Source organism: Dama dama, chromosome 4, assembly GCF_033118175.1.
Source record: "Dama dama isolate Ldn47 chromosome 4, ASM3311817v1, whole genome shotgun sequence".
NCBI classification, from domain to species: Eukaryota; Metazoa; Chordata; class Mammalia; order Artiodactyla; family Cervidae; genus Dama; species Dama dama.
In genome coordinates, this window is record NC_083684.1 from 57,531,267 (window position 1) to 57,600,021 (window position 68,755).

Consider the following 68,755-nt stretch of genomic DNA (forward strand, 5'->3'; position numbering starts at 1 on the left):
GTAATACACATGAAATATTCTATCAGACCCTAAAAATTAACATAAACTTTCTCATAGTCAACAAAATAGTGACTGGGTGCTGATTTCATTAGATAAGTGGGCTACAGCATTTTAATTATCATTTTACGTCTATCTAAGTGTAGCTGAAATTCACAATGCACATCAAAGTAAAATTATATCACAGCTCAATGCCATACTAAATGTACTTGGCCTCTGAGGTGAAATTCACAATGGGTTCTGCTGGACAGATACTGGGTCGGGCACTATTTTAAGTGCTTTTTCTGGATGAACTCATTTCATTCTCAAAAGCTCTAGGAGGTGGTCTGCTATAAGGATTGCAGATGGCTTTGATCTGTAAGATGAGGAAAGTGAGGCAGCGGTCAGGAATTTGCCCCCAGTCTCTCAGCTGGTATGTGGTAGGGCCCGCCCGGATGGAATCCCAGGCAGTGCGGCTCCAGGGTCTGGGTCCCCTTGGCCATCACTTCTTGCTGCTTCTAATCACCGAAGAGGCAGCAGCGGGAGATCCACCGCCCCCTTTGCCTGGGCCCAGGAGCTGAGCTAAAGCCCCTTCCACTGCAGGCCTGGCTACATACACAAATTGCAGGACCCAGTCCAAAATGAAAACGCAGCACCCTTGCTTCGAATGTTTAGAATTTTAGTCAATGTCAGAAGAGCGTTAAGGCAAGAGCTGGGTTTTTTTTGTTTTCATTTTTTGTTTGTTGTTTTTTTTCATTTATTTTTATTAGTTGGAGGCTAATTACTTCACAACATTGCAGTGGGTTTTGTCATACATTGACATGAATCAGCCATGGAGTTACATGTATTCCCCATCCCGATCCCCCCTCCCACCTCCCTTTTGTTTTCATTTTAAAAATTTATTTATTTATCTAGCTGTGTGTCGGGTCAATTGGGCTCTCTAGTGGTGGCACGCAGCCTTAGTTGCCCAGCAGCATGTGGGATCTTAGTTTCCCAACCAGGGATCGAACCCCATCCCCTGCATTGCAAGGTGGATTCTTAACCACTGGACCACCAGAGAAGTCCCAGAAGAGCTGGGCCTTTTAATGTGGGGCCCCATGTGATGGCATGGGTCTCAAGCTGTCCATAAAATGGTGGGAGTTCCTAGGGTTATCCCGAAGACTCCTCAGTGCCTCGGGAGGCAGGTCAGTCATTACACTGATTATGTAAGGAATCAAACAGGCTCAGAAAGGTGCTTCGTTCTGCCCCAGGTCACACAGGTTAGTGGCAGAAACGGGATGGGAACCTGGGGCCACCAGACTCCAAAGCCCCCTCCCTACTTCCTGTCTAAAAGGTATTCCAGGTCTCTCCCTGCCCCACGCCAAGTTCCAGGAGGCCTGAGCGGCTCCCTTCTGCTCTCTCCCCTGCAGACACTGAGGACCACGTATCCGTCCGTGACTCTCCCCCACCCGCCCCGCACCCTCTGACCCGCCAGTCACCATGGCTACTTCGAAGTTGCCAGCGGTGTCCGGGGAGGAGACCACCATCCTCATGGCCAAGGAAGAGCTGGAGGCCCTGCGCACCGCCTTCGAGTCGGGCGACATCTCCCAGGCCGCTTCCCGCCTCCGGGAGCTGCTGGCCTCCTCGGACTGCACCCGGCTGGAGGTGGGCGTAACAGGCGAATCGGGGGCCGGCAAGTCGTCCCTCATCAACGCCCTTCGCGGCCTGGGCGCCGAGGACCCCGACGCGGCCCTCACTGGCGTGGTGGAGACCACAATAGAGCCTTCGCCCTACCCGCACCCGCAGTTTCCAGACGTGACCCTGTGGGACCTGCCAGGGGCCGGCTCTCCCGGCTGCTCCGCCGACAAGTACCTGAAGCAGGTGGACTTCGGCCGCTATGATTTCTTCCTGCTCGTCTCGCCCCGCCGCTGCGGCGCGGTGGAGAGCCGCCTGGCCTCCGAGATCCTGCGCCAGGGCAAGAAGTTCTATTTCGTGCGCACCAAGGTGGACGAGGACCTGGCGGCCACGCGCATGCAGCGGCCCTCGGGCTTCAGCGAGGGGGCGGTCCTGCGCGAGATCCGTGAACACTGCACAGAGCGGCTGCGCGGGGCCGGCGTCCACGACCCGCGCGTCTTCCTGGTGTCCAACCTCTCACCCGCGCGCTTCGACTTCCCGCTGCTCATGTCCACCTGGGAGCACGATCTGCCCGCTCACCGGCGCCACGCCGGCCTGCTGTCGCTGCCGGACATCTCTCTGGAGGCCCTGCAGAAGAAGAAGGACATGCTCCAGGAGCAGGTGCTCAAGACGGCCCTGGTGTCCGGGGTCATCCAGGCCCTGCCCGTGCCCGGGCTGGCGGCCGCCTACGACGACGCGCTGCTCATCCGCTCGCTGCGCGGCTACCACCGCAGCTTCGGCCTGGACGACGACTCGCTGGCCAAGCTGGCCGAGCAGGTGGGCAAACAGGCGGGGGACCTGCGCTCCGTCATCCGCTCCCCGCTGGCCAACGAGGTCTCCCCCGAGACGGTCCTGCGCCTCTACTCCCAGTCGTCCGACGGTGCCATGAGGGTGGCCCGGGCCTTTGAGAAGGGTATTCCCGTGTTCGGGACGCTGGTGGCCGGCGGCATCAGCTTCGGAACCGTCTACACTATGCTTCAGGGCTGCCTCAACGAGATGGCCGAGGATGCCCAGCGCGTCCGCATCAAGGCCCTGGAGGAGGAGGAGGAGGATCCTCAGCCCGATGTCAGCCTGGAGGCGGCTGGTGACAACGGTGTGGAGAAGCGGGGATCCGGGGAGGGGAGCATGGAGGAAGCCCCCCTCTTGACCCGCCGGAAGCTTGGCCTCCTCCTTAAGTACATTCTGGACAGCTGGAAGAAGCGAGACTTGTCTGAAGACAAATGAAAGTGCAGCCCTTACCCACTACCTCACCCACAAACCAAGCCTTTTGAAAACCCACCGAACACTCAAAAAAGGCCTAATGTGGTGAAAATGAGATGCAGTTGCTGAGTGGGGACGGGGTGGGGCAGGCGGAGGGAGGCAGGCGGAGGGAGGCCTGAGGCCAAGTCCCTAACCGGGGATAGGAATTGATCTTGGGAGGCAGAGGTTCAAGGTGTGGATGGGGGTGGGGCAGGACTCTTGAAAAAAAAAAAGCCTCTCTCCCCCTGATCCCCAAGTGGAGGGGGGGCATTGGGGGCAACAGGACAGCCTGGCCGGGAGCCAAGCCAGGAGCCCACTGTCAACATAGGTGGGTGGCTGAATGGGCCCTGGGGCCTGCAGTCTCTGTCCCTTTCTGAGAACTCCAAAGGCCTGCTCTGGTGGGGGAGGGGCAGCCAGTGGGTACCCGGGCTGGGCACAATAGTGCCTAGCAACCAATTGGGTGAAACAGATGCCAGGGAGAGGGGACATCCTGAGCCAGCCCTGCTGCCTGTGAGTGATGGGGGGTGGGGAGCAGGGAGGGGGCGGCCAGGTGGCCACTGGACTGGCCTCTGTGCAGACCTGGGGAAACAGAATGGAGTGGAGGTGGTGAGAGGGTGGGCAGGCGCTTCTATGAGCATCCACGGAGAAAGGAGGCGGGACGGCACCAGCCCCCTGGAACAGGTCTCATTTCAGAAAGATGGCCGGTGTGTCTGCATGTGGATGCATGCGGGAATGAGCTTGCTGGTGTGTCTGATTGGGAGGGATCTTGGTAAGCCTTGGTGATTTGGATGCTGTGGGTGGGTCTAAGATTGTGAGTGATTGGCTGAGACTGGGGTTCCAGGTCTGTGTGTGCCTAGCTGCGTGGCTGGGCATGAATTTTGGGGATGGTGCTATAAGGCCGTGGGTCTGACAGGGTGCCTGTTGGGATTTCTGGAGCTGCACGAGGCTTTGGGTGCAGAAGACACAGGGTATATAACACACTGAGGTGACCCTGGGACCTCAACTGCTTGGCACAGCCCCTCGCTCTGTGCTGGGCTCTTCAGATGGATGCAGAAGTGAATCTGACACCCTTATCTGCTCAAACCCAAACTCACATGCTAAGTTGAGGGTCACACATGTTTAAAAAGGAATTACCAGACTGGGGCACTTGGGCAGGACAGGGGTTGCCCCAAGACCATCCGTGGACTGAGACAAGGGTCCAGGGAAGGGTGGGATTTGAGGAATTCACAGGGTGGTTCTGGTGCAGTGGAGATGGCCTCACTAACACTCCCTGAGTTGTTCCAGGACCTGATGATAGTTCTAGCCTCGTTGTACATATGTGTGCACGCGCGTGCGTGCTCAGTCATATATGATGCTTTGCGACCCCATGGACTGCAGCCCGCCAGGCTCCTCTGTTCATGAAGTTTTCCAGACAAGAATACTGGAGCGGGTTGCCATTTCCTACTCCAGGGGATCTTCCTGACTTAGGGATCGAACCCACATCTCCTGCGTCTCCTGCATTAGCAGGCAGATTCTTTACCACTGTGCCACCTGGGAAGCTCCTCTAGCCCCATCTAGGGGCCTCAAATTACCCCTGACACTGGGAAATGGACTAAGAGGGTCCACTTTTACCTGGGGTGTTAAAATTTCTTTGCTGAAGAACTCTGTGCTTTGCAAAAAGATTCCTGTCTTCCCAGGCCTCCCATTGGCTCTGCGAGGACTATTTGGGGTTCACATGGACCTTTCTGCACCAAAGAGGGTACAAAGGATCATGGTAGGGATATTCCAGACCCCCAGGGGGAAATCCCCATGGTAGGGATTTCTCAGATGCATGAGAAAGGTGGTCTCTCTCAAATCCATTCTCGAAAGGCACAGCCCACATCCTTATATCTGTGGACCCTCAGATTCACTGGCCCCAAGTGGCTGAGATGGAAAGGTTGGGCATGCTCTCAGTATAATGGGCCTGAGGTTAAAAGAGACAGCCTGGGTGACCACTGTCCCCTGCTTCCAACCGGTGGCCTCATTCTGTCCTGTCCCTTCTGCCTCTATCTCTCCCTTCCCTATCTCCACCCCCAGCCCCTGTTCCAGCTCTTGGCCCTGCCCACCCAGGTCCTGCCCCCGCCCCCCCCTTGTCTCCCAGGCCCTAGTCTCCTGCACTGTAAGGTCATGGAGGGCTCTTTGGAAAAAATTACTGGCTTCACCATGAAACTTGTGGGATCTTAGTTCCCCGGCCAGGGATCGAACCTGGGACCTTGGCAGTGGAAGCGTGGTGTCCTAACCACTGGACCGCCAAGGAATTCCCAGGAGGGCTCTTGCTAACGTCCCCAGTGGGCCTCTTCCTTCCCTGCTCAGAACCCTCCCACGGCTACCTACAGATAACGATCAAGCGCAGCCGGATGCTCCCCGCCCTTCCCAAGCTGGCCTCTGCCTGAACCTCGTCAGCGGTAAGACCGTGAGTCTTCCTAAAACAGTAGGGCTTGGACGGTTCTGAGGAGTCATCTTTCCATTCCACAGGTGAGGAAACTGGCACCCCCGACCCTTCACAGAGGGGAAAATAAAAGCCCTGGTGGGGCTGTGACTTGGCTGGTGTCACTCCTGCAAACCCCTGGCACAGCTGGGACCAGACACAGTCACACAATCCCAGGATGTGAGCTGGCTGCCCCGTCCATCATACGGACTTGACAAAATCGTGAACGTGGTTAGAACAGTGGCTGGCCCCAAGTAAACCTCAAATAAAGCCTAGTTATGACTACCAGTGATGGAGGTTCCAGCTCTTAATCCTGGTGCCGGGCGCATGGTAAAACCCCTGCCCCCTTCCTCAAAGTTAAGACTTTGAATTCTAGGGCCAGAAGACCTTAGCCCCATTCTCAGTTTTCCAACGCATTAGCTGGAGGACCTTGGGCCTCATTTATTTACTCAATGCCAAATGTGGATAACAAGGGAGGGAAATTTCTTCTCCGGCTGGTTTGAGGATTTGTGGGTACTTCAGGAGAAGCTGGCGGTGATGAGTAAATGTGAACTAAAATAAAGCGCTTAGCACCAGACCTGGCATCTTGTAACACCCTCAGCGCTATTACTGGTGATGCCACAAATACTCTGGGCAAGCTGAGGGATGTAGAGAAGATAGGGCAACTCAGAGTGAAAACACTCCCTTCCCTTCCCTGTCCAAGGTCATCAAGTCCTGAAGACAGAGAACTAGGGGTCAGGCAGCCCATGGCCAGAGAGGTCTTCCAATCATGCCTCAGCCAGTGCAAGATCCTGGAGCTCTCAAAGGACACCAGGGCCCTGAAGGAGGCCTTTGAGGCGGGGGACCTGCCAGCAGTCGCCGCCAAGTTACAATCTACACTTCATTCTCTGGAGAACGTCCGGTTGGACATCGGTGTCACTGGGGGGATGGGCTCAGGCAAGTCCACCTTCGTCAACGCCATCCGGGGGCTGGGGGACGAGGACCCCAATTCAGCCCGCACGGGCGTGGTGGAAATGACCGTGGACCCCACACCGTACCCACATCCCAAGTACCCCAATGTCGTCTTCTGGGACCTGCCGGGTGTTGGCACCCCCGCCTTCCGGGCTGACAAATACTTCCAGCGGGTACAGCTCTTCCGGTATGACTTCTTCCTCATCATTACCTCGGAGAGCTTCACCACCAACCTCACCGAGCTGGCTTGCGAGATCCTGCGATGGGGCAAGCGCTTCTACTACATTCGCTCCAAGGTGGACGTGGACATCGCAGCCTCCCGCAGCCGCCGCCCCAGCTCCTTCTCGGAGGAGAGGGTGCTCAACCAGATCCGGGACGACTGTGTGCAGCGGCTGGAGGGTGAGGGGCAGGCTCTGGGGGGCTGGGTTATTTATTTTGGACGCATTATGCGGCTTGCAGGATCTTAGTTCCCCGACCAGGGATTGAACCCAGGCCCTTGCAGTGAAAGCGCTGAGTCCTAACCACTAGACTGCCTGGAAATTCCTATCTATCTTATTTTTAATTATTTTATTTATTCATTGATTGTGGGGGCTGGATTCTTGAGGGATGACCCCGCTTCCCCTGCATCTTCCCCCTGAGGCCCAAGGTGGGGTAAGGCCGCCCAAGTTATGCAGCCCCTGCTGGTGAAATGCCGCCTACAGCTGCCATTTCAATCACAGATGACAGAGACCAGTCACTTGCATTAAAGAAAAGAAAGGGTGTGTGCATGCTAAGTCGCTCAGTCGTGTCCGACTCTTTGCGACCCCATGGACTGTAGCTTGCCAGGCTCCTCTGTCCATGGGGCTTCTCCAGGCAAGAGTCCTGGCGTGGGTTGCCATGCCCTCCTCCAGGAGATCTTCCCAACCCAGGGATCGAACCCTCAGTCTCTTACATCTCCCACAGTGGCAGGCGGGTTCTTCACCACTAGCGCCACCTGGGAAGTCCCACTGGCCAGTGCAAATGCAATGCACCCATGCCCATGCTGACACATCTCGGGCGGGGGGCCAGGGGGCTCCCCAGAGGCCAGGCACCATGCTCACAGCTCATTAAACATCCCTAGGAGGAAGGTACACCCATGCTCTTGTTTTACAGATAAGTACATGGAAGCCCAGAGAGGTGTGGTAACTAGCCTGAGGCCACACAGGGTGTAGGGAGGGAGGCTGGGATCTGAACTCAAGCAGCCTGGCTCCAGGGCTGATGCTCTTAAGCCACAAGCTGTGTAGACGCAGCTTGCCACCCCCCATCCCTCCCCGCACCCCCCCCACCCCCATTCACAGGCAGCTGTCAGGACACCTGAGTCTGCTCAGTGGGGAAACTCACCCAAGGTGCCCTTGTCCCCTGCAGCACAGGGACTCAGGGACCCCGAGGTCTTCCTGCTGTCCATGTTCGACCTGGGCAAGTATGACTTCCGCCTGCTGGAGGAGTCGATGGTGAGGGACCTTGAGAGTCAAAAGCGGCATGCGTTCCTGGTGGCCCTGCCCAACGTCTCCAAGCCCACACTGGAGCGGAAGGCGGCCTCGCTGAGGCAGCACATCTGGCTGGTGGCCACGGTGGCCTGCGGGGCCAACCCAAGGCCCGTGCCAGGCCTGCCGGAGGTGGCGTGTGACCTATACACGCTCACCCGGGCCCTGGAGGGTTACCGCCACAGCTTCGGCCTGGACGGGGGATCCCTGGTCAGGCTGGCGGAGCAGACGGGCCAGCCCTTGCACAAGATCCTGCAGGCGCTACAGGGCCCGAAGACCAAGGTCACCGAGGCGCTGGTGGCGGAGCTGCTGGGTCAGGCCTCTGGGGACGCCTCGGCCTTCAGCCAGAAGCTCCTCAACGTGCCCATCCTGGGCTCCCTGGCCTCCTGCAGCCTGTCCTTCGCCACCGTCTACCGGATGCTCCGCACCTCCCTGGACGTGGCTGTCAGTGATGCCCAGAGCGTGCTGGTTCAGGCCTCCCTCGACAGCCCCGACCGCAGGCTCCCGGATGGATCGGATCAGTGGTCCGAGCCCGGCGCCTAGGCCAGCCAGAGGTGGCAGCGAGGGGCTGGGAGCCTGCAGGCTCTGCCTGTGCCCAGGCTGGGGGGTGTTGGGGAAGGGGAAGGAAGAAACTCCAGCTCCAACTGTCCTGGACTGAGCTGTGTGCTGTCTCATGCTTTTGCGCCCTGGGTCTTGTGCCCTGTCTGACCATGGCCCCCACTTTCCCTCTTCCAATGAACCCCGCATCAACCAGCAGTCCCCTGGGAATCGCGGGGAGGGGACAGACACGGGCATGCTAAGTTGTGACAAGGCAGGGAAAAAACCAGTTGCCTGGCAGGGGAGGGCAGTCAGGAGGGTGTCCACCACGCAGGTCGGGGGGGCAGGATGAGACAAAAGATTCAGAAGCATTTCTGTAAGAGGGCAGTGAACAGTTCTCAGTAATCTTGGGGGTCACAAAGGGAGGTCCTGCCTAAGGTCTTGGGCAGTGTGTGGCAATGCCAGAGCCTGCCCTGGGCCTCGTACCCCTTAGACTTCCGGCCAGACCTGCTGTGAGTCTGCGTCTTCCAGCCAGACTTGCTGAGTCTGCAGACTCCCCACTTTCGGCCAGACCTGCTCCGAGGCCAGAGGTTTGCTTTCTTCCCTGTCCCTGCACCTTCTTCAGGCTTCCCAGGTGGCTCAGACGGTAAAGAATCTGCCTGCAATGCAGGAGATCTGGGTCTGATCCCTGGGTTGGTGGGGGGCGGGGAAGATTCCCTGAAGAAGGAAGGGCATGGCAATCCACTCCAGTATTCTTGCCTGGAGAATTCCATGGACAGAGGAGCCTGGCAGGCTACAGTCCATGGGGCCGCAGAGAGTCAGACAAGACTGTGCAACTATAGCTTCAATTCACCCTCTTCAGTTGTACCTTTTTCTCCAAAGACCAGTCCCCCTGGGGTTGCCACCAGGACGGTATACAGGATATGCCCAAGGGCAAGAAGCCAGGGAGACCAAAGTGCCATGGGGGGTGGATTGGGCAGACCAGCTCAAGCTGCTTAGACTGGAACCAAGTGCTACTGAAGGGTGGAGCGGCATCGCTGGAGGGTCAGGACTAGTGTGGGATTAGGGTGTGGTGACCAGACCAATTCCGAGTATTTTGGGAAACACTGAACTAGGATGGTGTACTGTATTTAACTGAGTCGGGGAGGGCAGGTACTATAATGAACTGATTGGTGTATTTAATTGAGGGTTAGGTTCTGGATTTGAAGGGAGGGGGCCATTTTTCAAAGAGTAGATATATATATATATATACACACATACATATACATATATATATATATACACATACATATACATATATATATATATATATATATACATAGGGGAAGCCATCATGTCTAAAGGTTAATAACGTATAAGTATTTGACAAGGGCAGCACCTGTTTTGACTAAGGGGAAGGGCAGTTGGCCCTCTGTACTGGAGGGTTCTACATGTTCGGATTCAATCACCCTTGAATTGAAAATAGTGGGGGGGGGGGGAACCCGGAAAGTTAAAAAAGCAAAACTTGACTTTACCAAGTGCTGGCAACTATTTATATACAATTTACCTTGTATTTACATTTATTGACATTGGTACTGGATTAGCTGTTTTAAGCAGTCTAGATGACTTAGGTAGATGGGAGGACATAAGCACATGCTATGCTATCTAACCTAAGCGACTTGAGCAGCCACGATTTGGGGATCTTCGGGGTCCTGAAACCAATCCCTTGTGGACACTGAGTGACTCTGTATGGTATTTAACTAGGGACCTGTCCTACTTTTTAACGTACTGAATTAGGCACTGCGTTTAGCTAGGCCGTATCACCAAAGGCAGGCACCATCTTCAAGAGAACAGACGAAACGTGAGGGCCCTGCACGTTCTCCATGACACACACAGACGGGATCTGTACTTGCTGACAACTCTGACCTACAGTGGACGTGTCCCCACAGGAAGTTCAATGGAAGGCCACGGCTCCCATGCCCCCAAGGGGTGGAACCAGAAATTTCAGGGCTTCCCAGGACCGCACGCTGGGGAGGAAGAGGAGCACGAGAACAGACTTGCGTGACTGTGTTTATTCCAACCACCAGACGCTCCGATGAAGAGCTCCCCAGAGCCGCCTCACCTTCCAGGCAGGAGCCTGGAGTCAGGGCAGAGGGACCTGCTGCTCTGGTCCCTGCAGAGGGAGGCTGGCTCGGAGTGGGGCTTCCTGGTGACCACGCAGGCTCCTCCCACTGCTTGGCCCTGGGGGCTAAGGATGGACTGCCCCGCCCAGCTACAGGGCTGGATCTCAGTCGCCCCCTGAACAACGCTCCCTGGAGGGTAGGGGCCTGGCCCTGGACCCCTCGTGTCTCTGGACGAGGAAGTCGCGGTCCCTCGTCCATCAGGCCTGCTGCCCTTCTCCACCCTGTGGGGGGAGAATGTGGGAGCCCGTCACCACCCACCGGGGGCCCGGAAGGGGGTTTTCTGTGTGACATTCCTCCCCTTGGCCTCAGGCCAGCAGGCGGCTGTACTCTGCCAGGGCGGAGGACTTCTTCACCCCGTCCCAGATCCGGGCGGCATAGTGGAACCTGTGAGGGGAGGTCGAGAGTCAGTGCTGCCCTGGCTGCAGGCCCTGCACGACCGACCCCATCGCCTGGGATGTGGGGAATGTGAGGTGGCCCAAGCTCCTCACCTCCCCAGGGGAAAGCGAGGCTGAAGTCCACAAGCCACCAGCTGTGAGCCCAAACTGCTTCCCACTCCCCTCAGTGCTGGCCTTCGTGGGTATGGGTCTATCTCTTCAGCCCCCCCGAGTCTTGTGATGATCAGAAACGTCTTTTGTTGTCATTAGTCTCTAAGTTGTGTCCGACTCTTGTGATCCCATGGACTAGACTGGCAGGCTCCTCTGTCCATGGGATTTCCCAGGCAAGAATCCTGGAGTGGGTTGCCATTTCCTTCTCCAGGGGATCTTCCTGGCCCTGGGACTGAGCCTGAGTCTCCTGCATTGGCAGGTGTGTACTTTCCCACTGAGGCACCAGGGAAGCCCCTCAGGAACGTCCAGCAGCAGCATAACCCTACCACCGCCCCAGTTCTCTCCTCCCTGCTGGGTCCTGCTTCACACCAACAAGAGGGGCAGACCTCCGATCCCCCAGGCCCTGCACCCTGAGTAGCGTCCTGCTGTGTCCGCACTCCCTGCCCCTTCTGCCCACAGCCGACTGGACAGAACTGGGGAAGCCAAGCTAAAGCTACTTCTCAAGTTCTTGTTTCTCTTGGAAACGAGGCAGTCCTAGATCTGTGGGCTCTGGACACAGAAAGTCATGTAGTGTCAAGGCTGGGGAGGTGGTGCAGGGCTCTGTGAGGGCAGATGCGGGGAGCCGGCCTGACTGCTCAGGCCCCTTCTCGGCCCTGAGAGAGATCAAAAGGTCCCTCTCTGTCCCGCCACCCCTGATTTGTTAAAGTGCAAATTGGCCTTTCTCACCTCCCTCAAGGAAATCGCTGCAGCCACCATTTGCCCATCTTTCTGACTCTGATAAGATTATCGGGCTCTTGTGAATGGCTTATGTCTAGGTAGTCTTTACCTGATTGTAAGAACCTGGTGCCATGCTCTGCTGGAGTTTAGATAAAACTCTTGAGCTAAAACTAGTGTCTGCAGTTTTGCACGTATGCAAGTCTTTGATCTAAAATTTGGTGAATCCTGTTAGCATATATATGTATGTTACCCCTCAATAAAGTTGTCGGAATCAGTCACAAGCTGACTCCGTCCCTCTCAACCCCATCTTTCTTAGTCTTTTTATTTCTCAGGTGCTGTGGTGATTGCGTCCTCGACCTGTTCATCTAGCCGGCAGGCCCGGCAGGCAGATGGAGAAAGCCCGAGGGCAGAGGTGGGAGAGTGGGGGGGGACGATGGGACCCGCGAGCCACGGGAGCTGGAAAACGCAGCTCCCATGGTTCCTGACTGCTTTCTGCTTTCCTCTCCGGTGCTGCTATGCTTTCTGCACTGAGGGTCTTAGAATCAATCCTTGAACCTGACCAGGCACACTGGTCCTACTCCTTGCAGTCAAGTGACACCTAATTACAGATATGTGACCTCACTACACAACACTTCCTTTCTTTGAGCCTAACCCTTCCCACTAGTAAAACGGGTAACGAGACCTACATACTACCGGCTCATAAGGATTCAAAATCACAGGGAACAGCAACAAGATGGGGGGATCAACGTTCCAGGACAGGTGCTGAGGTGTGGAGAGATCCCCGAGACCCTCGACATGGGGCCCCTCACACGGACCCCTCCCTCTGCCGAGCACGCTTACCAGTTCTTCTCGGTGAGGATCGTGTGCGACAGCTGCGGCCGGGCCATGGACATCACCTGGCTCCGAAGCTTGCTCACCAAGGACTGGAAGCTGGGGTGGCCTCGGTACCCAGGGAGCAGGGAGAAGAGGGGGCTGGAACCAGGGCCTGGAAAATTAGAGGTTAGGAGGGGAGGAGGAAGCCTGCCAAGAGAGGGCCGGACTCCCCATCAACAGCGTCCTGGCCTCCCAGGAGCACCTCTGAGTTCAGCCTCAGTGCAGGTCCCCCCATTCTTCTACGACTTGGAAACACACTCCCAAGAAAGGGTCTGAGCAACTCATGGACAGGCCTATGTCTCTGCTCAGACCAGGAAGAGTCTCTCTCACCCTCAAACCAGGACAGCCCGTGTCACCCCATGGCCCGATCCCCTCGAGGGGGAACCCTACCTGCGCGAGGCGGGGTTTCACTCTCTGTCTCGCTGTCCATGAAGGGCATCAGGAACAGATTGACCTCAGAGTCCAAGAAGTCAGGCGGGAGCCCAGGGAAGACATTGCACTGCAACATGGACAGAGTACCTGGCGGAGAGAACCATGAGAGGCTGCAGGCACCAGGGCTAGGGGGCGGGGAGGGAGGTTTGTGCTGGGTGGTCAAGTTGGGGTCAGGGGACCATGTCTGACCTTCCTCCCAAGTCTGGGGGCAGGGCCATGGGACTGGATTGGGAGCCAGGGGGCCACAGGCCAGCTTGGGAGCAGCCGGGAGACCCTCACCCTTGTACCGCAGGTGGGAGTGGGCCATGAGCTGGTCGATCATCAGGTGCATCTGCCGTAGCTTGCGGGGACAGAAATCCTCCCGGCGAGCTTTGTTCTGTAGGAAGACTTGGGCGGGGGGGTTGTTGGGGGGGGGAGGTGGAGCCTGTGAGGCAGCTGGTGCTGCTCCACGCAGACTCCCCTCCTCACTCCAAAGACCTGCCCTGACCCAGAGTTCAGATCACGGCTAAGTATCAACCAGGCCCCTATGCTGGTTGATGCTGGGGACCCAGAAAAATGAGTTAGATCTGGCTTCTGCACTCAGGAAGGCCCCAGTCTGATGGAAAAAATGAAGAGTAGGTGGGCACGTGATCAGGACTGAGCCAGAAAGACCACGGGCCAGGCCAGGCGGAAGAATGGGCAAGAGCCTGTCTGGGGCGTCATAAATGAGCCAGATCTTTGCAGGAGAGCAGGGCAGGGACAGAGTGGGCCAAGGACATGTGTGCAGGGCCCCAGGCGGGACGGCCAGGGTGCAGGGCGCCACTCGGGCCAACCTGACACTTATCCCTGAGCCCCGGGCCAGGGACCCAGATATGGGAAGACTAAGGTCCTGCCCCCATGAGGGTCCCGTTCTGACTGAGGAGCCGAAGTCGGCCTTGGGGGCTGTGCCCTTGATGCCTGAGGGGGCCTTCAGAGGCAGTGGCAGACAATCCTGACGCCTCCTCACCGCTCTCGTGGGCGCTCCTCCCAGCGCCCCCTTTCCCAGCGCGCTCCCGGTTTCCGCCCCTCACCCCTCCTCCGCTCACCCAGGTGGGGGTAGTACTCGGCGCCTTCGTCGGAGCCTGACGAGCTGCTGGACTCATGGCTGGGAGATGGGGTGGAGGGTTTCACCATCTCTGCTGTCTGGAGGAACCTGGGGGTTTGGGTGAGAGGTTGGCACTCCAGCACCAGTCCCCCTGTATCCCACTGTCTGGGGAAGGAGGGGGCTCCCTTTGCGGATCTGATTAAAGCGAGAGCCACGGTGGGAAAAAGCACCACACAGACATCATGTTCCTCACACAATTTTAGGGAATCCAGAGACAACCCTTAGACAACAACTCATGGACCCATATCAACACGCTATGTATTTTTTAACGAATTCATGCCATCCAGAAGAAGACTTTATTTTTAGAGTTTTGGACTCACAGCAAAATTGAGTGGAAAGTACAGAGATTTCCCATAGATTGCCTGCCCCACCCCCTGATGACCCTCTGCTGTCACCCAAAGCCCATGATTTACATGTGGGTTCACTCCTGATGTTTGTCTGTTCTGTGGGTTTTGACAAAAAAATAAATAAATAAAATCATGTGAGCACACCACAGAGTATCACACTGAGTAGTTTCGCGGGCCCTAAATTGTCTCTGCTCCCCTCTCCCCTCCCAATCCTGGCAGCCACTGATGTTTTCACTGGTCTCCATAGTTTGCCTTTTTCAGAATGTCACAGAGTTGGAATCGTACAGTATGAAGCCTTTTCAAACTGGCTTCTTTCACTTAATTATATGCATTTGAAGCTTCTGCATGTCTTTCATGGCATGACAGCGCATCTCTTTTCAACACTAAATAATGTGGTTAGACAGCATCACTGACTCAAGGGACACGAATTTGAGCAAACTCCAGGAGACAGTGGAGGACAGAGGAGCTTGGTGCGGTGCAGTCTGTGGGGTCACAGAGAGTCAGACACGACTGAGTGGCTGAACAACATGTGGATGTGCTACAACTTACGGATCCATTTATCTACTGAACGGCATCCTGGCTGCCCCCAGTTTTGGCAATTAGGAATAAAGCCGTGCAGGTTTTTGCATCAATAGAAGTTCTCAGTTTATACAATTTTAAAGGAAATTTTCCCAAACATATGTCAATAAAAGTAAATAAAATAAACCCATTACCTGAGATAAGAGATAATGGGGTCTGATTAACTCTGGCTATTCTCCTCATGCAGACATACGCAAATATGTTGCTCACAATTTCCAGTGATTCACTCACTCTGGGAAGCCCACCTTGAAGACACTGACTTAAAACTGAAGCTCTGCGTGGGCCAGATCAGCCCACAACGCACCCCCTACCCCACCAAGAATGTGAACTTCCCAGGGCAGCCCGTGTTATCTGTTCAAGCACATCTGTATCCCCAGGGCAAAGGACAGCGGCTGGCCTAAACAACGTCCAATACACTTATTCCCTGAACGAACCAACAGACAATGGTGGGAGGAGGGGATGTTTCCAAATGAAGCCACTTAGATCTGGTCATGTCAGCTAGCTCTCCCAACAAGTTGTTTTTTTACTGTTGGCCAGACCCTCAGCCTATCTCCAGCCCCAGAGTTGTTAGCACACACATTAAGCTCCTACTTGTCAACATCTTACTATGTACCAGGTACTGTGCTGAACGCTTTACATTCTTTAACTCACTTCATTGCTGGACACCGTTTGCTTATAAGGAACTGTGGAAAAAGCAACCACCGCCTAACAAGGACGAGGATTCAAACCCAGGGCTGCCTGACTCTGGGGACATCTGCTGCCTTCAGCTTGGCTCTCCCTCCCTGTGAGCTCCCGTTCCTTCCATCTGTCTGTCTGGGCCTTGAGCCCAGGGCTGCTGGCCAACCCACAGCTACCTCCTGGGACCTACGGATGGGAGCCAGTCCTATCCGGGGGCATTTCTGGAACTTCCAGCTGCTTTAGGCAGCACTCCTGCCAGATCCTGGCTCCTTCCCTTCCCAGCCCAGCAGGGTACTTCAGGGACAGCACCCATGCCTGGAGGAGATGAACCACGAGGCTTGAAGAACCAGATGTGCCAGCTCCTCAGCACGCTGTTCATTGAACAAACTAGGGTTAAACGTCCACCTTGTGCCAGGCGGTGTGCGAGGCACTGGGACTTACATTCTAATGAGGGAGAAGGACCATAAAGAAGGCTTTGTCATCAATGCAAACAAGTACACGGCAGGGTCACAGGAGACTCAGTAGGTCAGGGGAGGCCTCGGGTCGACCGCAAGGACATGGGGCGGGGGGGGGGTGGCTGGCACCTGAGGAGAGTGTTTCTGGCCGAGGGATGAGGAGTGCGGAGGTTCAAAGTAGCAGGAGGAACAGCTATGGGGCCATTATACCCTTGATGGAAGAAGCGAGGGACGTGGTGGGAAAGGTCAACATGGTGACCGGGACCACATCACACTGGACCTTGTAAACCACGCAGGGGAAGGACTTCAGATTTTACTGGGAGTGACAAGCGCAGTCTATGTGCGTGCACTGAAAGAGAAGTCAGTGGCAGTGACGCTCTCTGGCTTATATTTTCAAAGGGCCCCCTTGGCTGCTGTGTGGGAGTGGTTAGAGCTGGGCAGATCGCTGAGTCTGGGGGCCCGTCCTTCAGCTGACTCACCCCCCACAGTTCCTCACCTGTACAGACTGAGGTCCGTGAACCAGTCCTGGACGACTATCACCACGTGGCAGACCGTGAAGAGGAAGGCGGCGATCTGGAGTGACTGAGGGGGGCAGGAAGGGACAACAGAGTTGAAGGTCCCCAGGGTCCAGAATGGGGTCCCTGATCTCAAGACTCAGCTGAGGGGGCCACAGGAAAAGGGCCTCTGAGCCTATAAGCACCTACTGTGCGCCCAGAAGCACCTACTTTGTGTCCAGACTGCACTGCTACTTCCCTTCCAGGTTGTCCTTAGGTTGAGCCAGATGGCAATGATCAGCCCCTGGTCATACAGGCGGATGTGGAGGCTCAAGGGGGGCGGTTACTTTTCTGAGGGGCAGAGTCAGACCTGGCTCTTGGTGCCATCCTCTCCCACCAGCTCTCGGGGTACCCAGGGCTCTTTGCAAATAGAACTGGCCAACCCATACCCATGAGCTCTCTGCCCCGGGTCTCCAGGCCTGCTTGGTCCCCTCACCTGCATCTCAACGTAGGTGTGGGGCAGGTTGTACTCTGGAGGCAGCTTGCGGTCATTGTTGATGAGGTGGTCCAAGATGGAGGGGCTCAGGATGGGCTGGGGTAGGAAGAGAGAGGATTGTTAGGGTGACAGTAGGGATCCCAGGAGACACAGTCACCCAAGTTCCACTTGGTGATGGCAAGTACACCATCTCTCAGGACAAAGTAAGTTTGGAAACACAGGCAGCTTCCTTCTAATTAGTACAGAGCTAATCAGCGAGAGGAGGTGAAAGAGAAAAGTCTCAAAGCAGTTTCCCTTTCCCCAGCTCTTGCAAATCCCCACTGCTCTTAAGTGTCGCCTGCCCTAGAAGAATGCTTCCAGGGCTAATAAATCTAACATCTACATGAATGAGTCATATCCCTACAACACCCTTGTTTTGTTGTTTCAAATGCCTTCAAAATTTCACTAAGATAATTACTCAGGTCAAATAACCATGATTAATGTGAAGACTGGTGAGGATTTTAAAAACGGCATCAGTGGGTGTGCAAAAATTAGCGGTGAGCTCATCACCTCTTCTTAAAGGAACATTCCATTTAGAAAAACAAGAGCCTAAATTAGTGGCTGGGCTATCTATTTCTTATTGCACTTGGTGGAATCCTTTAAGAAACAGGTTTTCCCAAGGGCTCACTTCTAAAACTTAACTCAAACACCACAGTGTTTGGATCTTAACTTCTGTTCTGCTCCACGGAGGTCCTGGCCCCGCCCACAGCCATTTCATCATGTCTCTAAGTGCTGGTGGTCCTAGCACACAGGTCTCACCCCATATTTGTGCGAGGTTTCCCACTCTCCCGTCATCCATGTGTACGGCGGCCAGAACTCTGTTCCACTAACATTCCTTGAGCACCAGCTGTGGGCCAGGCCGCTCCCTGAGGAGCTGCAGGCAGTGGGGAAGCGAGTATAGTACACGAGAACCAGACTGTGGTCAGTCACGAGCGGGGCTGGGATGGCCACATGGGCACCAGTGGGCGCTCAGAGGCGGCGGCTCCTGGGAGGAGGCACTTGCCCCCGAGGAGTCTTCAGGGAGAAGGCAGTGGCCAGGGAACAGAGCAGGGGGAGAGAGTGTGTTCTCATGGTGCCAGTCCTGACTGCCAACAGGACTGAGAACCCACTTCCTGACAGGCCCTGACAGGACTTCCCTTGCGTTCACTCACTGATGCCTCACAGAAACCCCCTGAAGGAGGTAACGCTGTTTATCCTGCTTCAGAAAACTAAGGAATGGCAATGTTAAGCAACTTGGCTGATGTCGCGCAGCTCGGGAGAGAGCTCGTGGTGCGGCAGAGGGAGGCCAGCCACACGGGCCCTGGATGCCAGGCTGAGGAACGGGGAACCCGGAGGAGCTGAGGAAAGCTGCTGGGCATCACAGGACAGGCCAGCTCCCGTGACACTCAGGTGCCTGAAGTTTTCCCATGTGCTGGCTCCTGGGCCCAGCACGCTGCCTGGACTGGTCCACTGACTCCCTGAAACCCTCCTATGAAGCTGAAAACAACTATCAACCCCATTCACAGATGAACAAACTGAGGTGTCTGGGGGAGGTCAAAACTTAAAGTCACCCAACTGGTAAGAATTAAAGGTCAGATCTGGCTTCAGACTGACTCCAGGGCCCCCACTTTTAACCAACAGGCTACAGCAGAGGTCTCCAACCCCCGGGGGAACCAGGCCACAGAGCCGGAGGTGAGCGGTAGGCAACTGAATGAAGCTTCATCTGTCTTTATGGCCGCTTTCTGCTATGCGCATTACCGCCTGAGCTCCACCTTCTGTCAGATCAGCAGCAGCATAAACTCTCATAGGAGCGCGAATCCTACTGTGAACCTCACATGGGAGGGTCTAGGTTGTGAGCTCCTTATGAGAAATCATCCCCAAACCATTCCCCCGACCACCCAGTCTGTGGAAAAATTGTCTTCCACGAAACTGATCCCCAATGCCAAAAAGGTTGGGGAGCACTGAGTTACAAGATTCTTTAGGCGCCTCTGCACACAACGGATGGGAGGGGAGAGGGATGAAATCTGACAAGAAGAGACTAAGGGCCAAGAAGAGACATAACTTGCCCAAAGGCACAAGCATGTCCACGGCTTGGCCGGAGCCACGGGGAACCCAAGCAAAGTTGTGGCTAAGACGCTTTCAGGGAAGGAGCTTAACATGGCATGCTGCGGGGTGGGGTGGGGTGGGTGGGGGCCGGCACCTGTGTGTCCAGGAAAACAATCCGCTCTTGGGTAATAAAGAAGTCGATGCCACTGGTCTGGTTGCCCCCTCGCTCCTTCATTTCGGCACTCTGGGCCCGGAAAACATACGCCCTGCGGAGGAGCAGGTGGGGTCATGAAGAGGTCAGGTTCTCGGCCTCTGCCGCCTCCAGAGTGAGGCCGTGAGTGCCTGTGGGACTAGATTCCCCACCCGCCTGCAAAGCGTTCCATCCGTGGCCCTGCTGTCTGGGTGCTACGTTTTATATCATGTGACTTCACCCCAACCCATAAGTAGACCTGTGAATTCTCAACAAAATTACTAGACTGAGGTGTTTAAGAGCAGGGACTCTCCCAGGCTGCCTGGATTCAAACCCGAGCTCTGCCTCTTGCTGGCTGTGGCTTTGGGCAAGTTCCTTAATCTTTCTTCTCCGTTTCCTCGTCTATAAAACGGGGACAGTAGTCTCAACCTTTCAGGGTGACTGTGAGGTTAACATACGTAAGCCCTTAGAAGAGTGGCTGACACACGGCGATATAAAATTGCCAGCTCTTCATTACCAAGTGTGCCCACCATACGCCAGGCACAGGACACACAGACCTGAAAACTCTCCACCCCACAGGGAGAGGATGTGGGTGTCTCGGTGCCTAGTTCCTGCCCTGACTGGAATGCTTTCCCTGCTCCCCTCCTCCAAGTCTGCTTGCTCTCAAATGTCTCCCGGACCACCCGATTTAAAACGGTAACCTGGCTCCAACGCCGCCGCCCTATAACCCTTCCCCGTTCAGTTACCATCTAACGTGCTTGTTTACCATCCCCTCCATTAAAATGCAAGCTCCAAAAATAATAATAATAATAATAAAATAAAATGCAAGCTCCACAAGGACAGGGATTTCTGCCAGTTTTTGTTTATTGCTGTAGTCCCAATGGGGAGAACAGGGCCTGGCCCATGGAAAGTGCCTAGTAAATACTGATTGAATTGAAGTGAAGCAGGGAGACCAGTTAGGAGACTCCCAGCCTCCTCCAGGGAAGGTGGCAGTGGCCTGGGCCAGGAGATGGGTGTGGAGGAGGAGAGGAGCGGATGAATTCTCAAGGTTCTGACTCTGTGAGACCCCATGGACTATAGCCTGCCAGCCTCCTCTGTCCATGGGATTCTCCAGGCAAGAATACTGGAGTGGGTTGCCATTTCCTTCTCCAGGGGATCGTCCCAACCCAGGGATCAAACCTGGGTCTCCTGCATTGCAGGCAGATTCTTTACCGTCTAAGCCACCTGGGAAGCCTATTCTCAAGATAATTAAGGGTAAAACTTATCAGATCTGGACTTCTTTTGTGATCCACTGGTGAGACTCTGCCCTTCCAATGCAGGGGGCACAATCACTGGTTGGGGAATGAAGATTCCACATGTGTGGTGTGACAAAAAAAAAAATCCCAAACAAAAAAATGCAAGTATCTCCAAAAGATACACAACACCCTAATCCTCACTGCGGCGTTGTTTACAAAAGCATAAGACCTCGAAAAGATACACATACCCCAATATTCATTGCAGCACTGTTCACAAAAGCCTAAGACACAGAAACAACCTAAATGACCGCCAACAGAGATGGATAAAGAAGACACTGTGCATATATACAATGGAATATCACTCAGCCACAAGAGAGTGAAATGACGCCATTTGCAGCAACATGGACGGATCTAGAGAGTGTCACAGTGACTGAAGGCAGTCAGACAGAGAAGCAGAAACACTGCGTGGCAGTCTTTAAATGTAGCATCGAAAACCCAATGATACACATGAACTCACAAACAGAAAGAGACTCACAGACTTAGAAAACGAACGAATGCTTGCAGGGGGAAGGGACAGTTAGGGCGTTTGGGGCCAGCATGTACACACTGCTATACTTGTAACAGGCGATCAACAAGGACCGACTGTACAGCACACGGAGCCCTGCTCGGTGTTGTGCGGCAGCCTACACTGCACGGGAGGGGGTCTGGGGAGAATGACTACATGTGCATGCACGGCTGAGTCGCTTTGCTGTTCACCTAAAACTAACAACATTGTTAATTGGCTATACCCCAATACAAAATAAAAAATTTTAAAAAACCTTATGAGACCTGATGACCAAAGTTGGTAACAATGTCTACCACACCACAGGCTGAGCTGCCTCAGAAAGACATGTCAGGCTGATAGGAGTCTAGCTGAGGACTCTGAGCCAAGAGTTGGGGGTGGAAGCTGAGATGGAAAGAATGCCAGCCAAGAGAGCTGCAGCTGTGCCAGATCGGAGCTGACGTCGTGAGTGAGAGGAGCAGGATGGAGCCCGCCGGGAGGCAGAGCACCCGCAGCTCTGGGTCTGGGGATGTATGTTCTCACCACAGGGAAACTTAACCCGTTCTGGGGTTCCCTCGGGCCCCTCTGAGATCTGCTGGGAACTATGGAGCCTTTCTCTAGAAGAAAAGCCTGGCTGTAGATGTGTGTAAAATCCTACATACACCATTGGAGGGTTCATGGACCCCTGAGGCCCATCCATGGAGTCCACAGCAAAATCACTGGTTTCATAAAAAACCAGACCCCCATTTTTTCAAAGAAATCCCCAATGGCCACTACTTCTGCTCACCCCCATCTTGATTCTTCCTGAATTTAGACTGTCTATATCCCCTACTCTGTTCCTTATGATCCCTGCCTTTCTTTCTTCCTTGCCCTCAGTTTGGAGCCCTATTTCCTAAACTCCCCCCTCCCCCACATCCTCTCCCACGACTCCCTCCTCTACCTTCACAACCATACCCCATCCTCCCTAACAAGGCAGGAAAGAGGTTAGTTTAGAAGCCACACCCTTCTTCCGGGTCTCTTCCCTCACTCTTGATTTCCAGGCCAAAACAGCCACATCCTGGGAGCATTTGCCCTGTGCCAGGTTCATGTTAAAGTTTGCCTTCCCAATCTTGTCTCACCCTCCGAAAATTTACTTGACAGATGAGGAAGTGAGACACCAAGAGGTGAAGGTGCTTGCCCGAGGTCAGCCAGCCAGCGCAGGGCTCAGACCAAGGTGGACCTAAATCCAGACTTAATGAATGGGCCATCCCCGTTCCTGGCTGGCCCTGCACCATTTTCTGGAGTAAGGCAGGGAGGGAGGGAGGGAGGAACAGGACTGGTTTCCTTGGAGCTGCATGCAAGTGTGGTCCAGCCCGTCATCATCCTCCTCTGACACAGACACTGAGGTTAAGGGAGGGGAAGTAACTTCCCAAAGTCCTTTAGTGATGCCACTTGCAACACCCCGGCTGATAAAGGTGGGTGTCCACCTCCCCCACAGCCTTCCACACCCCTACCCAATGCCCCCCTCACCTCTGGTCCTCCTCCGGAGTGTTGGCTGACAACAACGACATGACCATGGACTTGCCCGTCCCCTGCAGGCCCAGGACACCAACAACCAGGACATCGGTCTGATCCAACAGGTACTGTGGGAAGATGCCAGAATGCAACCCTCATAAATCTGCCCATTGCTTACGTGGGAGATGGGGGCCCTACAGACTTCCGTGACTCCCCCCTGCCTTGTCAGATATAAAAGAAAAGTGTTTATGGCCCCAAATCCCCTCATCGGGCACAGAAACTCTATGTGTGGTGGTAGTGGAGGGACACATGGAATGTTCCTGCTGCAAAGAACAGCATTTGAGAGAGCTCCAAAGTAGACAAGAGCCTGTCTGGTTGAGAAGCTAACAGGAAGTCAGTGTGGCTGGAGCACAGTGGAAAAGGGCACCTGACTTTGTGGATGGGAAGGGAGAGGCTCAGGAACAAAAGGACAGGTGGAAGACAGAACTGGGTAATTGCAGGCCACTGGAGTGACACCTGGGAAACCCTGGGCTTCGGGAAAGCTGGGAAAACTGGCAAAGTGTGAGAAAGGGAGCAGCAAGCAGGAAGGGGAGCCGGGCGGATCCTGGCTCTTGTCTGTGGGATTTAAGAGTCCTGTGGAGACACTGAAGCAACCTAGATGCCCATCAGCAGACGAATGGATAAAGAAGCTGTGGTACATATACACTATGGAATATTACTCAGCCATTACAAAGAATTCATTTGAATCAGTTCTAATGAGATGGATGAAACTGGAGCCCATTATACAGAGGGAAGTAAGCCAGAAAGATAAAGACCAATACAGTATACTAACGCATATATATGGAATTTAAAAAGATGGTAACGATAACCCTATATGCAAAACAGAAAAAGAGACACAGATGTACAGAACAGACTTTTAGACTCTGTGGGAGAAGGCAAGGGTGGGATGTTCTGAGAGAATAGCATTGAAACAGTATACTATCAAGGGTGAAACAGACCACCAGCCCAGGTTGGATGCATGAGACAAGTGCTCAGGGCTGGTGCACTGGCAAGACCCAGAGGGATGGGATGGAGAGGGAGGCGGCAACGGGGATCAGGAAGGGGAACACATGTAAATCCATGGCTGACTCATGTCAATGTATGGCAAAAACCACTACAATATTGTAAATAATTAGCCTCCAACTAATAGAAATAAATGGGAAAAAAAAAAAAGATTAACAAGTTAAAAAAAAAAAGAGTCCTGTGGAATCTGGAGACCTTTGACTCTGGGCTGCCAGCAATGCTGACTTTCAACACCAGGGGGTGTGAGAGACACTTCTCAAGGAAGACAGTCATGCCCTCCATGTGGCTATTGCACCGCAGGATCACCTGGAGAGCTCTTAAAAAAAAAAAAAAAAAAGAATATAATCTTGGGCCAAACCCTGGACCCATCAAAGAAGAATATCAAAGGCTAGCACTATTCAATATGGTAGATGCTGACCACATGTGACCACTTAAGTTTAATTAAAATGAAACAAAACTACAAATTTAGTCCTTCAGTTATATGAACCATATTTGGGGATTTGTGGGTAAGCGCTCAATAGCAGGGCCTGGACAGTAATCTTTTTTTTTTTTTCCCATGCCGCAGTTGATATCAACATGAGAGTGGACCCAAAAAGGCAGCAGGGGCCAGGAAACAGATGGCCTGGCACGCTGTCCTACTCAGGCCAAGCTGGGAAGGAGAGGGGGCTCACCTGGGAGAATCTGAGCAGAGAAGTGATGTGTCAGGTCACGGGGGAAACACATCAGAAGAAGGGAAATAAAGACTGGGACAGTGAAGTAGGTATGACGACCAGGAGTGTGAGGTGTGAACTAGGCTGGGGGCTCCTGGGATGCAGCGGGGAACCTCGGAGGGTGGACGCTCAACCCAGTTCGCACTGGTCCAGCACCGGGCTCGACCAATCAGGAGAAGGACTGATGCAGGCCCTGGAGGCTGCCCTGCTGTGGGATTGGGGAGGAGGGACCAGGGACTCTGTGGTACTAGCGGAGCCCTCTTGGCCAACCAGTATCAAAGTATTTCAGTAACTGAACCACCAGCACAGCTGAGCCATTGAGATTCCGCCCAGCTAGGTGAAAACTCTCTCATCCCTTCCCTCTCACCGCTGCGTGGACGTGTTCAGTTGTTTCTGACTCTTTATGACCCCAACAAAGGTCCGTCTAGTCAAGGCTATCATTTTTCCAGTGGTCATGTATGGATGTGAGAGTTGGACTGTGAAGAAAGCTGAGCACCGAAGAACTGATGCTTTTGAACTGCGATGTTGGAGAAGACTCTTGAGAGTCCCTTGGACTGCAAGGAGATCCAACGAGTCCATCCTAAAGGAGATCAGTCCTGGGTGTTCATTGGAAGGACTGATGTTGAAGCTGATACTCCAGTACTTTGGCCACCTGATGTGAAGAGCTGACTCATTGGAAAAGACCCTGATGCTGGAAAAGATTGAGGGCAGGAGGAGAAGGGGACGACAGAGGATGAGATGGTTGGGTGGCATCATTGACTCGATGGACATAGGTTTGGGTGGACTCCGGGAATTGGTGACGGACAGGGAGGCCTGGCGTGCTGCGATTCATGGTGTTGCAGAGTCGGACACGACTGAGCGACTGAACTGAACTGAATGACCCCATGGAGTGTAGCCTGCCAGACTCCTCTTTCCCTGGGATTTCCCAGGCAAGAATACTGGAGTGGGTTGCCATTTCCTTCTCCAGGGGATCTTCCCGACCCAGGGATGGAACCTGAGTCTTCTGTCTCCTGCATTGGCTGGCAGGTTCTTTACCAGCTGAGCCACCGGGGAACCCCTCTCACTGCTGCCACTGCCCAAAAGCCGTTGAGGCTGGTGTTGCCTGCCAAGAGGGTGAAAGTGGAGGGCACCGGGGAGGGGAGGGTGGAACCCAGAGAAGCTCGAGCAGGGAGAGTTGCCCAGCCCCCCAGTACCTCAATGGCACTGTCGCACCAATTCATCTGGTCATCCACCAACTTGATGCTGTGCTTCATGCGCTCTGGGGGCAGCAGTTTGGCCTGGCCCACGACAGCTGCAGGCGAGAGAAAGCAAGAGACAGAGGATGTGCTGAGGTTCTGTGCGAGGGGGTGTCGGCTCCCAACCAGATCCCACCCGGCCCCCAACTCACGGTCCATGGCTGCTGGGGCGGCAGTGCCCATGCCCCGGTTCTGGATCTGGTACACGGGCTGTGTGGGCCTCTGCCCCTCCTTCTCCCCCTTGGGTGGCACAGGGGCCGCTGGGGGAGGTGGGGCAGTGCCCTCGGGGGTTGAGGCACTCGTTGTGGCCGCCGGCCCTTTCCCCTCCTCCCGGGGCTTCATGAGCACAATGGGCTTCTCCAGAGGGGCCGGGGCAGGCGGGGCAGCAGGGGCTGCTGGAGGCAGGGGCTGCTTTGACTGCGGGAGCGAGAAGGTGCTGGTCAGTGGGAGAGATCCTTGCCCTGGCTACTCCCAGCCTCCCCTTCCAAAGAAAGAGTCTGCCCTGCTCACCCGCTCTGCTGGAGGTTTTGAGAGGATGATGGGGGTTTTCTGCATGACCGCTGTGCTGGTCTCTTCGCTGCCATCCTGTGGTGAGGAAGGGCAGTTACTCAGGAATGACGCCCTGGACACTCCGTGAAGTGCCAAGTGCCACTCTAAATGCCTTCAGACATGAACCCCTCCTATCCTAGATAGCGCTGTCAGAGAGGTACCTTGAGCCCCAAGTATCGAATGAAGTAACTGAGATCCAGAGAGGTTAACTGGCTCGCCCAAGGTCACACAGCCATTAAGTGGCAGAGCCAAGTTCCGTCTGGATCTGGCTCCAGAACCACGCTGCCAGATGCTCTGCTGGACGAGCCTGTATGGGAGGAGCTGGGGCTCAGGAGAGGGAACTGTGTTCAACTTGGCCTTGGCTTTTGTTGGTTGTATGGACTTGGACCAGGAACCACCCTCACTTAGGCCTGTGTGCTCATCTGGCAAATGGGGACAGGAATTCCTTCCTCACAGGACTGTTAAGAGGCTGAGAGTAGACAGGACTCCCCAGCCATCCACGTGGCATCAGGCACGCGGCAGGAGCAAGCTGCCTAGAGCTGCTATCTGACAGCTGTGCAGTCCCCTTCTCCTCCCCAGACCCGCGAGCTGACTCCCACGCCTTGCCCTCTTCCGGCCTCTGACTCACCCCTAATCCGTCTAAGAAAGGGGAGAGACCTGGGTTAGAGTCCTGTTCCTTCTTGGCTACCCTGAGTAACCTTGGGAGGGTCTAGACCCCTCACTGGGTCTGTTTCTTCACCCACATACTGAGGACACATTTAAAGTCTGCTCACTCACTGGCCTACGACGGACAAACCAAAGGATACCAAGTGCTTTGGAAAGAACAGGTGAGGGGGATGTCCCTGGGGGACCAGTGGTTAAGAATCTGCCTTCCAATGCAGGGAATGTAGGTTTGATCCCTGGTCGGCAACTAAACCCAAATGCTGCAACTATGGAGCCCTTGGGCTTTCAAGACTGCACGCCACAAGGAAAGATCCCGTATGTTGCAACTAAGACCTGATGCAGCCAAGTAATTAAATAAACAAATAAGTAAATGAATATTAAAATAAAACAGAGGCGAGGGTGCAGAGATGATGATGGATTGGAGATATAGTCAGGAGGCACCTTGTACAGCAACTGGTGCAGGGAGGGTGGGGGTGGGGAGTGTCCAGGATGAGGCCTGATGGGCTGTCAGTGATCCTGAGAGGAAGAGCAATGGCAGGAAGACACTGGGGTCAGTGGGAGATGTGGAGGCTGTGAGGAGTCCACTGGCCAGTTAGCAGGCTGCCGGGGCCAAGCAGCGAAGTCAGAGTCACAGACCAGAGATCTGGGAGCTGCCTGTTCAGGAACTGAAGCTGAAAGTGCAGGAAGATGGTAACACTCCCCAGAAGGATGCTTGTGGAAGGGAGACTGTTGTTCCCACTTATGCTGAGACCCAAGGGAAGGAGCAAGAGCGAAGCTCACTGTGAAGAAATTTCCTTCGTATCTACCATTTTATGGCTCAAAAACTGTCCCAACTGTTACCTTCTTCCACCTCCCCACAAACAGCCCTCAGAGGTGGACAGGGCGCTGGAGAAAGAACCTGGGGGTGTAGGTTCCGGCAGTGAGAGGAGCAGGGTGGGACGGGGCCCAGGCTGAGGTTCCCAAGTCCTGATTCCCAGGACAGGACAGTCTCTAGAGTGGGCACGAGGGTGCTATGCCCTAGGCTCCCTTGGATTTAGGTTCAAGTCCTGGCCTCAAAGGTTATTGACCTGTGACTTTGGGGGTGTCCCTTCCCCTCTGAGACTCATTTCCTCCTTAGGGACAATCAGGTCGAATGTAGGCTCCATTTCACAGGGCAGCTGCAGAAGTTCAGGAAGAACCACGGACGGAAAGCACTCTGCACAGCGCCAGCACACTGCTCAGCGAACACAAACGGCCGCTGTGATTACACAGCTCTGGAAGACAGGAGCTCTGGCACCTCTCAGCTCCAACTCCAATGCCAATCTCCCTCAGTGAGATCCAAAGTGCTTCCCAAGGCCAAGCAGGTCCCACAGGGCCCCAGTGACCCTGACCTCATCTTCTATGGCTTTCCCTTTTTCATCCATGCAACCACTGGTGCCCCCAGGCTCCTCTTTGAACACACCAGATAAAGGCCTCAGGGCGTTCGCACTGGTTGTTTTCCTGTTTTCAAGGCTCTTCACTCAGACTGTCAGGGCTTGTCCTCTCACCTCAGGTCTCTTCTCACGAGTCAGCTCTTCAAAGAAGCTTCCTCTGACCACTTCATCTAAGACAGTCCCTTTATCATTCTCTGAGGACCGTTCGTCTTGTCCACAGATACCTCCCTGGCACACGGCAGGCGCTCAATAAACCTTTGTGGAATGAATGGATGCATGAATGCCGCCCTTGGACCCAGACACTCACCCGTCTCTCTCTTTCCCAGGGTGCAATGTAGTCCCTCTCCCGACCTCCAGGCCCGGAGAGATTCTGGGGGCCGCCAGGGCCTGGCTCCTTCCAGCGCCGCCGCCTCTCTATCCCATAGAGTCCCGGTTGACTGTGCCCAGACTCAGACATGGTCACCTGTGGGGAGAATGAGGTTGACTTCAGGGTGAAAAGAGTCTCTCCTCACTCTATCTGGTGTACCCTGGACTATAAGAAAGCACATCCTTTCAAGAGAGCTCTATGGCTGCGGCAGGGACCGTCAGTGGGCTCCAATATCCATTCTTCACTTCTTTCGAAGAAATAAAACCCACAGTTCTGAGCTGGTACATGGTTATCCAGGATACACTTCTCAGGCTGGTCTACAGTTAGCTGTGGCCATGTGACTAAGTTCTTTCTGGTCAACGGTATGACACTAGAAGTGTGTTTTGGCAGCATTGGGAAACTTTTCTTCACAGATGCTGGCACACGCCTTTTATCCCCTTCTCCTCCTAGCTGAAAGGAATGTGGGTGTGGAGGCTGGAGCTCAAGCAGCTATTTTGTCCTGTGAGGCAACTGAATGGAAAGAAGGCACGACAGAACAAAACACGAGGTTTGGAGATTCCCTATTAACCTTAAATTGAATATTAACCTTAAATTGGCTATCTCTGGATGCAGAGACAAATAATATCCCCTTCTTTCTCTTGTAGCCAAAACTATTCCCAACTACGAATCACTTTGCTCAGCATAAATAATAACACATAGCAGCAGGGTCACATAAAAATGGGATATTGTTGTTGTTTAGTTGCTCAGTTGTGCTGGACTCTTCTGTGACTCCATGGACTGTAGCCCACCAGGCTCCTCCATCCTTGGGATTTCCCAGGCAGGAATACTGGAGTGGATTACCATTTAATTCTCCAGGGGATCTTCCTGACCCAGAGATTGAACCCTCATCTCCTGCATTGCAGGCAGATTCTTTACCACTGTGGCACCAGGGAAGCCCCCAAAATGGGACATACTCTTTCTGAAAGTGTAGCAGATCCTATTCAAACATATTTGTAACATGACTCCCAGTTTGACAGCTACTCTTCTGATAAGCCAATAGTGGCATGTGTTTGGGGGGTGTGGGGGCTCCATTTTCATCTGGTGTCCCTCTGCTTTCAGTGTGTTTACCTTCCATTTCTGATGGTCTGCCATCCCTCAAACTCCAAGCTCTCACCAGGGTTTAATCTAAGACATAAAATATATGGTTACCTCCATGACCCACTCTCTACCCCTGGTGGCTCAGATGGTAAAGTGTCTGCCTGCAATGCAGGAGACCTGCGTTCGATCCCTGGGTTGGGAAGATCCCCTCGAGAAGGAGATGGCAACCCACTCCAGTACTCTTGCATGGAAAATCCCACGGACGGAGGAGCCTGGTAGGCTATGGTCCATGGGGTCGCAAAGAGTCAGACAGGACTGAGCGACTTCACTTTCTTTATCGGTCCCTAGGGAGTTTATCCAGCTGTTTACACCTCATTCCAGGGAAATCTCTGAGTATGTCTCTTGGCAGGACTATGAGGCGAACTGCTATAGCTCACAGGGCCACAGGTGGTCTGTCTTATGTTTTGGGGAATAGTTTTATTGAAATACAGCCACATCTATCAACTTATAAACTGTCTACGGCTGGCTTCTTGATACAATGGCAGAGCAGTCGAGAGAGACTGCTGAGTCTAAAATAACTACCCTCTGGACCTTTACAGAAAAAGTATGCTGACCTTTGCTTAGCTCTTAGGTGCCTTCAAATCATTTTATGAATCGCTCCACCTCCTACCCCATTACACAGTGACATTAAGAGGTCCCTGTGTGAGACACTTTCGCTAGAACGGAAATAACTGTTTACTGGATGCAGGAGTAATTTTGCTAGCTAGTAATTTTGTCTAGCTCCTGTCCCACTGCTTTACATGACCTCTTCCCCAGCCACAAACTAGGTGGAAGACTGCATTCTGAGACAAAGGAGGGCAAGGCCAGTTTAAAGATGCTTATGGAAACTGATTCAGCACTTAAATGACTGTTTACAGTCATGGAGAGTCCCCTCTGAAATTGGGACTCCTCCCTCCTGTGCAATTAAGGGTCTGTTTACACTTTATCCTGGAGACCTTCCCAGCACTTAAGTGTCTGTTTTCTTGTCTCAACGGGGATTCTGCCTGAGCAGCAAGGTGTCTGCTTACAAATCCATAAGGACCCTCTTCCCATGCATGTTCTCCTGGGAACTTACACAGTATTTGAGTGGATTCTACAGCCCTGATGGGGAGTTCCCCAGAATTTAAGAGTTCACCTACAAGCATTTTGGGGACTCACAACATTGTCTCTAGGCTCCTCTGGGGACTCTGCTGCTAAGTCGCTTCAGTCGTGTCTGACTCTGTGCGACCCCATAGACGGCAGCCCACCAGGTTCCCCCGCCCCTGCGATTCTCCAGGCAAGAACACTGGAGTGGGTTGCCATTTCCTTCTCCAATGCATGAAAGTGAAAAGTGAAAGTGAAATCGCTCAGTCGTGTGGGACTCTTCGAGACCCCATGGACTGCACCCTACCAGGCTCCTCCGTCCATGGGATTTTCCAGGCAAGAGTACGGGAGTGGGGTGCCATTGCCTTCTCCGCTGGGGACTCTACCCCCCCAGAAAAGTATAAAGCCAGGCTAGTTGTGCTTATTTACAGGACTCTTAAGGCGACCTCCCAGAAATTAAGAGCCTAATTAAATTAAGGCTCTTTGGGGAGCTTCCTCAGTACTTAGGCATCTCTTAACACGCCCCTTTTGGGGGATCTCCCAGAATCAAAGTGTCTATATGCAAGTTGTCTGGGGAGTCTCTCAATTCCTAACCCCGCATTTATGGTACAAAGCACCACCCCCATCCCAGCACTTGAGTCTATTCACACTTTTTCTAAAAGACTCTCTAACAATTACATATATACGTACAGTCTTTTATATGGGGGCTCCCCTGGAACTTGAGTATAGAATGTTTTACTCAGGGGACGTCCTCATAATTATGAATCTGTTTAGAAGCCACCCACGGGAGAACCCCAGAACTTAAATTTCTATTTACACAGTGTCTGTTGTCATCTGGAAGGCAAAAGTCGAGGATCCGTTTGTAGGCCCTCTACGAGTGTCCCCAGGACTTAAGTTTCTCTTTGCACGTTATTAAAGAGATTTCGCAGTACTCGGCCGCTAGTTTACAGGCCCTCACTATTAATGGCCCCCCAGAACTGAAACTGCTATATGCATATCATCTGTCTCCTCTCCACCGAACTCCCGCCAACCCAGCATTTGATGGGTCGCTTTACTGAGTACTGAGTTTACTGCGTTTCACACAGACGTCCGGCGTCGGAGCAACCCCAAAACACGCCCCATGCCCCGCCCCCGTAAGGGCGCCCGCCTCGAGCGGACACGCGGGCCTCTTACCTAAGGCGGCTGCTGATTGGTTCCTGGGGCGCAGCGGGCTCTCCGAGATGGGGTAGGGTAGGGGTGAGTAGGGTCCACCCGAAGCCACCAGCCTGTAAATGGAGTCTGGGGGCCCAGGAGCGTCGCAGGAGAGAATTAAGAGAACCGGTACCGGTCAACCCAGGACAGGTCAGGGCATCCCGGAAGCAGCACCGAAGGAAGGCCAGCCGGAGGGAGGAACAGCTGGATGAAATATCGCGAGGCCAAACTGAAATCAGGTCTCGCGGGCTGCCGACCCTACGCATGCGCCGCGGGCTGGGCGCGCAAGAATCGAGCGTGAGCGCCAGACTGAGCATGCGTCGATGGAGGTGGTTGGCGTCGATGGAGGTGGTTGGCCTCAACAGGCCCGCGGGTTCTGCTTTAGTGCGCGTGCGCGTCGCAGGGAGCATGCGTAGGCTTGCGGAGACGTTGGGGCTGCGTGGGGGTGGCGCCAGAGACTTTAGGTTCGAGTCTTTCCTCAGCAGTGTCGGCGAGACGCTGTGAGCTGAGACAGCAAGGGAGAATTTAAGTGTCCTGGACTGACTAAGTGTTGAGAACATAGGAGTGAATCAGACCTGGCGCATACGCTGGAAGTGATCCCGGCCTGTGGAAAGAGACAGTTGGGAAATCAAATCACTTAGGAAAGGGCGCGGTTCTTGAAGGGCGGGCAAGGATATTCCAGGCGAGGGAACCTGGGGAGAAAGGTCCAGCCAGGCTGGCTTGGACTCCTGGAGTTCCACTGGGGATGAGGCAGCAGACATGGGCAGGTCAGATCCTGAGGGATTCGAAACGCGGACTGATGAGAAAAAGACCACCGTATTAAACCCTTCGCGAGCCACGGTGGAGGAGGAATAGTGCTAAAGGTCGAAAATTAAAACGCCTGCCTGCGGAGCCCAGTGCGCGCCAAAAGCGAATGCCAGGCAGAGCGCGGTCTGCAGAGGGCGCGTGCGCAGTCAGTCCAAAGGGCTCCGCGACTTAGCTGGAGCAGATGGTTATCCAAGAGAACGATAGATGCTTCAAGAGAAGAAAGAAGTGTATGTGTATTCATAGCTACGTAGATGAGTGGGGGATTTACCCCTTTTCATGCAAAAATTCTATTTGGACAGGGAATACATGTACTTTTTTACAAAATTCGAGCAGCCCGTGGGGTACACGAGAAAAGTCTTTATCCACGCTGGTTCCCATATTCCATTCCTAGAGTTCCACTTCCCAGTGTCCTTCTGAAGCTACTGTTACACCAAAGCATTGGAGCTGAGAACTTGAGCCTGGCCAACTTCTTTAACCCTTTCTGCCTTTTCTTCCATTTCTACAGTGGAGGACTTCCCTGGCGGTCCAGTGGTTAAGACTCTATGCTTCCAGTGCAGGGGGCACGGGGTGGATCCCTGCTTCGGAAACAAAGGTCCTGCATCCCGCTTTGCAAGGCCAAAGAAGGAAAAAGGGAGTGATGGATCACCACTTCCCTGGTGGTCCAGTGGCTAAGGCTCTGCACTCCTAATGCATGGGGCTTGGGCTTGGATTCCATCCCTGGTCAGGGAACTAGAACCCACATGCCTCAACCAAGAGTTCATGTGCCCCAACTAAAGTTTCCAAATGGCCCAATAAAGAGCAAAGATCCAGAGTGCCACGACTAAGACCCAGTACAGCCAAATAACTAAAAGGTACAATGGAGATGGACTTTCCTGGTGGCACAGTGAATAAGAATCCACCTACCAATGCAGGAGACACAGGTTTGATCCTTGGGTTGGGAAGATTACAATGGCGTAGGAAATGGCAACACACTCTAGTAAGCTTACCTGGGGAAAATCCTATGGACTGAAGAGCCTGGCAGGCTACATTGCATGGTGTTCCAAAGAGTGAGACACACCTGAGGGGCTGAGCACTCATGTACAGTGGCACTGTGTTATTTTGTGGTTTACAATTACAGTGATAGTGACTGAGTCTGAACTGCACCCCTCCCCTCCAGGCCTCATCCCTGCTGCCATATTCTCAGCACAGGTGGCAGGTGGAATTATTTCTCCACGCTGTTACAGTCTGGGTGAAAACAACCATCACACAGACTGAGTTGAGAGTCCTGTTGTTTATGGATTTTCCAGAAGACTGTGGGTGTTTGGCAGAGATACACCTGACAGGACACCTTTGTGTTATGTCTGTCAGTATCCCTTTTTAGCATCTTCATCTGTTAGGTTGCATCTGTTTTTATTACCTGAATTTCTCAACCCCAGAGGAGCCTCCATGCCAGTTTCACCTCTGGGAAGCCCTTAGAGGTAGAAATTTGAGTTAAAGGAAAAGGAGAGGCTTGGCATTGTACCGTGGGCCCACTGTATACTACATTCTGGTTTATATTCATCACTGTAACCACCTCCCCTCCTCGTTTAACAGATGCAGAATATGAGTCTGAAAAGAAGGGCCTTACTGAAGCTCCCGTAGCCAGGAGGCATCAAGGCCTGGATTCAAACTGCAGCCTGTCTCATTCTAGGGTGAGCCCACATTTTTTTGCAGGAAATGGGCAGCCTGCCTAATTATGAGTCACAATTGAGCACCCAGAGAGCTGCCTTTGGTATTAGTAGGATGGTATGCAGTTGTGTGCATGTGCAGGATTTAACCATTTGCCTGTTGATAAGCATTCAGGTTCTTTCTGAACTTTTGCTATTACCAACATTCATCACAATGAATATTGTTGTACATCAGATTGCATGTAGGTGATAGTATTATCAATGGAGTACCTCATTTGAAGTAGAATTGCTGGGTCAAAGAGTACATGCACTGGGAATTTTAAAAGCCCTTTGCCAAATGATCTGTTCATTTCTCAAGGCACTTCTCTGTTGGTTTCATTCATTTGTTTATATCTATTGAATGAATTATAGAACTCTAGTCATCTGCCAGACATGGTGTAGAGTGGAAATCCTGTAGTGCAGGGGTCTCCAACCTCTGGAATCTAATGCCTGATGATCTGAGCTGGAGCTCATGTAATAATAATAGAAATCAAGTGCACAATGAATGTGACACGCTTGAATCATTCCCAAACCACCCCACCTTGTCTGTGGAAAAACTGCCTTCCACGAAACTGGTCTCTGGTGCCAAAAAGGTTGGGGACCACTGCTTTAGTGATAGGACAGAGCACCTGCCCTCCTGGAACAGATCTTTTCCTGGGGTGGATGATGTCAGGTAAAAGATGCTTGGAAGGAAAAATCAGGATAAGGGAATTGAGAGTGACAGAGGTCACAGAGAGTGACAGGTGGTCAAGGAAGGCTCCTCTGAGAAGGTGACATTTGAGCAGAGGCCTGAAAGATGGTAAGGGGATGAACCATAGGAAGATACTGAAAAACAGATTAAAGATCCCAAAGTGAGAACGGACCTGGTTGTTCAAGGATTATCAAGTTGACCAGAGTGGCTGAAGCATAGTGAAATAGGGATAGGATTATTTAGGGATACAGCTGTAGAGAGGGCCAAGTTACATGAGGCCTTGTAGGCCATAGGTAAAGGCTTTTGAATTTACTTCTAAGTGAAACAGGAAGCCTTTGGAGGGCTGTAAGCAAGGACCGCATGTTGTGATGTACGTTTTCTTAAGACTTTTACATTTCTGAACTATGAGACTGTTATGTACATGCAAAAAAGTTAAAGCAGTGCTGGTTGCCGTGAGGAGAGTGGGCTGCAGCTGGGCGGCAGTGGTAGCAGGAGACGAGGAAGCTACTGTCCCTTCCCTGGGCGAGAGAGGATGGTGACTCAGGAGGAGGGTTGTGTGAGAGGAAGCATGAATCAGGGATGACTTAAAAGTCATCCTGAAGGTTTGGGCCTGACCCACTGGGTGAAGAGTGATGCTTTTTGAAGATGGGAACGAGCAGACTTGATGGAAAATTGAAAAGCTTTGAGCTGCTTACCTTTGAGGTGCATGTGGGTCCAGGTAAGTGGTCACAGTAGAGAGAAGCCAGCGTTTGTAGATACAGAATTTTTTTACTGACTTTTCATTGTGGAGTTTTAAAAACGCACACAAAAGTTTTTCTGGTATGAAGAACTCCTCTAAACCCACCACCCAGTATGGCCAGTCATCCCATTTTACTTATCTTTATTTCTTCTGTTTTCTTCGTTCTAATTTTATAAGTACACTTTCTCTTGGAGTTTCTGTTTTATTTTTTAAGCTTTTAAGCAGACTCTCAGATGTCCTGTCATTTTATCAATAACTATACAAGTATGCTAAATTTTGGAGCTGTTAATATATAGATGGCATTTAAAGCCTGGGGATTTGTTGAAACCATCCAGACTGAGGGAGTAGATTGATCAGAGACTGGGCCCTGGGCCTCCCACACTAGGAATCAGAGAAAGGACCACTGTCATAGAGAAGGACCAGGAACATCAGGAGAGGTGATAACCTAGGGCCAAGGGAAAGAGGAGTTCCTAAAAGCTGGTGATCCACTGGGGAGCAGAGATGACAGAGCAGTAGCTGGAGGTAGACGTGGGTCCACCAGGAAGAAAATATGGCTGTCTTATCCCCCAATCTTGTTGCAGGAGAATTGTCTGGAAGAGAATGGCCATGTCACAGGCCTCAGGTGAGTCTCTGGGAGGGGCCACCAAGTGAGGGTCCTTGGCTTCACACAGAAAAGAATTCAAGAGTGAGCCATAGTATAAAGTGAAAGTAAGTTTATTTAGAGGGAGACACATTCGGTAGGCAGAAAGGCGACCATCTCAGAAAGCAAGAGTGGCCAGTGGTTGTGGGGGTGGTTAGTTTTTATGGGCTGGATAGTTTCATAAGCTAACAACTGGGAGTATTATTCCAACTATTTTGGGGTAGCAGCGAGAATTTCCAGGAATTGGGCCACCACCCACTTTTTGGCCTTCTATGGTCAGCTTCAGAACTGTCATGGCAGGTGTGGTGTATCACTTAGTATATGCTGGTATATTACAATGAGTGTATAATGAGGCTTAGAGCCTAGGGAAGTTGTATCTTCTGTCATCTTGGACCTGGTGGGCCTAGTTCAGTCGTATCATCAAGATCTGCGTCATTCTTTCAAAGCTTAGGTCCTGTTCCCTTCCCTTCTGTCTTAGTCTCTGTTGTGGAAACTTCTCAATACTGTAATAGAGAATCTATAAGAAAAAGTTGATATTGTCTCAGTGTAACTTAAATGTGGCCAAGTGCAGAAAAGGGTCAGTGGATTTTTACAAATATATGTATGCCCATGTAACCACTAACCAGGTCAAGATAGAGAACATTTCTGAAACCCCAGAGATTTCTATTGGACTGTTTTCCTGTCAGCTCCCCCACTCCAGAAACAGCCTCTGATCTGATTCCAGTCATTACAGATGAGTTGTGGCTGCTCTTGAACTTGACAGAAATGAAACTTGATAGAAATCTGACAGCTGGTCTTCTGTGTTGCCTGCCTTCTTTAGCTCTTTGGTCTGTGAGAGTTTTCCCTGCTGTTGAATGTATCAGGAGCTTGTTCTGTAAGAACTAGAACTTTGAAAGGATTTCTACCTACAAGTTGTTTTACAATATAGAAAATAGACTCAAGTTGAATTCCAGTTGTTTTGCAGTGTGGTGAATACATGGTGGGCTTTAAGGATAGTGGAGGATGTAAAGTGCTTAAAGTTCTGGGGGGCCGGTTTTAAGATGGGCGGAAAGACAGCATGTTTGTGTGCTGCTGGGAGGGGCAGTGAAACCATGCCACTCAAATTGGAACTTGAACCCACGGGCCAGGACTCACACCTGGCCAAACCCAGACTGGAACTCGAATGCACGGTCTTTTAATTGAGATCACACACCTGGCCTCAGCACTTAGTGAAGCTCAGGTTCTTGATGTCCTCCTGCAGGAAGAATTCAGTGAGAGACAAAGTGTCAGGTATGAAATGGATTTATCTAGAGAGAAACACACCCCACAGACAGACTGCGGGTCGTCTCAGAAGGCAACAGGCCCTGGAAATTTGGGGTTGTGAGTTTTTTATGGACTGGGTAATTTCGTAGGCTAAGTGAGTGGGAGGATTAGTCCAACTATTTCTAGGAAGGAGCAGGGATTGCCAGGAATTGCACCACAGCCCACTTTTCGACCTTTTATCATTGGCCCTGAAACTGTCATGAAGCTGGTGGGTGTGTCATTTAGCTAATGTATTAATTACAATGAGCGCATAATGAGACTCCAGTCTACTGGAAGTCAAATCTTCAGCCATCTTGGATCTGGTTGGTTCTAGTTTGTCATGTCCTATGGCAGTGTCATTCTTTTAAAGGTTGCTCCCTGCCCCTTCCCTTCTATTTCAATAGTAGGGAAAATGGATGAGGGAAGAAACTTAGGACTCTGGTCCTTGAGGAAGTGAGAAAGGGTGCAGCCAGGGTACACCCTTGGCTGGACTTGAAGAAGGGCCAGTTCATTCTGGTAGAAGAAAGAAAAGACATTGCTTCCAAGTTGTAAAAACACTCTCCTGGTTTTTACATGTTAGCAGCTGTCTCACACAGCAGAAAAGCTATAAACAAGTCTTTAGTCTGCAGTCTGGCATTGATGTAGATGATATGGCTTCCTTCATGGGCCCTCATAAAGAACTGGAAAAATACTGGTGATATTTGTTCTACGTGGATGGGGAAAAGGGGACAGGAGAGTCCAGGAGAGATGACCAGTTTCGACAATCCTTGGGAAGGAAGGGGAGCCCTGTGGCTGGAGCAGCTGTGATACTGGGTTTATAATAAATATGGATTTGGTCTTTATCCTGGAGTCTGGCACAGAGCTCCTAAAACCTTTGGACCTTCCAGTGAGGAGAGTAATAAGGGTGTCTTTTGTAATGAGGTGGCTTTGGAAAGCACCACGGTAAGGATAGGGGCTGAGTGCCAGGGACCCCAATGGGGTAATTAGAGGTTTAGAACTTCCAGATCTACAGGAAGGGGAGAGGGGTTAGAGTTGGATTAGTCACCAAAGTCCAATGATTTAATCAGTCGTGGCTATGTAATGAAGCCTCCGTAATAACCCCCAAAGGACAGGGCTTGGAGAGCTTCCAGGTTGGTGAACACTTGGAGATTTGGGGAGAGCGGGGTCCAGAGAGGGCATGGAAACTCCCTGCCCCTTCCCCATCCCTTGCCCTGTGCCTCTCTTCCATCTGGCTGTTCCCCAATTACATCTTTTTATAATAAACCTATAATCTAGTAAATAAAATGTGTCTCTGAGTTCTGTGAGTCACTCTTTGAACCCAAGGAAGGGGCTGTTGGATCTGTAACCAGTTGGTCAGACACATAGGTGACAATCTGGACTTGAAATTGGCATCTGAAGGGGTAGGGGTGGGGGGCAGTCTTGTAGGACCCAACTCTTAACCTGTGGAATCTGATGCTGGTTCCGGGTAGACAGTGTCAGGACTGAGTTGAATTGTGCTGTCTTGAGAATTGCTTGGTGGGGGGCAGGGGGGGGGGTACCCAAACCACAACACTGGAATTGGGTGCAGAATCATTATCTTCTGTGACAGGGAGGGGATAGGGAGGCTGGAGGAGGGATGGGGCCACAGCCTGAAGAGCCCCCCAGGTGAGGCCTGTGGGTGTATTAACACCATTCTGTAGGGAAAAAGGACGCACCCCTGGCTGATACCTGGAAGCAGGTACACATCAGAGTTCCAGGTTTCTTTTCAAAGTTCACATCTGGGCAAAAGAAAATCAAGATAGGAAGGGAGAGAGAGTTTTTAGGGTCATGGAAACTTCAAGCTTGAGCTGAGTGGTATTTGCTTGGGTGAATGCATTTGTAAAAAAATCTATTGAGGCTGCATTTAAACTTTCTGTCATTTATGTAAAATAAATCTCAATGAAAGAAAAAATGAATGGGGACTTCCCTGGGGGTCCAGTGGTTGAGAATCTGTGCTTCCATTGCTGGGAGCATGGGTTCCATCCCTGGTGGGGGGACTAGGATCCCACATGCTGCAGGGCTAGGCCTAGGAGCTGCACTTTGACAGAAATACAGGTGGTAACCATGGCAGGGTTTTGAACAAGGGAAGGGCCTAGTCGTGTCTTGGGTGGTGGTCCCAACCCCTGACTGGCTCTCGAACCCCAGTAATCCCCCAGCCCTTTCTGGACCCACTTTCCCCCACCCTGTCCTCTTCCAGGCGTGGAGGGAAAACTGAAGTAGGAGGGGGAAGTTGCCAAAATCACCGTGGAGTCAAGTCCCTGGGGAGCAGAGCCCTCTGACTCATGCCTGCAGCCCCCACCCCGGTGCAGGGCGTTGAGGAAGTGGTGATGGTTTGAGGGGGTGAGCAAAGACTGCTAGAAAGGGGGGGCATCGGGACCCGTGCCCCACAGTTAGTGGTGGCAGGGTGGCGGAGGGAGATCCGAGAATTCAGAACAGCAGTGTTCTCCCATGCTCTTAGTGCCTTAGGCAAAAAGCCCCTTCTCACCAGTTCCTACCTTGTCCCGGGAGAAACAAGTGGTAGAAGGCGCGGCGCTTCCGGCCACCCGGGCAGTCAGTGTGTTCGCTCAGAGATAACTCACTGAGGACTAGCATATGCAGGCCCTCGACATTGAAGACACAATATAGACAGCAAAAATGAAAGTAGGGTATAATGATCCCTAAATGAATGAGCCGACTGGCTAAGTGCTGGGCCTTCAGAACCAGGCCATCTGGGTCAAATCCCAGCTTCGCCATCTCCTTGCTGCGGGTTCGGGCAGGGTTCGTAATCCCTATGCCTCGGATTCCTCATCTGTATAATGGGACCAGTAATACCACCTTGCTTCCCTCTGTAGAGATTTTGTGAGATCATTTATATGAAGGACTTAATGTGGGACTTTGCACGATAAATATTACTGTGATAGAGACAGGTTCACAGGGGGGCTGTGGGAGCTTCAGAGAGGGCTTCCTGGAGGAGGCGACATTTAAGCTGGGGCCTAAAGGAGGTGGAAGGAGTTTCCCCAGTGAAGTCAAGTAGAACTAGGAAAGGATGGTCCCAGTAGGGGATCTGGCAGCACTGAAGAGAGCTTACTGCAGGGGAGGGTGTTGGAAGTGTTCCTGTTTCCTCTGCCCCTCAGGTGGGCTGGTGTCCAGAGGAAGGGGCAGTGGGTGGTGCAGCCCCGAGTTTAGCTCTGGGGGCTGAGGGGTGGGGCTGGCTGCGGGCTTGCAGGGAAATCCAAAGATAGCTCAGCAGAGAAGGATGACTCGCAGCCCGGGCTTCCCCACAAGTCAAGGGAAGCGGGGATGAATCAGCCTCTCAAAGTGGAATACAGCGGCTGTGGGAAGTAAGACCCAGGTTCAGGGTCCAAGGCTGTTCTGTCTCTGACTCACCTCAAGCCAGGCTGAGAGGGAGGGCTCGGTCTCAGGATGCGCTGGGTGTGAAGCCAGACCCTTGAGGCCTTCCTCCTCTCGAAACTTCAGTCTCTGTATTTGCACAGTGGAGGGGGGTGGGGCGGGCAGAGGTGGTGGTGACTTACAACGCAGGAGCGCAGAGCCGGGCATACAGGAGGACCTCCATAAGCCCAGCCCCCTTCCCATTTCCTGGCCAAGTCCTAGCAGATAGGAGAAATGAGTAGAGGGGATGGTTTGGGGTTCCCGTTACTGTCCTGATGGATGAGGTGTCACCTGGGTTCTGGTGGGCTATGAGTAGAGAGGAGCAGAGGGAAGTAGAAAAAAGAAAAAGGGCAGCCATGTATTGATTGTGTCTGAAAATCAATAGCACTGATAAAAATGATTAAGTTATCTCTCATGAATTCTTACTAAATGCCCAACCCTCTGTGCCCCTCCCTGTTTTAATCTTCACAGCAATCCTGTGGGAAGGTGACCCCATCTCTCAGATGAAGTGAAATGTTCAGAGGTGAAGCCACTTGCCCAAAGTCACACCCCCAGTGGATGGCAGAGCCAGGGTTTGAACCCCAGTCTGTCTGAATTCAAAGCCCTTGCTCTTAGCCTAAGATCTGGGCTGGGGCAGGGGTAGGGACAGTGTTGAGGACTCCCCAGCCTACAGACCTGGGAGGATACTTCTCGGAGGCCTCTTTTATAGTTGCAGAAGCTGGTTCAGGCGGGCTTCCTCGGTGGCTCAGATGGTAAAGAATCCGCCTGTAATGCAGGAGACTCAGGTTTGATCCCTGGGTCGGGAAGATCCCCGGGAGGAGAGCACGGCAATCCACTCCAGTATTCTTGTCTAGAGAATCCCCATAGACAGAGAAGCCTGGCGGGCTACAGTCCATGGGGTCGCAGTCAAACACTCCTGTAGCTACTGATCACGCAAGCAGGTTCAGAGAGGGCAAGGGCCTTCCACTGGCTGACCTGCCTGTTTGGAGTGTGGATGTGCTTAGAAAGAAACAGCAACTTCTCCTGGCTTTGTTTAACCTTTATTGCAAAGTATAAGAGCAGAGACTGGTGGGCTGCACCCCGGCCCCTCCCACCTTCTCCCACCAGGTAATTCTCTGCAGCTCTGGAGAAACAGTGTCCTCCTCACTCTCCCGCCAGGGGGCGCTGCCTCCTGCCTCGTCCCGGCCTCGGACCTGGTTCCTTCAGCTCTGCCGGCCAGCGGGTCACTGAGGCAGCCCAGGATCCTGGACTCTGGGCCCCCGTGCCCCTCCTCCTGCTCCTCTTCCTCCTCCTCTTGGACCCAGGAGTCCCAGCCCCCAAGCACCTCCACGTCCAACTGAAAGCTGTTGGCCATCTACAGCAGCAGAGTGAGGATGTTTTTGTCGAGTATGTGCGGCAGGGGTGACCGTTTTCCCATTTGGGGCCTTGGTGGGGGGTGGGCCACGGCCTCCCTCCTTAATCCAGCATCCCCTCCAGCATCCATCAGCATCCTCCATCCAAGGTGGGGCCCCCAGCAGTCCTCACACTTGGGGGGTGGGGGGCTTTATATGTGCGGCTGGGTCAGGAGTAGCAGAGAGAATGTCCTTGACCTCAATCCTGGGGAAGGGTAGCCTGGTTCTTCCCGGATGGGTCCTGGGGAGACGAACAGAGAGTTGGATAGAAAGGCAGGCCAGACAAGAGGGAGAGACAGAGACCGAGCAAAGAAAGCGGGCGGGGGGCGGTCCAGCCCCAAACCTGGTGTCCCTCCCTGCAGGCAGAGCCAGAGCAGAAGAGATCGGGTGGCCTCAACTCCAGCCCCCCCCGTTCCCCTCCCCCTGAGCCACATGGGGTGCTGGCCACAGGCACCCTTCCTCCAGGAGTTTCTCCTGCCCAAGTCCCAGCCCCCTCACCAGCTACGTGGCCTCCTGGCTTGGTTCTGGAAGCTGCCGCGGCCCCAGGGCAGCGCTGAGCAGCTCGGTCAGGGTGTCCAGCCTCCCTGCTAGCGCGTCAATCTGCTTCTCCAGGGCCTGGTGGGAGCTGCTCAGACGGAGCTGCAGGTCACACAGGATCATGTGCATCTGGGCAGAGAGAGGTCAGAGGGATCAGGGGGCTGGGAGACTCCCGCCCTGCCCCGTGGAGTGAGGCCGCAGAACCAGCATTTCCTAAGTCCTTACGGGCCCAGGAGATTATCCTCAATAATAACAGTTACCATTTATCGACCACTTGCCACCGCCCAGTGACTGGGCCATGTGATCCTCATATGCAGTTTAAAATCCTCCTAAAAGCATTGGAATGGGAATCCTGTTTCCATTTTTAACAGCTGAGGAAACAGGCCTGGAGCAGATAAATTGACATGCCCAAGGCAGGGCCCAGATCAGGGTAACCCGAGAACATAGTAGGTGCTCACTTAAATCTTTGTGGCCTTGATGGCCACCTGACTTCAAAACCCACAGAGCCCTTTCTCTGCCTCCTCAAACTAGGATTCACAGCTTTGTCCTTCAGGACGTGGGAGCTTTCTATGAAAACTTGATTTCCGTGTTCTGGGCCAGGTGGATAATCTTAGAAATCAAGACCTGCCAATTCCGGCAGATCTAGGCCACTGCCATGCAGTTTAGGGGCCCGGCACCTGCGGCTGTGTTTACCATGGCATCGGGGCCCAGGGCCACTGTTTGAATTGTCACGGACTAATGAGAAAAAAGCAAAGGCTACTGGATAAGCAAGAAGAGCTGCTAACCAACCCAGTGGGGTGCGACGTCACTGACCCTGAGCACTTCAGAATCAAGGAGACCCAGCAGAAGGAGGGTAAGCGGAGTCACCCCTTGACCAGGCAAGCCTGCCCAGCGCTCCTGGCCACCTTCCTCCCCTTCACAACAGCAGCACAGATTGAGTTTTCCCGGAACAATGTCACTCGTCTGTGTGTCGGGGCTGTTAATTCACATTTTATTGCTTTGCCCTTTGTGTTTGAACTTCGTTTGTCAATTTGCTTAGGTTTTATGGTTGTGTAAGAGTCATAGTTAAAAGGAATTTTATATCTATCCACATGTAGGGAACTTGACAATAGAAATAATTTCACATCAAACACTGGAGTTCTTTGCACAAGTTCCTTAAGTTTCAAAGGAAGCTGCGCCTTTCACGAGAAGTTCTATTGCATCATTCACTTATTCATTTGTTTGTTCCTTCAACCACAAGGACTTTCTTGAGTCCCCATGTGTGCCAGCGTCCCCGATTCCAGGCCCAGAGCTCCTTACCAGCCACCCCCTACCTCCCTCTTCTCCTAGACCCCCTCTCACGGGATCCCAGTACCTTGGAGATGTCCACCATAGAGTTCACTTGCTCCCGGAGCTTTCTGTGTTTCAGACGCACCTGGCGGAACCTGGGGGTTAAAAAGAATGACGGGGGGTGGGGGTCAGAGCAGCCCTAGCTCAGGGGTGGGAGGAGGGGAGGAGAGACTCACAAAGATAGAGTATAGTGAGGAAAAGTCGCCGGAGAACTGAAGGGGTGGGAGAGGCTGCACCCGTGAGCCCACCTCCCACATAGAGACCCAGGAATCCAGACCCGCAGGCACTCTGAGACATGCAAACGAAACCATCACACACGCAGAGGCACTGTGACGTCCAGGTGGGCATCTGTTTAGTGGGACCACACGCAGGCATCCTGACCTGGGTATGCGTTCATACTCAGACACAGACACACACACACACACACACACTCACAGCCTGCAGAGAGGAGCGGACTCAGACAGGCCTGCACACAGCATGTGCACACACAGAGGTCCTCACCTGTTGATGGCAGCCAGCAGCCTGCGCTGGTGCTTGCGGGCAGCTCCAGACTCCTTCCTGCGCGCATGTTTGTACAATAGCCAGGACTCCTGCAGCACCCGGGCAGCCGACTCCCTCATCTGGGTGTGGGGGGGCACTGTGTCAGGAGAGATGGACCCCCCCCCCCAGGGCTCTGGGAGGAGGGGCTGGGGGCTTGGACTCCTGGGTCTGAGGGAGGAGGGGCTGCGGGCCTGGAATCCTGGGTCTGAGAGAGGGTGTGATCTGGGTGCTGGAGGCCCCCCTCACCTCTTTGGCATACTGAATATCCATCATGAAGTTGTGCACGTGCTTTTCCGCCTTATTAAACTCCAGTTTCCGGGCCACCACGGCCACCAGCAGGGCTGTGCAGCAGACCCCCTGTGGGCACAGCGGGTGTTAGGACACAGGGGCCCTGGGGCTCTGAGGGCCAGCCGTGCGCCACCAGCTCTCTCTCTCTCCTTGAACCCCCCCCAACAGCCACAGCTGGTAGGCACCACCCCCCTAGTTGACAGACAAGCAAACCCGCTGGGAGAGAACCAGGGTCCCAGAGCTCCCAGAGGTGGAGCTGAGATCAAAATCACACATCTGAGTGCAACTCCTGGGTGTGGTATTACTGGAGTGGTATTTACCCACTCCCTGGGTGGTATTTACACCTTCACCATGTCCTCTTTTGTTAAGGGTGTGATTGGAGACGGGGGAGAAGGGCTGGTTCTGGGTGATGGGCAGACCTCAGGCTCTTGCAGGACCCCTGCCTCCCCATGCTCCAGTCGGCCATCAGGTCACCAAGGGTGTTCTTCCCCCTTCTCCCCACCTCTACAGACGCTGCCCAGCTCTGGCCACATTTTCTCCCTCCTGGACAATTTCTAGCCTCCCCTTCACCCCACCCTGAGCCCAGGGAAATCACCCCACCCTGCCCCAGCTGTGACCCTGACCCCCTCACCCTAATCTCCTTCTGGGCTAACACTGCCCCAGACTTCTTAGCCCAGCTCTCAGGGCCTGCTAAGGCCACTCTTTCTTCTCTGCCCAGCCTCCCTCTCAGGCAATTCATCCCTCACCTGCCTGAGCACCTTGCTCCAAACCCCCACTCTCATCCCTTCCTTCTCGAGGCCTCTGATCCCTCAAGGCCCCATCAAATCCTGACTGCACTGTACCACTTGCTCACTGTCCCTGGAGTTAGAATGAATCGTCAGAAGTCTGTCCCCATCCCATTCTGTTTCAGCTCTTGACCCTTGGAACAATTTATTAGCTACAGGGACTGCTTGGGTTCCAAGCCCAGCTTGGAGCAAGTCATCTAATCTCACAGTGCCTGAGCTTCTTATCTGTGAAATGTGCACGCCCTCAGAGAATTACTCCAGGGATTCCGTCAGTTAGCGCCTTGAGAGCAGAGCCTGGCACAGAGTATGGACCCAATAAAAGTTAGCCGTTATTATTTCATTGCACCCTGGAATCTCTCAGCCGGGAGTGGGCTGTGAACGCTAGTGCAAATCTAGTGCAAAACTCACCACGAGAGAACCTTCTCTCAGGTTCTCCCTTTGTCAAATGAGGGAGGAGGCCCCAGGCAGCCCTTAGGGCCCCTGACCCTTTGGGAGTGTGTCCCTGGCTGCATCCATGCCCCTCTTTCCTAGTCATAGAGACTCACCACTCTGTGTGTGTGTGTGTGTGTGTATGTGTGTGTGTGTGAGCTGCATTTCCCTGCCACCCCATGCATCACCTGTGGACCCAGGACTCAGGGGTTCAGCATGTCCTTCCTGGGACAAATCAAGGCTGGGGGCTGTTGGCTTGAATTCCTGAGCTTGAGGGGAGCCAGATCTCATAGGGAGGTGGAGGCCAAGGCATTGGGTGCTGGGTCTATGAAGGGAAGGGGGTGGGTGTCTAGATTCAGAGGGAGGCCGACTCTGGGGAAGAGGCTTGGGTCTAGGGCTTAGGGAGCCTCTGTCTCATCCTTGAGGGCACAGGAGCCAGGGCAGCAGACAGCCACATGCCTGGAACCAGCTGCAATAACAGCTTCCCCATCGCCACCCTGATCCATTTCCCGAGCGTTTCCTGTGCTCGAGACCCTTTGTGTGCTGTGCTGTGCATGCTCAGTCGCGTCAGTCATGTCCGACTCTTTGCAACCTGTCAGGCTCCTCTGTCCATGGGATTCTTCAGGCAAGAATACTGGAGTGGGTTGCCATGCCCTTCTCCTGGGGATCTTCCTGACCCAGGGATAGAACCGGTGTCTCTGTGTCTCCTGCATTGCAGGCAGATTCTTCACCCACTGAGCCACCTGGAAGCCCTTTTGAGACCCTTTGCATGGTTTAATTCATTTAGTCTTCTCAGGAGCTCCTTGAGCAGTACACTGGTATCATCACCCCCATTTTCTAGACGAGGAAACTGAGGCCCAGAAAGATTATACGGCTGACTCCCAGCTAGGAAGTGGCAGAAACAGAATTTGAACTCGAGCAGCCCAAGCCCACAGGCATGCTCCTGATATCCATATGCAATAGCCTTAATGGAGACTGGGAGACTGGATCCCTGGGTCCTGAAGGAACCTCGAGCTGGGAAACCAGGTACCCTGAGTCCTGGATGATTGAGAGGGTAAAGAGGGGAGAGAGCAAGATCCTGAGCCTTGGGGGAACTCAGGGCTGGATTCCTGAATTCTGGGAGGAAAAAGAGAAAAAGGGCTGGGAGGTTCCTGAGGAGGATGAGGTCTGGGGTGGTAGGTTCCAGAGAGGGCTAGGACTTTAGGGGATGTATTCCTGGGATTTTCAAAGGAAACAGGGCTGGTGTCTGTGTTCTGAGCAAAGATCCGTGTAGTCAGATCTATGGTTTTTCCAGCAGTTATGTACAGATGTGAGAGCTGGATCATTAAGAAGGCTGAGTGCCAAAGAATTGATGCTTTTGAACTGTGGCGCTGGAGAAGACTCAAGAGTCCCCTTGGACAGCAAGATCAAGCCAGTCAATCCTAAAGGAAATCAACTCTGAATATACATTGGAAGGACTCTTGTTGAAGCTGAAGCTCTAATACTTTGATCACCGGATGGGAAGAGCCAACTCATTGGAAAAGACCCTGATGCTAGGAGAGACTGTAGGCAATAGGAAAAAGGGGACAGCAGAGGATGAGATGGTCAGATAGCATCACCAACTCAATGGACATGAATTTGAGCAAACTCTGGGAGACAGAAGAGCCTGGCATGCTACAGTCCATGGGGTTGCAAAGACTTGGACACGACTTAGCATCTGAACAACAAAAACAACAACATGGCCAGGGAATGAGGCAGTGGGGGTCCAAACACCCAAGTTTCTTGGGGTGTCCCTGAATGCCTTAGTTGGCTCCATGGTTTCCTGGAGCCAGAGGATAAGCAGTGTGAAATACAGGAGTCCCTGAATGGATGTACTCACCATGACACCAGTGCAGAGGCAGACAATCTTGCCCCACATGGTACCTGGCACCACATCGCCATAACCAATGGTCAGGAATGTGATGGGGATCAGCCACAGTGTGTCCGAAAGGTGCCCGGTGGCATTAACAGCCTGCCTACAGGGGAAGAGAGGGTTAGTTCTGGGGTTCCTGTGGTGTTTGATGCCCTCTTTCTTAGCACACACCCACACTCAAAAAAAAGCACTCAAAGCTTGCCTGGCTTTGGTAAGCCTGCCTGGCCTCCTCTTTGCTGTGTGACCTAGACAAGATGCTCAGCCACTGTGGGCTGTGGGCTTTGAACCTGGATCCGGTCAATTCCAAAGCCCATTTGGTTTCAGCTAGGCTACCAGGGCTGCTGCATTTAATGTGGTTGAGGGGTTGAAAGGGGGAAGAAACCTAGCCTGAAGTTCAGTTGTCAGTCCCTGGCAGGGGACTGCCTCCACCCAGAGAAAGGGTGGGTTTTCTGATTCCCACAAAGATTCTATATGGCCTAGAGGTGGCTCTATCAGGACTAAAAAGGTGGAACTCTAAAAAGGCTTGGGCGGGGGGACTCTCTTCTTTCCCCACACTTCATGGAAGGGGATATTTAGGTCCAGTCATAGAAATGACTGAAAACCAGGATGTGTCTAACTCTGACCCATAGTTAGGCCAGAGAAAAGAAAGCATCATTCACCAGGGTCCCAGACACCTCAAAACCACTAAGTTAGTGTCCGGAGGTGGGGATTGAATCTGTACAGTTAAGCCCCACCCCCTTCATCCCAAAGCACATTCAAGTTTGTGGACTTCCGCCTCTCAGTGGCTCAGAGAGGAGAGATCTCAGGGCAGATGGTCCCATCCTCCACCTCCCCTCAAGAATCCTTTGCCCAATGTACTAAACTAGAGGTTCTTAAACTTGAGCCAGCATCAGAATCAACTGTTAGAAACAGATTGCTGGGTCCCACCCATCAGTGTCTTGGATTCCATAGATACGGGTGGAGCCTGTGAATTTGGATTTGCAACCAGTTCCCAGGAGATAGACAGCATATTAAAAAGCAGAGACATTACTTTGCCAGCAAAGGTCCATCTAGTTAAAGCTATGGTTTTTCCAGTAGTCATGTATGGATGTGAGAGTTGGACTATAAAGAAGGCTGAGTGCCAAAGAATTGATGCTTTGAACTGTGGTGTTGGAGAAGACTCGTGAGAGTCCCTTGGACTGCAAGGAGATCCAACCAGTCCATCCTAAAGAAATCAGTCCTGAATATTCATCAGAAGGACTGATGCTGAAGCTCCAATATTTTGGCCACCTGATGCAAAGAACTGACTCATTGGAAAAGACCCTGATGCTGGGAAAGACTGAAGGCAGGAGGAGAAGGGGACAATAGAGGATGAGATGGTTGGATGGCATTATCGACTCAATGGACATGAGTTTGAGTAAACTCCAGGAGCTGGTGATGGACAGGGAGGCCTGGCATGCTTGAGTCCATGGGGTTGCAAAGAGTCGGACACAACTGAGCAATTGAACTGAACTGAATTCAGGAGATGCTGCTGGTCCCAGAACCACTGGCTAAGATTACCCCCAATTTCTTTTATCTGTAAGATAAATGGGGCTTCCCTGGTGGCTCAGTGGTAAAGACTCCATCTGCTAATGCAGGAGACGTGGGTTAGATTTCTGGATTGGGAAGATCCCTGGAGAAGGAAATGGCAACTACTCTAGTATTCTTGCCTGGGAAATCCCAGGGACAGAGGAGGCTGGCAGGCTACAGGCCATGGGGTCGCAAAGAGTCGGACAGGACTTGGTGTCTAAACAACAACGAAGCTAAGTGGAGGCCCTGGTGGGGTACAGTTTCAGCATCAGGCCGGAGTCCAGCAGGCAGCTGGGAATTTCTTCCAGGGCAGCCCCGGGGTAGTTAGGAGCACCTATCAGTGCATCTGTGCTAATTTGGAAAAGCAGAACATCTCCTTCCTTCGAAGTAGGTGCAACCCTTGGCTAGGCCCCAGTGCCTGCATTATACCTGGACACCAGAGGCAGGAGAGATTTGAGGCAGGAAGGGCAGGGCTTCCTAGGGTATATGTGTGTTGGTGGGTGGCAGTGGGGGGGACTGGAGGCTGCAGGTGGACGAAAGGCTTTGGGGCTGGTCTGTCGGTTCTTCCCACCCGGCCGCAGAAGAGTGTGGACAGATAGCTTTCTCCACTGCTTGGGCCCGGGGAGCCCCAATCTGCACCACCGTGCAGGGCAAGCATGGTTGTAAGCGGCTCCTCCAGAGGCTCCAAGTACCCTCCATCCCCACTCGCCCTGGCACCCTCACCTCTCGGCTACCGACAGCACCCAGGCGGTGGTGAGCCAGAGGCCAAGCGTGAGGCAGAGCAGCAGGCGGCCGGGGTGCGTGTTCATGTACAGCTTGGCCACGAACCAGTGGCGGAAGCGGACCTGGTTGAGCGCGCCGATGCTGCGGTAGGAGGCGTTGAGCAGGACGCCGCTGCGCAGGAGCAGGGCGCGGGGCACGAGGTACAGGCGCAGCAGCATGGCCAGCGACAGCAGCGCCTCCCCCTGGTCCAGGAAGCTGGGCCAGGACTGCGTGGCCGCCGTCTTCAGGAACCCGGAGCTCAGCACGCACGGCGGGCCCGGCACCGGCGGCGGGTGCAACCCGCACACCACCAGCTCCAGCACGATCTGCGCCACCTGCCGCCCGGTCAGCGCCACGCGCCAGTCCCGGAGCCCGTTGTCCGTCATGAACAGCTGCGGGGACGGGGGCGGACGGAGAAGGAGGGAGTCACGCGAAGGTCAGGTGCCGGCTCCCCAGCCTGCGTGGGGAGATAAGGGGGGCGCGCCCGCGGGGCCGCAGAGGGAGGCAGATAGCGCAGGGCCTGGGGCCGGGGAGGGTGGGGAAGGGACACGGCAGGACCCGAGGAAGACAGCTCTCCGCCTTCTCTCCCGTGTCCCGTGCAGCCTACTTCCAGAACCTCCAGCCCAGGAACACTTATTGAGTGCCTACTGTGTGCGTGATGTTGAGATATGTTGAGGATGTGGGTGAACAAGACAAAAACGCCTTCCTCCCTGGAGCCTACATTCCACATCCATGGAGCCAGGCCTTACTCCCGTCTCTGGGGGCCCAGTAGTGTAACTGGCATCATCCCATTACAATGACAAAAGCCAACATGTGCGGGGCACCTGGGGGGTGCCAGACATTGCGCTATCCTCTTTGTGTGTTGTGACTCCTGGAATGCTCACAAGACAGTGAGATTGAAGGTATTCTTACCCCATTTTATAGATGTGGAAACTGAGGCCCAGGGTGCTCAGGGGCAGCTGGGCTATGAAATCAGGCCGCTTAACTACTTGAATGCCTGCTATGAATGATAAGGTGTACTTCTGCCTCTGCAGCCTCTGCAAAGGGCATACCACACTTGGCCAATAACCCTCATTTTATACGTCAAGGTGGTGGGCGAAGGGAACAGGATCTGGGGGTGTGGAAGATGGGAGGAGAGGGGAAGGGGTGGGGAGCCCAGTGTGGATTGAGACATGCGATGGCAGGGGGGGATGTGGGGTGCCTGGATCTGGGGGTCATTGGCACAGAGGTGGGGAGCTCAGGCATGCCGAAGGACTTCAGGCACATAACTAGGATCTGAGTTGTTGGCACCAGAACAGGTGGGGGCCCAAGGGTTGAAGAAGGGAGATCTGGGAAGCTGGGCCTGGTGTGAGGCAGCCTGGAGCTAGAGTGGACAGGGAGGCCTGGGGCGGGAACTCTCAGCACCTACAGGTGAGTCAGATGGCAGCAGGTGGAGGAAGGTCAGGGCTGCTCCAGGAGGCTCTGTCTGTTGTCCACAGTTCATCCCCTCGGGGTAGATAAGGGTGTGGATGCATCTCAGGGTGGAGGAAGCTCATTACTCAGCCCAGCAGGCCGGAAAGTGTGAGCTGACAGGGCGTGGTGGGGGCTGAGGGCAGCCAGAAGGGGCTGGGGGCAGGGCCTGCCCTACCTGGACCTCTTTGGCGTGAAAGGCCACGATAAGGGACAGGAGCAGGAACGTGGAAATGCTGATCATGCATTTAACCAGGAACAGATAGAGCGCCCACTGTGGGGAGGGAGAGAAAAAGGGGTGAGATCCCAGGTCTCCACCTGCTCTGTCCCCTCTACCCCCCTCCCAAACTGCCATCCCTTCTCCCTTGCCAATGATTCCTAGCCTCCTAACCCCACCCCCAGTCCAGCCATCTCCTGATGCCTCCAGATCTGGGGAAGCCTCAAAACTGTCATCGGGTCCCCAAGAAGAGCACCCTCTTTCTTCCTAAGGGGACAGCCCTGGCCCAGATGCAGGGTTCACCCTCCTCCTCAGCCTCTCCTAAGAACACACCCCTGAGAGAAGAGTTCAAAACACACATTCCTTCCTAACTGCCACATACGTACCAGTCCCCATCAAAAATAGTTCTCAGTTGGTGGAGGGGTGTCTAGAAACAGACATTTATCCTCTAAAGAGTGTCCCTCCTCTTCCCTTCCTCCCCAGCTGGTCTCTGCCCTAGAAACAACTTCAAGTCTCCCCCTACCCCAGCAACCCAATTCCTAAGGAGCCTAGAAACCGTCACTCAATCCCCAAGGAATGAATGACACCTTCCCCTGCCCTCATTCAGGAGCTGGGTCCCTCAGACCCCCAGCCCCAGCTCTGAGAAAGGCCTCCAGTCCTGCCCTTCATGTCCCTTCCCCCCCACCGCCTCCTGCCCTCTCTCCTGGCTCCAAGCCCAGGGCAGATCTGGCCGGAAGCACATGGCCTCCAGAAACCACGGGAAGTTTTTTTTCCCCTCTCTTTGTGCGTCTATACCTCGCAGGAATCTAGAATTCTTAAGGGAGAGATTTAGAGGGGAATGGGACTGCTGGATTCCCTAGGAAGGGCTGGGAGGGGGTGCCTGCCTGAAAGGTGGTGTCGGGGGAAAGGGCCACCTGGGCACCCGCATTGAGTTCAGCACCTGTTTCTCCTAGAACGCTGCCAGCTCTCCCCGCCAGCCCGGGCCCCGCCTCTGTGCAGGGGAAAAGGGCCAGTTTCCTGCCCCGGGGGGGCCTGCCCCCCCAACCCTCCCCGAACAATGGTGCTGTTGTCCCTAGCCCTCCCCCACCCCCTCATCGTTCTATGGCTCCCCAATTCCCTGTCCGTTTCTTTAGTTTGTCTCAACCTGCACCCCACCTGACCTAGCCCTCTGCCAGCTCTGTCGTCCACTTCTCTGGTGGTCCTCTCTGCTTTGCAATTCCTTTTGCCCTGAATCCTGCACCCCCTTCTCTGTCTGTAGCACTCTTGTCTCTTACTGCATCTTTGCCTTGGTCTCTGTCTTCGTCTCTCTGTAAATCTCTGCCTCTGTGTGAGTCACTTCAGTCGTGTCCGACTCTTCGCGACTCTCTGGACTGTAGCCTGCCAGGCTCCTCTGTCCATGGGATTCTCCAGGCAAGAATACTGGAGTGGATCGCCACCAGGGGATCTTCCCAGCCCAGGGATCAAAACAGCATCTCTTATGTCTCCTGCACTGGCAGGCGGGTTCTTTACCACTAGCACCACCTGGGTAGCCTCTCTGTACCCCTCACCATCCTCCCTCTCCCGCCCGGCTGCGTCCCTCACGCGCCCCTGTCTCAGTGCGGTCTGGCCCCGGCCTCTCCTCCAGCCCCTCCCTACCTGCTACCAGCAGGTGTCTGGATCCCTGCAGAATGAATTCATTAGATTGTGATGGATTGTGATGGAGGTGGGGAGGGGACATGGGAATTGTCTAGGCGGTCATAGAAAGGGGGCTGAGGAGGATCCTTCAGGTCATCTATTTCAACCCTCACCCCCAGTTGCCGGTTGAGGAAACGGGCCCAGAGAGCTGCAGCAGATGCCAGAGTCGCCCTGCTGGAGGTGGCACCCTGGTGGGCGATGGAGGGAAGCAGGGGGAGGTGAGAGGGCAGAGGGACTGGGTGGTGAAGGAAAGACCCCTGACCCATTGCATCTGCCCCCTTAGCCTCAGCTCCCCTGCTGGGCGCGGTGCTGAAGCCAGGGAGCGGCGGGTCAGCCTGGCCATGCTTCCTGTTGGCCTGGGCTTCGGCGGCCCCACCCCCTCAGTGCCCGCTGCCCTCACCCGGCCAGAGGAAGCCAGCCTGCCCCAACCCTCCGTGGGGCTCCTGGGCCCTTCAAAGCTGCCTGCCTCTCCCAAAGCCAAGCCTGAGCCTTGTCCCCGGGAATGCCCCCACCTCAACCCTCAAATCCAGGGCCCCCCAACAAGCCCAGTTCTACACCCCTTGCCCCAGACAGATCTGCAGCCCCTCCTTTCCTGTTGAGCAATTCTGTCCCGTCCTCCAGCTGCCAGTTCTGACCCATGGCCTTCATCTGCCCCCATCACAGCCCGGACCCGGGCTGGAATGTGCTGGAAGCCTGCTCAAACCTGTCCCGGCCCCACCTGTTCTTTCCTTCCCCACTCACACTATCCTCGAAGTCAGCCCCTCTTCCCCTACACATGCTCTAAGGCGCCCTCCCCTTCAAACCCAGGAGCCCAGGCCCCCAGCCTCTCCTCCCCGGGACCCAGGAGTCCAGCCTACGAGAAAACCTCTCCCTTATTTCTCAGACTAAATAGATTCCGAGGAAGCTGAGCTTCTCGATAATGGGGATGGAATTGGCGAGGGGGGGGGTGCTTCTTCCACCCCCACCACCCCCACAGAGCCCCCAACCTCAGCCAGTTTTTTCCGTCTCTGCCCTTTGCCTCTGAGATACTGGGCAAACATTCGAGTTCAGATAAGGACTAAGGAGCCTCCGCCTACTGGAAGAAGTCAGCCTTTCTCCTCACCCTCCCTTCACTGAACCTGGGGCTACCCCTCCCCTAATCTGCTTGTGGGAGACTCCAGTATCTGACCAGCCACCCCTTGGACCTCCAACTGTCTGATTGCAGTATCTTCAAATTGACACCCTGTGACCCCTCTTCCCTTCCTTTTGCAGAGGGGGCCCCCTACCATTTCCCTCCCTGAGTCCCAGGAGTCCAGCACTCAACCTCCTCCACTCAGACCCGGGGGTCCCCGGCCCGACCTCCCTCTGATCCTGGAGTCTCAGCCCCCAGCCCCTCCTCTTCCTTCAGACCCAGGAGTCCTGGCCCCCAGCCCCTCCTCCTTCAAGACTAGAAGTCTCTGCCTCTACCCTCCACTCACCGGGCACCCCCCGAACCACAGCATCTCCGCGTGCAGGACCATGAGTCCAATGCCAGTTCCTGCCAGTGCCAGGGTCCAGCCGGCCAGACTCTTCTCCTGCTCCAGCAGGCGCTTTCGCCGCCGCAGGGCCCCCAGGCCCGGCACCAGCTCCCCGCCCATGGCTCCCGGGGTCTTGGGGCCCAGCCAGCTTCCTGCCCAGGGTCCCCCACCTCGCAGCACGCAAAGGGCAGCCACAGTGGCTTGAGGTCCCTGGCCTGCTCTGCTCCCTCGCTCTGGGCTTGTGCTTTGAGGTACAGCAGAGTCTGTGCCCTCTGGGAGGTGGTGACTGCTGGGCAGGGCGGGGAGGTGCTGAGGAGGCCCCCGGGCAGAGGGGAGGCTCCCCAGCCCCCCTTCTCAGACTAAGGAGGGGCGGGGGTGTGTCTTAGGGCAGAGCAAGGAAGAGGCGTGCGTCCACGTGGATTAAGACACACACACACACCAACACACAATGGGCTTTGTCACACACAACGGTCTGCAGCGTATAATACACACCTACACTGGGCCACACCCGGACACCACACAACACGCAGTGATTACACCCTGAAGCATGGCATGGCCAGAGACGGAACCTAACACCCATGGGCACACCACGCTACTGACACCGAGTGACTCACAACTCCCGACAAGCTCAGAAACCCACAGCCACACCCAGACACCACACACACACACGGTGTGACACACGCCGGCACTTAGCGAGCAGGCAGGACCCCGTGGCGCACAGGGCCACCCAAATATTGTCCACACACAAGCACAGACATCACAATCAAAACTGGCACAACACTGTCTGACACCAACAGCCACACCCAGACACAGCACATAGGGTGGTGCCTGTCCATAGCTACACAAACACGACCTATACAAGTGTTCCACAAACACCCAATCTGTATTGACTTAGCAATCCCCAAGTGCCACGCACAGCATATCTGTGTGAACAAGGCACTCAGCCATCACACACCCGTGAAACAGTACCCAATACATGCAGACACACAGCACTTAGGGACACACCCATGGCAGTCACCACTCACCTAGCACAGAAACACACGGTGACGTACATCATGGCATGTGGTGACTCCAGCATATACGCTCATAGAATGATTCACAACACACACGGATTCACCTCAACACACAATAGAACCCAAGTACACACTGCCATTCAAATATACAGCCGGAGAGCAGTACGGATGGATGCGTTAGGAAAGGACCTACATGCACAGTGACACACACAGAAACCCAGCTGGCAGCTGCCCCCTACAAGACAGCCTCATCTATCTTGGTGCGTCACACAGGACACAACAGGATGGTACCCGGGGGAGGGAGGCCGGGCACACAGGCTACATAGGCCCTGATGCCCAAGAGTCACGTCCACGGAACAGAACACCTACCATTGCCTCAGACTGACAGACACCACATACCACACCCGCGCATTGCCCGGCACATGATACACCCAACCCCAGTGGCTGCACAAACACCACACATACAGAGTAATCCACAAAGACACTGAGAGTACTGCCCGGCACAGACACCGTGACCCACGGACCGGCGGACGTGGCCGACTGACACATCCGTCACCTAGGCCGGTAACAACACCCACACAGCACCAGGGGGACACCCTCTGGTACAGTGTAACACACAGCCACACAGTCACAACACTCTGAGTGTGGGTCCCCGGGCTTTGTTCTTGGCAGGGAAAGAGAGGCCTGCAACATGGATTTACACCTTGAAGAAGAGCACAGTGTCACATCACTGAGACACACAAAACCTGTAAACAGACACAACACGTGCGCTGACGTACAGAATAGCAAATGCAACGCAGGGTGACGCGTGATGACTCCCAGAGTGACAGCCACATGGCGTGTGTCACGTGGCCACACGCAGCAGCACAGAAGTCACGCACGGGTCTCTACTGTATACAGCTGGACACAGATCAAAAGCCTCCCGCAGCAACGCACGAGGACTCGCTGGCGGGGTGACACAAAACCCCTCTCCAGGTGTGGCCCGTGGACCCCTGGACACCACTCCGGATGGGGAGGAGGGACTCACAGGGACCCCTCTCCCTTCCCCGGAGTCACATGTCAAGCAGGAACACGGACCCGCCAGCCACAGGGCAATGAGACGCACACAGACATGCCTGGCATCACACCAACGCAACCCACACAGACACGCCCAGAGACACCGAACCACACACACAGACACGCCCGGCGACAGAAACACAACCTAGGCTGGGGCCCTGCCCCATGCCGCGCGGGTGATTCCCACTCAGGATGCGAGGCTGAGACGCGGCGGGACGGTGATGGAGACGCACGCGCGAGCCGGCGCGGAGGAGACGCTGCCGCCTCTGGGCGATCACAAGACTGCAGCCCCCCATCTCTCCTCTCCTCCCTCTCGGCTTCCCCGGGGCCTCTCCTCTGGCTCCTCTTGTCTCTCCCACTCTGGAAGCCTCTGGGTTCGTCTTTATCTCCGTCTCCGGCTGTCTTTCTCGCCTCTGTTTTCCTCTGTTTTTTTAAGCCCCTCTGTCTCTTCCGGTTCTCTTTCTCGGAGTACCTCTGACTGTGCTTTTGTGTGGTTCTCTCTCTCTCTCTGCTTCTTTGTGTCTCTGTGTCTCTCAGCATCTCTGTCTCTGCATCCCACTGCTTTTTAAAACTTTCACGAAGTATAGTTGATTTACAATGATTCTGGTGTACAGCAAGTAATTCAGTTATATGTGTGTGTGTGTGTGTGTGTGTGTGTGTAAATGTATATTTTCTTTCAGATTCTTTTCCATGATAGGTTATTATAAGATACTGAATGTAGTTCCCTATGCTATACAGGAGGTCCTTTTTGTTTCTGTATTTCACATAGAGTAGTGGGTATCCGTTAATCCCAAATTCCCAATTTATCCCACCCCCTTTTGCCTGCAATGCGGAAGACCCAGGTTCGATCCCTGGGTTGGGAAGATCCCCTGGAGAAGGAAATGGCGCCCCACTCCAGTATTCTTGCCTGGAGAATCCCATGGACAGAGGAGCCTGGTAGGCTACATTCAGTCCATGGGGTCGCAAAGAGTCGGAGCAACTTCACTTTCCTTTTACCTTGGTAACCATAAGTTTGTTTTCTGTGTCTCTGACTCTATATCTGTTTTGTAAGTAAGTTTATTTGTACCATTTTTTTTAAGACTCCATATATAGGAGATATCCGATGATCCCCCTGCTTTTCTATTTCACTCTCTCTCCCTGTCCTCGTCTTTCTGCTTCCATGCCCCTCTTCTGTGTTCTCACTATCTGTATCTCTGTCTTCCGGTCTCTGTCTCTCTTTTTCTTTTTTGGTTGTGCCACGTGACTTGCAGGATGTTAGTTCCCCGACCAGGGATTGAACCAGGTCCTCAACAGGGAAAGCGCAGAGTCCTAAACACTGAACCTCCAGAGAATCCTCACCCTGACTCCCGGTCTCTATCTCTTGCTCTCTGTCTCATCCTCTCTCTGTCTCTAGAGCTCTGTGTCTCTGGACCTCTCTAAGCTCATCTCTGCCTCAGTTTCCCTCTCCTCTGCAGGGACACAGCTGGGGACAGCCTTGACTCCCCCACCTGCCCCCCCCCCCAAGCCCCGTTCCACCCCAGCCTCGCTTCGGGGCCAAAGGCCAGGGACACGCAGACTGCGGCTGCCTGAGAACGGAGACCCCTAGCCCCAGGCCCGCCACTGTCTCCGTGCACCCATGCAGGCAACTGTGAAACATTGAGAGAAGGGAGACAATAAGGGGGACCTCGAATGTTGGAGACAGAGAGACTGACAGACAGACAGACAGACAGAGAAGGAACAGAGGGGAGGAGATGGTGGGAGAGATGGGGGAGGGAAGTTTTTTTTTTTTAACAAACTCAAAGAGATGGAGACAGAAGAGACCCAAAGGTGAGGAGAAAGCAGCAGTCAGAATCAAAGACTTGGAAGTTGGAGCAGAGGGGAGTTTTGCCTCCAAAGAGACTAAAACCAAAAGAGAAAAGTGGAGAGAAGGCAGGCGGGGGAGATGCCAAGGTGGGCGGTGAGGTCCAGTGGCAAGGGCACCTGCCTCCACAGGGAAGTTCCGGGCTGGGGGGGGGTCAGCTGCTAGGACACGCGGCTCCAGAGCCAGCCCCCTGCAGCCCAGAGAGGGGGTTGGTGACTCAGGGCCTGCGCTTCCTAGGACTCAGCCTGGTTCTCAAGCCTGGAGTGGGGAGTGCAGGGGGAGAGCGGTCTCTGAAAAGAGAGGGAGGGGGAGCACCAGAGAGGTCTCTGCCGGGAGGAGAGGGTGGGGCAGCGGCCTGGGACTTTGAGGGGAGGCGGGGCTGGGGGTCTGGACCCCTGGGTCTGAGGGAAGAGGGGGCTGGGGGCCTGGATCCCACAGCGCTGGTCCGGGAAGACTAGAACTTAGTGGCAAATCCTTAGGACTTTCACTTGGCCTCCTCCCAGCTGCCCCACCTTCATCCCAGCTCCATCTCCGGGCCTGGAAAGGACCCACAAGCCTTGGGGCCCGGCCGGAAGGGGCCGAGACAAAGAGGTGTTTAACTCGGCAGGGTGGCGGAGCGGGTGAAGAGGTTGTCTCAGCCGGAAAGGTCACTCGTCGCCCAGGGCTCGTGCAGGGAAAGGCGGGGCTCAGCCCCGGGGGAAGTCATCCTGCAAGTCTGAGGCCTGTGGCGTCAAATCCTCCAACCGCTGTCTTCTGGATTTACACTTTAGGAGGCTTCAGGGCCTTGGGATCCTGCCACCCGGTGGTATTTGGGGGGAACTGCAGGCTCTCAATTTCTCCAGTCTCAGTTCAGTTCAGTCACTCAGTCTTGTCTGACTCTTTGCGACCCCGTGGACTGCAGCACGCCAGGCCTCCCTGTCCATCAGCAACTCCCAGAGTTTACCCAAACTCATTTCCAGTATAATGTTCATCTGTTGGGCTTCCCCGGTGGCTCAGACGGTAAAGGAAAAAGAAAGTGTTAGTTGCTCAGTCGTGTCCGACTCTTTGTAATCCCATGCGCTGTAGCCCGCCAGGTTCCTCTATCCATGGAATTCTCCTGGCAAGAATACCGGAGTGGGTAGCCATGCCCTCCTCCAGAGGATCGTCCAGGGATGGAACCTGGGTCTCCTGCATTGCAGGCGGATTCTCAGCCACCAGGGAAGGAACCTGCCTGCAATGCAGGAGATGAGCGTTCGATCCCTGGGTCAGGAAGATCCCCTGGGGAGGGAAATGGCAACCCACCCCACTCTTGCCTAGGACATCCCACGGACAGAGGAGCCTGGCTAGAGTCCATGGGGTCGCAAAAGAGTCAGACACGACTTACCGACTAAACAATCCATCTATTGAGTACCTACTGAGTGTCAGATACTGGTGTAAGCATTCAGGGCACAGTAATAACAACACAGACAAAATCGCTGTCCCAGGAGCTTCCTGGCTAAGGGAGGGAGACCCTGTGGTTCTGTCCATCTCTCTCTTGCTTTTGCTTTTTCTCTGTGAATCTGCTTCTCTCTCTGTACTCACTGGCTTTGCTTCTGAGTTTCTGTCTCCTGGTCTTTGTCTCCAAATGCATGCCTCTCTGTTTTTATTCTATCCTTTGTACTTCTGTGTTCCCTACCAATTAAAAATAATTTGTTTTATTAAGTCATATATACGTATATATAAAGAATCCGCCTGCAATGCAGCAGACCAGGGTTCGATCTCTGGGTCAGAAAGATCCACTGGAGAAGGAAGTGGCAACCCACTCCAGTATTCTTGTCTGGGAAATCCCATGGACAGAGGAGCCTGGCTGGCTAGAGTCCATGAGGTCGCAAAGAATTGGACACAACTTAACAACTAAACCATCAGTCTCACAATCTGGGTGTCTTGAGACTTTGGATCAGTTGGGTTAAGCCTTGACACGGCCACAGTTACTTTTTTGGGTGAAATATAATAACACAACATACATACAGCCTGGTTTAGAGACAGACCCAAGTTCATTTCCAGCTCTGCTGTCCCTAGCTGTGTGTGCTGTGAGACCTGTGAAATTAGGAAGATAATACCCACAAGGTTGCTTGAGGATTAGGTGCAGTGCCCCATGGCTCAGTGGTAAAGAGTTTCCCTACCAGTGCAAGAGATAGATGCCGGATTGATCCCTGGGTTGGGAAGATCCCCTGGAGGAGGAAGTGGCAACCCACTCCAGTATTCTTGCCTGGGAAATGTATGGACAGAGGAGCCTGGCAGGCTATAGTCCATGGGGTCACAAAGAGTCAGACACAACTGAGCAACTAAGCGCATACACACACACAGAGGACCTGGCGTATGTTAAGCCTTTGTGGCACTTTGTCTCCCAAGCTGGCTCTGGTAATTCCTCCTCCTTTGTGCTGGCATGTGGCTTCTCCCTCCAACAGGTAGACTCTGCATCCTTTCTCCTTCCATCTGGCTGGCTTGTGACTTGCTTTGACCCATAGAAATGTAGCAGAAATGACCCTGGGCCAGCTCTAGGTCCAGTTCTTGAAAGAACTAGAAGCTAGAACTCTAAGACTCCATGCTATAAGGAAGCCCAAGCTTGTCAATGGAAAGGCCGAGCAGAGGAGAAATAAAGCACCCTGGCCACAAGCCCCCGTCCAGCCCCATCTGTTGCAGCTGCATGTGTAAACTCCAGAGAAATCAGCAGAAATGCCTCCTCCACCCCCAGAATCATGAGAAGTAACTTTTTGTTTTATGGCTAAAACAAAATTTAGTAAAACTAAATTTTACTACTCTCTCAATTCATTCCACCCCCTCTTTCCCCCGCTGTGTCCACAAGCATGTCTGCATCTTCATTGCTGCCCTGCAGATTCACAGATAGGCTCATCAGTACCATCTTTCTAGAGGGAGCAAACATATGTATACCTATGGCTGATTCATGTGGATATATGGCAGAAACCAACACTAAAACAATTATCCTCCAATTAAAAATAAATAAAATTTTAAAATAGAAGATACAATAACAAAAATACAATGAATTATCAAAAAGAAGACACTAAATTTTGAAGTGGTTTGTTATACAATAAACAATAAATATTACACTTTTCTGCTCACTTTTATGTTTGAAGTTTTTCATAATAAAACATGTATATATGACTATGTTGTGGGCAGTGCTTAGTCACTCAGTCATGTGACGCTCACTCTTTGCAACCCCGTGGACTGTAGCCCGCCAGGCTTCTCTGCTCATGGGGATTCTCTAGGCAGCAATACTGGAGTGGGTTGCCATGCCCTCCTCCAGGGGATCTTCCCAACCCAGGGTCCGAACCCTGGTCTTCCACATTGCAGGCAGATTCTTTATCGTCTGAGCCACAAGGGAAGCCCATAAATATGTATATGTGAATAGGTAATACAATAGATAATAGAAATTGCACTTTATAAATTACAGCTAGTGTTATTTTACTTCTCTCTTTTTAAAAATTTATTTTTGTTTTTTTGGCAACACTGTGCAACATGTGGGATCTTAGTTCCCCAATCAAGGATCTATCCTGTGCCCCCTGCATTGGAAATGCAGAGTCTTAACCACTGGACCACCAGGGAAGTTCTTCATTTCTTTTTGCCTCTGAGTCTTTTTCTCACTCTTTCAGTCTCTGCTTGTCTTTCCTGTTTTCCTGTCTCTCTCTATCTTTTTCTCTCTGTATGTCCATTCCTAACTTATCTATCTTACTGAAAACCCCTCTGGCCACTTTCCCTTCCACTTACTTTGCTCCACTCCATTGACCTTCTTGCTGATCCTCAAACATGCCATGCTCTTTCCTGCCTCAACATCTTGGTGCTTACTTTTTCTCTGCCTGAATGCTTTTACCTTCAGTCTCCTCTTGGATCATTTCTTTACTTCATCCAGTTATCTGTTTAATATCGTCTCTTCCTTGACCACTTCTTCAGAAATGGCCCTTGGACTTCCCTGGTGGTGCAGTGGTTAAGATTCTGTGCTTCCACTGCAAGGGTTGTGGGTTTGATTCCTGGTCGGGGAAGTTCAACATGCTATCCAGTACAACCTAAAAAAAAAGATCCACTTCCCTTTGGGACTTACCACGTGGTCCAGTGATTAAGACTCCAAGCTTCAGATGCAAGGGGCATGGGCAGGGAACTAAGATTCCACAGTGCCTCCTCCCCGCCACAAAAATACCAGAAAACAAAATACAACCCAGGAATGGTTCTCTCCTGCCCCATAAATAACTCTATATCACATCTCATTGCTATGTCTTTATCGTGGTCCTTAGGATTACTAAATGATCCTGTTTTCTTCTCTTCCTAATTGTTCAGGACGGGGATTTTGCCATCCCCAACATTTACAACAGTGGTGGGCACAGGAGATGCTCAGTGGCGATTGGTGGAAGGAATGCTCTTATGCAATACTACTGATTGGCTCTCCTTTGACTCTGCTCTGTCACCCTGTTCCACACTGTCCTGGAAGTGGGAAGGATGTCATTTCCTCATTGCCCTGTCCTTTGTCCCACTTATTAGTTGAGTTGCTGTCTGTGGTTCTGAGACCCAATGTGTGGATCTGTCCTTGGTGCTGACCTAGGCTCCCACTTGCATTAACCTGGGGAGGGCAAGGGACTCATAGGAGAAGGGTGATCGATGTGAGCAGGATCTAGACCATGTGGACCATTGGGAGGAGGCAGGCATCTGAGTTCTGAAGTGCCTGGGTCACTGGACTCAAATGGTAGTTGTTCTATCCATCTATCTGTTCCTGTGCACACACACACAGACATGTATATTATTATGGAAAACTTCAAACAAACAGAAGTGAACAGAAGAGTATAATAAGCCTCCACGTACCCGTCTGACAAATACCAACTCATGGTTAATTGCATTTCATCAGTGTCTCCACCCATTTCCTCACTTCCTATATTATTTTCATGCAAATCCCAGACATGAGATCATTTAATTATATGTCATACTTTTAGTTTTGTTTCCTTTTGTGGAGGTGTGGCTTACACAATGGAAAGGTCACGCATCTTAACCGTCTCGATTGATGCAGTTCTACCTGTGTGTAGACACGTGTGACTGTCACCTCAAGCAAGTCATATAGCAACTTCATTATCTCAAGAGGTTCTCCTGTCCCCTCTCCCAACTGATGCACCAGAGATAGCCAGTATCCTGACCTGTGTCACCAAAGATTAAAGAGCCACAATGTGGGAGTCTTAGGCCCTAGGTTTGACTTTACTGTTGTCATTATATTTTTTTAATGCAGTATACCACACATGCATAAAGTGCATATAGTATAGAGATATATATTGGACAAATAAGGGCTTCCCTGGTAGCTCATCTGGCAAAGAATCCACCTGCAATGCAGACAACCCTGGTTTGATTCCTGGGTTGGGAAGATCCTCTGGAGAAGGGATAGGCTACCCATTCCACTATTCTTGGGCTTCCCTTGTGACTCAGATACTTCATGGAAAGAATCTACATGCAATGCCAGAGACCTGGGTTCGAGCTCTGGGTTGGAAAGATCCCCTGGAGGAGGGCATGTCTACCTACTCCAGTATTCTTGCCTGGAGAATCCCATAGACAGAGGAGCCTGGCGGACTACAGTCCATGGGGTCGGAAAGAGCCAGACACGACTGAGTGACTAAGCACATTGGAAAAATTACATTCATGGGGGAGGTGGGGGGGGGTCTCAGGATGTCAGGGACACATGTATACCTGTGGCCAATTCATGACCATCACAATATTGTAATTATCCTCCAATTAAAATCAATTAATTCATTGAAAAAAATTATATTTGTGGACCCCCATGAAATCACCACACACAGAATGCCACCGCTCCCCAGAATCTTTCTGTGGGCTTTTAAAATTTTTAAACATTTTTATTTACTTATTTATTATTTTTGGCCACACTGAATCTCTGTTGCTGTGCATGGACTTTCTCTAGTTGCAGCCAGCCGAGGTCACTCTCTAGTTTTGGCGCACAGGCCTCTCACTGCAGTGGCTTCTCCTGTTGCAGAGTGTGGGCTTTAAGCATGAAGGCTTCAGTAGTTGTGGCATGAGGGCTCTAGAGCACGGGCTTGGTAAATAGTGGTGCATGAGTTTAGTTGCTCCGCCACATGTGGGATCTTCCTGGACCAGGGATTGAACCATGTCCCCTGAATTGGCAGGCAGATTCTGAACCACTGAGCCACCAGGGAAATCTCACATAGGCAGATTTCGTTTGCAGGGAAGCCTTACCTCTGTCTGCTTTTGATGCCTTTGAACTGATTGAATCAGGCCCAGCCAGATGATCTTAGGGTAATCTACTGAACTTAAAGTCAACTGAACGACAGACTTTCAGTTCAGTTCAGTTCAGTTCAGTTGCTCAGTCATGTCCGACTCTTTGTGACCCCATGAATCGCAGCACACCAGGCCTCCCTGTCCATCACCAACTCCCGGAGTTTACTCAAACTCATGTCCATCGAGTCAGTGATGCCATCCAGCCATCTCATCCTCTGTTGTCCCCTTCTCCTCCTGCCCCCAATCCATCCCAGCATCAGGGTCTTTTCCAATGAGTCAACTCTTGCATGAGGTGGCCAAAGTATTTTACTTTAATCACATCTAAAAAATACCTCCCAGGCAGCACTGAGATTAGCATTTGAATGAGTACCTGGTACTGTAGCCTAGCCTAGCCACGTCCACATCAGACTGACCAGCCCAGGTTTAAACCACATTTGTAATAAAATTCCAATTCGGCAACCCCCAGGAGAAAAGTCATTACCTTGAAGGTAGGGATGTTTGCCTGTTTTGTTCACTGCTGTATGTCCAGCAATGAGAATGGTGCCTGGCACACAGTTCAGTTCAGTTCAGTCGCTCAGTCGTATCCGACTCTTTGTGACCTCGTGGACTACAGCACCCCAGGCTTCCTTGTCTTTCACTATCTCTCAGAGTTTGCTCAAATTCATGTCCGTTGAGTGGATGATGCCATCCAACCATCTCATCCTCTGTCACCCCCTTCTCCTCCTGCCCTCAATCTTTCCCAGCATTGGGGTATTTTCCAGTTAGTCACTATTCACATCAGGTGGCGCACAGAAGGTGCTCAGTAAAGGAGATGAATGAATAGATAATGACAATCAACTTCCCTGCCTAAGTCAGGACGTACAGGCATTGACAGCCCTTCTCCCCATGACCTCACAGGAGTATAGGAGTGTTTCTGAGATGCCCTCCACCCCACAAGGCTGCCTGTTGGGGTGAAGTTGAAGATATGAGGATACATTCTTGCTGCATCGCTTACTCTGAAAATTATTGTCATTGTGCCTTGGGCAAGTTCTCTGCAAAATGGGCATGCGGCTCCCTTTTTTTGCTTCCTCATTGGGTCACTGGGAGGCTTCAGTTTGTGGGGAAATGATGTGAATGGACTTTGTAAAACCTGTGTGCAAACAGATGTGCTGGGGGGTTCCATTTCTATGAAGTTCATGAGCTTGTGTAAATGTCCCACACACCCTGAGTCCCTTGCTACCTCCAGATCTCTGTCCAGGTTATCTCCTCCACCTAGAATGCCCTTCCTCCTACTTCTCTTTGCCAGTTCCTCTTTATCTTTTGGGCTTCCCAGGTGGCTCAGTGATAAAGAATCCTCCTGCAATGCAGGAGACGCAGGTTAGATCCCTGGGTCAGGAAGAACCCCTGGAGAAGGAAGTGGAAACCCACTCCAGTATTCTTGCCTGGGAAATCCCATTGACAGAGGAGCCTGGCAGGCTACAGTCCATGGGATCCCAGCGTCAGACACGACTGAGCTCGCACGCTTTATCCTTTAAGAGTTTGCCTAAGGTTTACTTCCTTCAGGATATCTTCCCTGATCCCCATAAGTTAGAGAGTTTTGCCTGGTTCAGCTTTGCTTCAAGTGTTTTTCTTTCTTTTTTTTAATTTAATTTTTTTTTTTTCATCAGAGTAGAATTGCTTTGCAATGCTGTGTTGGTTTCTGCTGTTTAACAAAGTGAATCAGCCATATGTATACACATTTCCCTTCCCTCTGGAGCCTCCCTCCCACCCCATCTCCCACCCCAGCCCTCTAATTCATCACAGAGTACCAAGCTAAACTCCCTGTGCTATACGGTAGCTTCCCACTGGCCATCTGTTTTACACATGGACACCACTTAATGCTACTGTCTCAGTTCGTCCCACCCTCCCCTTCCCTGCCCTGTGTCCACAAGTCCATTCTCTACATCTGAGTCTCTATTCCTGCCCTGAAAACAGGTTCATCAGTATAATTTTTCTACATTCCATGTATATGTGTTAATATACGATTTTTTTCCTCTTTCTGATTTACTTCACTTTGACTGGTAGACTCTAGGTTCATTCATGCTAAGTCGCTTCCATTGTGTCTGACTCTTTGAGACCCTAAGGCTCAAAGCCCACCAGTCTCCTCTGTCCATGGGATTCTCCAGGCAAGAATACTGGGGTAGGTTGCCAAGCCCTCCTCCAGGGGATCTTCCCTACGCAGGGATCGAACCTGTGTCTCTCAGGTCTCCTGAATTGGCAGGCTGGTTCTTTACCACTATCGCCACCTGGGAAGCCCAAATCCACATCACTACAAATGACCCAATTTTGTTCCTTTTTATGACACAGTGATAAAGATGTGCCACATCTTCTTTATCCATTCATCTGTTCATGAACATTTAGGTTGCTTCCACATCTTGGCTACTGTAAATAGTTCTGCAGTGAACACTGGGATACAGATCTTTTTCAGTTATGGTTTCCTCAGGGTATATGCCCAGTAGTGGGATTGCTGGGTCTCAAGTGTTTTTCTATCAATTTAATCAACATCCATGTGTTTGTAAGGCAGAGTTGCCTAGTGGTTCACAGGGCTTGGAGTCACGCTTCCCACTCATGAGATACATGAGGTCAATCAAGTGCCTTTGCAAGCATCACATCTTCTTGTCTGTGACATGAGGACCATAACAGTGGGTGACAGTTTTGTCCCCGGTACTCCACGTTCATCTTGTTAAATTCTGACCACAACCACTGTGAAGTAGGTCTTGTCATTATCATAGGTTTTATTTTCATCTCTACCCAACAGGTGAGGAAACATAGTCTCAGCGAGGTTAAGTAACCACCCAAGGTCACCCACAGGCTAAATGGTAGAGGTGGGATTTGAACCCATGCAGCCTGGCTTCAGGGTCTGGGCTCCTAATGTCTAGGATGTGCC

The 68,755-nt window shown here is 52.9% G+C and overlaps 4 protein-coding genes across 17 annotated transcripts; 2 read left to right on the forward strand and 2 right to left on the reverse strand.

Annotated features, from left to right (window-relative positions):
* The first annotated feature begins 496 nt into the window (after positions 1 to 496).
* IRGC (immunity related GTPase cinema) lies at positions 497 to 3,068 on the forward strand. The gene has a single exon (XM_061139494.1). It carries the CDS (start codon positions 1,456 to 1,458, stop codon positions 2,851 to 2,853), a length of 1,398 nt encoding a protein of 465 aa, XP_060995477.1. The 5' UTR covers positions 497 to 1,455; the 3' UTR covers positions 2,854 to 3,068.
* Positions 3,069 to 5,605: 2,537 nt separating this feature from the next.
* On the forward strand, positions 5,606 to 9,407 carry LOC133055112 (interferon-inducible GTPase 5-like). The gene is made up of 3 exons (XM_061140568.1): positions 5,606 to 5,644; positions 5,878 to 6,664; positions 7,649 to 9,407. Exons 1-3 carry the CDS (start codon positions 5,606 to 5,608, stop codon positions 8,308 to 8,310), a joined length of 1,488 nt encoding a protein of 495 aa, XP_060996551.1. The 3' UTR covers positions 8,311 to 9,407.
* Positions 9,408 to 10,340: 933 nt separating this feature from the next.
* SMG9 (SMG9 nonsense mediated mRNA decay factor) lies at positions 10,341 to 32,601 on the reverse strand. 2 transcript variants are annotated; one of them, XM_061139492.1, is made up of 14 exons: positions 32,100 to 32,601; positions 28,668 to 28,823; positions 26,247 to 26,321; positions 25,889 to 26,153; positions 25,695 to 25,792; positions 22,745 to 22,857; positions 19,424 to 19,535; positions 17,206 to 17,301; positions 16,712 to 16,797; positions 14,098 to 14,204; positions 13,223 to 13,420; positions 12,992 to 13,120; positions 12,569 to 12,713; positions 10,341 to 10,850 (listed from the first exon to the last, which is right to left on the reverse strand). In XM_061139492.1, exons 2-14 carry the CDS (start codon positions 28,815 to 28,817, stop codon positions 10,772 to 10,774), a joined length of 1,653 nt encoding a protein of 550 aa, XP_060995475.1. In that variant the 5' UTR covers positions 28,818 to 28,823; positions 32,100 to 32,601; the 3' UTR covers positions 10,341 to 10,771. The 2 variants fall into 2 exon arrangements, with proteins under 2 accessions (XP_060995475.1, XP_060995476.1); XM_061139493.1 differs by having other exon boundaries at positions 13,313 to 13,420; positions 32,100 to 32,594.
* Positions 32,602 to 36,737: 4,136 nt separating this feature from the next.
* On the reverse strand, positions 36,738 to 55,967 carry KCNN4 (potassium calcium-activated channel subfamily N member 4). 13 transcript variants are annotated; one of them, XR_009692467.1, is made up of 14 exons: positions 55,645 to 55,967; positions 52,475 to 52,570; positions 50,809 to 51,239; positions 48,505 to 48,640; positions 45,391 to 45,501; positions 45,106 to 45,224; positions 44,630 to 44,699; positions 43,237 to 43,404; positions 42,672 to 42,979; positions 42,023 to 42,112; positions 41,345 to 41,437; positions 39,668 to 39,717; positions 37,872 to 37,913; positions 36,738 to 37,196 (listed from the first exon to the last, which is right to left on the reverse strand). XR_009692467.1 is itself a non-coding variant. In XM_061139495.1 (9 exons), the coding sequence occupies exons 1-8, from the start codon at positions 55,801 to 55,803 to the stop codon at positions 43,240 to 43,242; spliced, it is 1,287 nt and encodes a 428-aa protein (XP_060995478.1). In that variant the 5' UTR covers positions 55,804 to 55,967; the 3' UTR covers positions 42,357 to 42,979; positions 43,237 to 43,239. The 13 variants fall into 13 exon arrangements, 1 of the variants encoding a protein (XP_060995478.1); XR_009692469.1 differs by lacking the exon at positions 39,668 to 39,717; XR_009692463.1 differs by having other exon boundaries at positions 36,738 to 37,913.
* Between the last annotated feature and the right edge of the window lie 12,788 nt (positions 55,968 to 68,755).

Excerpts from the sequence above, each read along its gene's own strand:
- IRGC (XM_061139494.1), top strand. The coding sequence starts at position 1,456 with ATGGCTACTTCGAAGTTGCCAGCGGTGTCCGGGGAGGAGACCACCATC.
- LOC133055112 (XM_061140568.1), top strand. The coding sequence starts at position 5,606 with ATGGAGGTTCCAGCTCTTAATCCTGGTGCCGGGCGCATG. Across the intron at positions 5,645-5,877 it reads ATCCTGGTGCCGGGCGCATG|CGCTTAGCACCAGACCTGGC; the intron begins GTAAAACCCCTG and ends ACTAAAATAAAG. Across the intron at positions 6,665-7,648 it reads CTGTGTGCAGCGGCTGGAGG|CACAGGGACTCAGGGACCCC; the intron begins GTGAGGGGCAGG and ends TGTCCCCTGCAG.
- KCNN4 (XM_061139495.1), bottom strand. The coding sequence starts at position 55,803 with ATGGGCGGGGAGCTGGTGCCGGGCCTGGGGGCCCTGCGGCGGCGAAAG. Across the intron at positions 45,502-48,504 it reads GCCTCTGCACTGGTGTCATG|GGGGTCTGCTGCACAGCCCT; the intron begins GTGAGTACATCC and ends CTGTGCCCACAG. Across the intron at positions 45,225-45,390 it reads ATATTCAGTATGCCAAAGAG|ATGAGGGAGTCGGCTGCCCG; the intron begins GTGAGGGGGGCC and ends CCCCACACCCAG.
- SMG9 (XM_061139492.1), bottom strand. The coding sequence starts at position 28,817 with ATGTCTGAGTCTGGGCACAGTCAACCGGGACTCTATGGGATAGAGAGG. Across the intron at positions 14,205-16,711 it reads ACGGACCTCAGTCTGTACAG|GTTCCTCCAGACAGCAGAGA; the intron begins GTGAGGAACTGT and ends CCAAACCCCCAG. Across the intron at positions 12,714-12,991 it reads TGAAACCCCGCCTCGCGCAG|GCCCTGGTTCCAGCCCCCTC; the intron begins GTAGGGTTCCCC and ends CTAATTTTCCAG.